Genomic DNA, 72,089 nt, shown 5'->3' on the forward strand with positions numbered 1-72,089 from the left:
CAACATGACGTAATGATGCACAAGGTGAAAGTGGCTCCATTTGAACCCAACCTGACTGATGCCTCTTCCCAACCACATGCTGGGCCGTGAGCATACTTTAAAACCCTGCGCTCTGAACCTACTTCCCTCCTCTGGAATATCTAGCTATCATCATAGCTGGGGCAGTGCCTCGTCTTGGCATCCTGAGAGCGGTGTTATGTTGCATATTCTAGAAGCTTTCTGGCTTCTTCCCTGGATGCCATCTTTTTGTTCTCTCTTGGCTCTTTACTCTGGAGCCCACAGGCCTGCTTGTTTTCTCTTTGTACTTTAACACTGTGGCTAGATGATATTTTCAGATATTAATGTTTCTTCTCTCTGTATTTGTTTGTTTCCTTCCTCCATTTCAGACTGGTAGCAGTCTTGATACGCCATGACTTCCAGAAGGCATGCATCAGAGCCAAAACCAGAAATAACCAGCAAGTCCTTCTGGCTTTTTTTCCCCCCAAAAAACATGTTTAAGCCTTTACTGGAACTCAGTGGTTTGGAGAAAAGATGGGAGAGAGTATGAAAAACAATAAGGATGGGGCTTCATCCTTCCTTTCTTCCCGGCCCTAGAAAGAAATATCCCTAGGGCAAAAGCAGGAGAGGAAGGAAGAGAGATACCAAAGGGTCCCAGAGCAGCCATGATTCCCCATGCTCTCATAATGTTGACAGCAAAACTCCAAACGGAAGGGCTGGGTGGAGTTTAGGCTAGGCAGAGAAAACCCCAGCCAGCATCATGTGGCATAGCCACAGGAGAGAAAAAGGGATCTGGTAGAAGGGTGGCAGCCTTAGCAGTAATCTACCTGGAAAGATGACCAAGGACCAGATAACCACTCTGCATCCTGATGCCTGGCACTGCGTAAGAGGAAGGGAAACTCAAATAAATGAAGTTAAGCTTTGCCCCAGACTAAATGAAGGGACACTCAGTATGAAGTGAAGCTGACTTATGAATGATAACATACAACGTCTCTAACATACCTGAGTTGTGTGGGCTGACTAGCACCACACTCTTCCTGGATGCCCTTCTCTATGCACAGGGCTTTATCCACTGTTGAATTCTACATCTAAATCTCAGGTTTTGCTTCCTTTCCCTACAATTTGCAGCAAAAAGCAGCAGATATTTCAAGCTGCTTTCTAAATAATTCATTTCAAACTTATCAAGTCCTGAGGTGACTTCTATCTTTTTGATTCTTCCCCACCCCCACCCCACCAACCCAGTTCTCTCCCCCATATTCTTTTCTTTGACAACAGCATTAAAGTCCACTCATATTAGAAACCTCACATATACCCTTAGTTCCTGTATCTCCTTTACCATCCAGACCAGTCAGTTCTACCTTAGGAATCCTCTCCATTGCCTCAGCCATATCCATTTTCCAGACCCTCAGCATGTGTACTCTATTCATGTATTGGCCTCTTCACTGGTATCTGTGTTATCAGACTCTCTTCTACCCTGCCCAAGTCATCCAAGATCCTAGACACCTCCAGCTTCCTGTTAGAGAAAATCCACATTCTTCATCAGGGAATACAGGACTCTGTCTAAATATGGCCTCTGACTACTTCATCCTCCACCACCTTCTATATTCTGCACGCACATACACTCACACACGTACCCCAGAATCTTACCACCTCTTGTGAGCCAAGAAGTGACTATCGCTAAGCAATGGATTAAGAAGTGGTAAGCTTGTGGCTTAGTCTAAATGATAAGCTGGTTCATAATTAAGCATGAAGAAAGAGCAAATGTGAAAAAAATCTTCTTTGGTTTCCTTCTAGAATTCTCTTATGTTGCAAGAAAACAAACCCAGGAGAGCTTGTCACTTAGAATATGGTCAACATGAATGGCAACTAAAACTGAATTCTATAAGGCTGCTCTGGCCAGCCTTCCAAGAGTCCTTGGCCACTTTTGTGGCGCTTGGGTGGCTCACTCGTTAAACATCTGCCTTCGGCTCAGGTCATGATCCCAGGGTCCTGGGATCGAGCCCCACATCAGGCTCCCTGCTCAGCAGGAAGCCTGCTTCTCCCTCTCCCACTCCCCCCCCGCTTGTGTTCCCTCTCTCGCTGTGTCTCTCTCTGTCAAATAAATAAATAAAATCTTTAAAAAAAAGAGAGAGAGTCCTTGGCCACTTTTGTGGCACCTGTAATACTGCCATTCTTACAGGATTTTTGTAAGAATGAAGGTGATAGTTGAGGGAGGAGGGGAGTTCTCTGTAAACTTCAAAGTGTTGTACAAAATGTAAGGATTCAGTCTTTTTCCTGTAAATAAATATTCATTCATTTCTGTCTTTTACAATTCAAAATTCCTTAGAAAAATACAACTCACAGAGGGTCTGTCTTATGCAAAAAGGAAATGCCACAGACCCATGAGAATCCAAATAATTTTTAAATGAAAGTATGCTGGGAAATGGCAGGATATCTTTTACTGAGAACATGGGAATCCATATGAATTCAGAAACATTACACCATGGTTGTTATCATCAGGGCAGCCCTGGTGTGTCTGGCTGAATTTTTAATATTCGAGCTTTTTAATCTTGCATGACTCTCCCTGGCAAAGTCAGTCCAAAAGAAGAGACACTTAATAAACATTTGAAGCTGGGGACTAGCTGTTTGTGAAACTCACTGTCCATTAAGTAATTGCAGGTTAGGCTAACTAAAATGTTTTATGGAGAGTAATATATCCATGGTGAGGCTTCATTAAATATGTTACTATTTTTATGGCCCCTTCGGTATGGAAAACAAATAACCTGTCCTTGTTCTCCACAGACTACGCTGACCCCTAAATCTGCTTTGCACTTGCCTTGCATGCAGATCAAGTGTCACAGCTGGTTTTACAAAATATAAGAGTGCAACCAGTTCTTTGCTGCTTACCAATGCCCTGATAATACATGATGAGGAATAAAGTTTTATTTCAGTATTCCCTGAATGTGTTCTGTAAGTTCTGTAAGATGGTAACATATATTCTGAAAAAATGAAAAGGAAGGAGGCAGCCATGATAAGGGCCTCCTCCATGAGCAAACAGGTTTGAGAAACAATAGTTTAAACAAAGGTAAGCAGTTTTCCTTCCTTTGGGATATTTAAAGCCTTCAATAGGCCAAAATGCTTTGTGAGTCTCCTAGAGGGGAATATAGTAAATAGAGCACCTCTAAAATTATTTGACCATAGAACTTATTTTCTATAGAACACAAAAGGTACAAATGTTCCACAGAACATAGTTTAGAAGAGGCTGTTTTATTTAATAAAGCCAAGTAACCAATGACAACCAGTTCGATAATTTCCAGATCATATTTCTCGGTGAAAGTCCTAAGTAAGGGAACATCTCCCACAAGCAATATCATTACAAGAAGCATAAGACAGAATCATCTGCAAATGAAGTTTTGAGTAAAACACATTAAGATTTCACTACAGCCTGAGGATCTATAATTCAATATTTGAAGCCATTGTTTCTCTTATGGAGAATAGGAAACAAAATTGACAAAGGAAGTTGCCATATTTTCTACACTTTGCTGCAGAATGACAATTCTCACTTAAGCGCAAGAAGGAAAATATTAAAAAACAAAAATCCAAGTATGTTTGCTGTCCATGTTTTCCCTTATAATTGTAAAAATCATCTTAAGCGCAGCAAGCTTATAAAGTAATGTACGACAGCCAGAGTGGCCAGGGTGACCAAGAATAGGAGCCGCATTGTGAGAAACCTCTCATGTGACTCTATGTTGTCATCGCATAATGGATGCTGATGGTGCCCCTCCTGGATCCCTTTTACCTGTCATGCCCCCCACACCCCTGTTGCCATGAATGTTGTTTACTAATAGCTCCAGAGGCTTCCTCCCAGGAAAATTGCCCTCTGCAGAATAGGAGCTAATCTTAGCCAGTAGATTATATCACTCATCCATCCCAGGGCAGCTTGTAACCAGTGACTGACTGATGTGAGATACAAAAGGCTGGCCTCCTCTCCTCAAGGCAGGACCAGCTATGTGGTACAATTCATCCACGGAGCTCTTCATGAGATCAGGTTAAAGCTGGCCTCTAGCTGAGACCACAGCCCTGCTTAGCTCCTTGCCTGGCCCTATCCTATTTCCCTTACTCTCTTGTTCCTGAGACCACTCCAATAACTAATACACATCCAAATGCCAGTTGCAGGCTCTGCTGTTAGGGAACCCAGCCTAAGACATCCAGTTTGCAACTTTGTATCTAAAGAGACAGTTTTTTTTTTTCTCTTTCAATTACAATAATACAGTTCACAATGGCTTGTCCTCTTACCTGCTTCAGGAACCTTACATCGTGTTCTAATAAGAGGCCTTAGATCAGTATTTCACATCGTGTGGTCTTGGATCGTGTACACTGGAGTTATCGGGGTGCTTGCTAAAAAGTAGAGATTGCTAAGGCCCACCCCAGACTTACTGAATCAGAATCTCTGAGAGTGGGATCCACAAATTATATTTTATATATCAGGTACTTCTGATATAGTTGAGTTTAAGATCCACTATCAAGATGCCATGATTTAGCCAATTTCCCCCCACCACCACCCTCCCTGTAGTAACTGAGAGACACTCTCAAGTCAGGCTAACTTGTCTTCCTACCTTCTGCCTACTGATAAACTCCTTGGAGAGAAAACAATGCATAAATTTCCAAGTAGAAACTTCCAACATGGTCTATAGAGAGAAAAAAAAAAAAATGAAACCCAAGCAGATTATTGTCTTGGCTAATGACAAACTACTTCAAAATGTAAATTTTGTTTCATTTCTTTGAAATCAAAAAATGTGACTTGAGATGACACTCTAAATAAATAAGTTGGAGAAGCTATGTTTAATCATCTAAAATCAATTATTTCTAAGTATTTAGGAGCTATGGGAAGGAAGATAATCTGAAAACATTTTTTTCAAAGCACAATGCAGAAAAGATTTACAGTAGCTCATAAACATCTAAATTGCCATATTTATTCATCCCATAGAAGTTGACTGTTGCTTGAGAATTATTTACCTAAAAAGTCTCAGATCTCTGAATACACTGTGAAAAACATCACCGAATGCCGTGTTTTTGCATACCTCTGACAAGCGTGGGACAACCACAGTTGTTCACAAGTACCTCAATCAGCAGGACAATCAAAATTAACCACAGATATAAGTTAGTGACAAGAGATCAAACAGAGCTCCAACAGCAAACTTGCTGTCTACCATGGAGCCAAGATGGGTCAAGAGAATCAGAGGGTGGGTGGAGATGGCTTCTAGGGAATGGTGTTTACTGAGCAGCAGTTGATTCAAGCCTAGACTGCTTGGCAGGCAGATATCTCTCTTCATTATCACTGTTTTGGGATGTGTGTATGTGTGTGTGTATGTGTGTGTGTTGGGTTTTTTGATCCAAGAGAAATGAAATGGTCTTGATTCGATGCCAAACAGAGCAGCCACGCAGTTCCTCACTGGCTGGCATTTCTTAATGACCATCTCAGCAGGGATCCCAAAATGAATCAGCCACCCCTGGAAAGCTCACTCACCCCTAGAAGATGTTCCTAATAATTATCTAGTGCTTGGTTAACAGAGAATACAAGAACACGCTTCTAATCAAAGTGAAGCACCCTTTCAAATCCCAGAAGTCCAAAAGCTACCTGGTAGGAGGATATTAGGTTATTCAATTTGTTGTTTTCTCCTGGAGGTTGAAACATGGACTGTGTGATAACAAATCTAAAAACAAAACTCAAAGAGAAGTCTAAACTTGTAAGTTATAAAAATACATTAAAACCAATATTTTTAAGAAGAGATATGCTAAAAATAAAGTGTCACAAATAACACACTTTTGAAGGAAAGACAACTCCACAGGTATGAATGTGTAGTTTCCAAAGTCCAAAGTGGTTCCAATGTGTCATTTTAAAATGAGCTCAAAAGTTCCTTAGAGGGGTGCCTGGGTGGCTCAGTCATTAAGCGTCTGCCTTCGGCTCAGGTCATGATCCCAGGGTCCTGGGATCGAGCCCCGCGTCGGGCTCTCCGCTCGGCGGAAAGCCTGCTTCTCCCTCTCCCACTCCCCCTGCTTGTGTTCCCTCTCTCGCTGTGTCTCTCTCTGTCAAATAAATAAATAAAATCTTTAAAAAAAAAAAAGTTCCTTAGAAAATCTGTATTAGAGTAGCTCCTTTTGGGCAGAAAGTTATACATATCACTTAATGGGATTAACACACAGACATCTGGGGCCACACCCGTCGAGAGCCAGCATTCTTGCCTTGAATTTCATAATCAACTCTGTTGGTATACCACAGCAAATTGACCAAGGGGATGTTGGTCATCTGAAAAACCTGAGATTTTCAAACAGACACAAGAAAAAGGAGAAAGAACTATTTTATTTTATTTTTTTAAAAGATTTCATTTATTTATTTGACAGAGAGAGAGAGAGCACAATCAGGGGGAGGAGCAAGCAGAGAGAGAGGGAGAAGCAGGCTCCCCATGGAGCAGGGAGCCTGATGTGGAGCTCAATCCCAGGACCCTGGGATCATGACCCAAACCGAAGGCAGACGCCCAGCTGACTGAGCCACCCAGGCACCTCGAGAAAGAATTATTTTAGAGAAAGGATCCTGGCAATGGTAACACTAAATATAATGAACGCTCCAGGCTTATATCAATAAACAGTCTCACTGCCCTGACAGTTTCAGGAAAGGTAGTAAGAGACATGATGACGATTATAAACTCAACTCCTCAACATTAATTCCTATGGAAACACTAAGACAAACCATTAAACTATCTATTTGAGGGCACCCAAGAAGCACCAAGTTCAAATAATCTTACATGGCTCCATGAGGAACCAGTGTGGGAGCACCCATATAGCCCTTCAACTACAAGTTTGATCTACATGGTATCTAGATAAAGGAGGCAGAATTAGAGGTAATTACCTCAAGAAATTCAATTCCAGTCTACATGATATCCTTAGCAATTTCTTATTGAGATATGGTTTAGGATCTAGCTGGTCAAAAGCCAGATCCAAACACAATTATAGTGGCTCAGTGTCCACCTGAGCACCACAGAGTCTCCTCACAATGAAAGCTGTGATTAAAAGTATGCACCTTAGTCCTTCAGATGACACAAAGTTGAGTGGGGCTGCTTAAAAGTCATGAAATCCTAATTAAAAGCAACTACAATAAAAGGAAGAAGAAATGTTCAATCTTATTAGTCATCAGGGAAGCACAAGTTAAAACCATGTATGATATCATTATGTACTATCAGAATGGTTAAAAAAGACTGACAATATGAAATGTTGGTGAAGATGAGGAACAATAAGAACTCTCAAGCTGATGGGGATGTAAAATGGTTCAACCAATTTAGAGAACTCTTTGGCAGTATCTCGTAAAACTGAACATACATATATACCAGATGTCTCAGTGATCCCACTTCCAGGTTCATAGCCAACAGAAATGGGTACATTCTGTTACTTCTAGTTTTAAGCTATTGTGAATAATGCTACTATGAATATTCACAGAGTATTCAAAAGTTCAAAAATAGGCAAAACTAATCAATAGTATAAGAGGTCAGCATAGAGCTACCCTTGAGGCAGGAGTAGGAAGGGGCTTCTGAGTGCTGATAATATTTTGTGTCTTGATTTGGACACTGGTTACACAGGTCTATTAACTTTGTGAAAATATTTTGAGTTATGTATTTATAGTTTATATACTTATAAGTATATACTTATGATAGTATTGTATGCTATATACTATGAACTGAATTGTATTCCCCAAAATTCATTATGTTGAAGGTCTAACCCCTAATGTGATGATATTTGGAGACAGGGCCTCTAGGAGGTAATTAGGTTTAGATGAGGTCATGTGAGTATAGCTCTCATGGCAGAATTAGTGCCCTTATAAGAAGAAATAGCAGAGATCTCTCTCCCTCTGCCATGTAAGGACATGGTGGCTAGCTATCTACAAACAAGGAGGAGGACTCTCACCAGGAACTAAATGGGAAGCACCTTTTTCTTGGACTTCCCAGCCTCCAGAAATATGAGAAATGAATGCCTGTCAATTAAGCTACCTATCTATGGTATTTTCTTATAGCAGCCTGAGCAGATTAACACACTACTATAAAAGTTTACTTAGAACAAAACAACAGCAAAAAAGCAACTGTAAACCACTAGAAAAAAATAGTCCCTCAAAAACAAAATACACTTGAAAACTGTGATTTCAGTACAATGTATTGTGATGTTAGTGAGAAATGATAATTGAGAACTTCTCAAACTCCCAAATCTGCAAATACCATTTCAGAAAAAAACGAAGTGCTACTGAGATACGGTGCTAAGACAAGACAGGCACTTGCTCCATGACTGGTTCTGGACACCAGCCTTACAGTCTTTGAAACTCAAATCTTTGCTTCAGTAAAATGACAAATGACTACCTGTTTGGTGTCATACACACACACACACACACACACACACACACACACACACACTCCCATTCCTCTAACGTCCACAAAGTATACTATACAAGATTTGGAAACATAAAGCAAAACCAGAGGTACCAAGAAAAGACTGGGCAGAAAGGGTCATTATGGGCTGCAAACTAAACATTAGTGGGGTATGAAATGCCTTTCCGGAAAAGTTAAAATTAAATATGTCTTGTTTCTGGTTAACAGAACGTAGGCTTCTGTATGAGAAAAAAGTCAATCAATGATATTGAGACCAGATAGCATTCAAAGATGGTATTCAGTTTGGGTGGAAAACATTTTAATAAATGGTGGAAACCACTCAACATAATAAAAATAACACTTCTGAGCAAAAGCTGAAGGTATCCAAGTAGTGAGCTCTAGAGCGGCACCTATGCAACGTGTACAGGTGGAACCCAGCTCGACCCCCTGGGTAGCTCCACAGACTTGGCTCAGACAAGTTACTCAACCTTGTCATACCTCAGTCCCCTCATCTCTATACAGGGTGACAATAATTATCATGAAGCAACTGCATTAACAGAGGTGAAGTGTGTCTGTCATCTAGTAAACAATATGCACACACAGACTGTTATTGCACAAAGAGAAAGAGCTTTGAGATTCTTAGAGCTAGTAAACAGGACTCCACAATAGTTTTCCCTTCCTCGCCTCAGGTAGAAGAAAAGAGAAGAGAAAGCAAGGATAGTTGTGGGATGGGGTAACAAGGACCCCCAACCCCCAGAGCATCTCCCTCACTTGCTCAGAGACACCAGAAATGCTTAAACATCTTCTATGATCAGAAAGGCTTGAAATGGCAATAGCCCCTTAAAGCAGCCCTTGGATTTTCACCTTATTCACACTATGCAGTAAATAATTGCTGTCAGGACCCTTTCCAGGCACTAATTTGAAAACTGGAATACAGAGGACCCTGGGACACTGGACACTTGAAAGTAGAAGGGAGAGGGGCAGCTGGGTGGCTCAGTAGGTTAAGCATCTGCCTTCAGCTTAGGTCATGATCTCAGGGTCCTGGGATGGAGCCCCATGTCAGGCTCCCTACTCAGCTGGGTGTCTGCTTGTCCCTCTCCCTCTCCCTCTGCTCTCCCCCATGCTCTCTGTCTCTCTCTCAAATGAATAAATAAAATCTTTTTTTTTTAAGATTTTATTTATTCATTTGAGAGAGAGACAGAGACAGAAAGAGCACAAGCAGGGGGAGAGGCATAGGGAGAGGGAGAAGCAGACTCCCCACTGAGGTGAGAGCCTGACATGGGGCTTGATCCCAGGACCCTGGGATCATGACCTGAGCTGAAGGCAGACGCTTAACCATCTAAGCCACCCCAGCGCCCCTAAATAAATAAAATCTTTTAAAAAAAAAAGAAAGAAGAAGGGATTCTCAAGAAGAAAAGAAGCTAAAGATGCTAGAGGCCAACTTCATCATTTTTTTCTATCCTCAGATGGGACACAGGGAACTGCAGCTGACCCTTGAACAACGAGGGTTTGAACTGTATGGGTCCACTTACACGCAGATTTTTTTTTTATAAATACAGGACAGTACTATAAATGCATTTCTCTTCTTCATGATTTTCTTCATGACATTTCCTTTTCTCTAGCTTTCTTTATTGTAAAAATAATACACACACAATACATACAACAAACAAAATATGTATTAATCAACTGTTTATGTTATTGGTTGGTTATGGGAGGAGTCAAAAGTTATACATGGATTTTCAACCATTTGGGGGGGTCAGTTGTTCAAGGGTCAACTGATTTCCTTATGAAAAAAGAAGATTTAAAGAAGTTATCCAGGTAATACAATCCCCCCCAAACCATTTCTCCTCAATTATTTGCATTTGTCAAAGAAAGTGCTTTTAAGCTTGAATTAGCAGACAGTGGTTACAACTTCACATGCACTTTGCCTATGTAAATACAGGTTTAGTATTAAACACTAAGACTAATAAAGAAAGCTACAGAAAAACGGATGTGTGCAATTTAACTCTAATGGAGATGCAAACCTTTGGAAAAGTGGATGTATATTTTTCTGTATTTTAAGTGTGAAAGTGGAATGTGACTTAAAAGGAGCAACCTCTTGGATAACACACATCTCTACAAATGGAGCTGTGATGAGCTTTTAAGGGTGATTGAGTCACTGGCTATAAATGTCGACCACAAAAGTTAGCAGGCCGTCTCTAACAGAACTTTTTAATTTTATGAAATATAAATACCTTCTTGAAATGGTTGTTCAGGCCCAGAATCTAACTTCGCACCACACTTACAATCTGTGCAAGCCATTCCTAGACGTCCTCTGGAGACCCCTTCGAGGTCTGCGGTTTCACAATAAAGATAACCTACAAGAAGGGAAATCAGCATGCAGAGAAAATACCTCCATTGAAACATTCCTTCGAGTCTGGATTCTCCACATTATCTACTCCTGAGAATTCAGGACGATTGTTCCCTCTTAATTCAGGGGGAAAAAAATATTCAGAGGTAAATCTCCTACCCTTCCTGATTTCCACAAAGAGAAAAAAAATCAAACACTTTCCCTTTCTGTACTGAATTAAGGATGGTTAAAAGTAGTAGATTGGTAGAAATTATTGTGACAATACAGAACCACACTAAAACAATTAGAGAGATAAGAAAAGAGAGAGAAAGAAAAGCAGCAACAGACAGTGAACTAAAAAGATTCCAAGTAAATAATTCTCATCTTTTAAGATCTCGGCCTAAGGCTTTTCTGTGAATTTTAGATAAAGATATCCAGCCTCTTCAGAAATCTTTAATAAAACACCCAACCCAACAAATAATGTATTTTCCTGCTGTGGCAGAAGACTGCAGTTAAATTTTCCAGGGGTCATGATCTGTGTTTCCATGCAAGAAAGAGGGCCAAGCAAAAAGGACTTTTCCATAAAGCAGTTAAGGTATAACGTGGATTAGGAAAAAAATAAAATGAGTCTTTATCTTCTTCTATGTAAATATTTTCCTAATATACCACCTGCTGGAAGCCTCTGGCAGAATATGATTGTAAGAACACAACTTCTGTGAAGCAATTTTCTGAATTCCTGAGTAATTCAATTAAAAGTGGGACAGCTCTTCAATTATCCAAGATACTATCTCAAACCACAGCTTTGCCCTACTTTTACCAAAATGCCCCAGAAATCTCCATTTATCAGTTTTCCTGTTTGGTAAGATGAATTCCTTGAGCTTTCTCCTTGAGTCTGAAATCTAATCAGTTAACAATCTTTCCACTTCCAAGTCTGGGAGTCATCTTGGACCTCCTCACCCTCTCACCTTCATGCCAACCAGCCCCGTTGATACTCCACACACACACACACACACACACACACACACTGCACAGAGTGTACTGAAATATGCCATTGAATATGTTATTTTCCCTGTGGGCTGTGCCTTTTTTCCTCCTTTACACCCACTCAAATTCCAGACCTTTAAGACCAAACCCAGTCATTTTCCCCAGGAAACTTTGCTGGATGAAAGCTACTTCACTGCCTTAACACTTAAGTATCAAGGCTAAATCCTGCCCCCCAAAATGCAGGTCTTTGCTTATAAAGTACTTTGATTCTTTTTAACATTGTTTGAAATAACATGGCTCTTTAGTATTTGGTTCTTGGTTCTCCCAGCCCCAACCCCTACTTCCATCCCAACTCCCCCTGTTCTCCCCCTCCACATACACATATACACAACAGACTGATCGTGAGCAGGAAGCTGTTTGATCATTTTATACGCTTTGTCCCATGCCTTTTCTCCCATCCTTCCTAGATTACCAGAATACAGTATTTTTAGCACTATACTTATTGAACAAATAAATATTTGTTCACCATCCTTTTGGTAGCTAGAGACAGAAGGACATGGAAACTAAACTGCCAAATAAATACGTGATCCAGTAGGCACCTAAAATGTCAACACCAATGGTTCTCTTAAGGATTGGGGGTGGGAGCTGGAAGAGAAAGGATATTGGATTGCACAGTGTCTTCACAAAACTGTTTGACTTTTCCCCCTCTCTCAAACGCCAGACTACCACAATCCTAGCTCTCTAAACCCATCAGACTGGAGATATATCCTTTTGTCAGACTGCCCCTTAATTCCCTGCCAGACTTTCTTCTCTGCAAATACCACAGAGGTAACAGCTGGGATATTTTAGAGTACCCCTATCATAGCATTTACCCCATTGTCATGTAACTATTTATATGTTAGTCTCCCACAATTAAGATTAGATTTAATGGATTAAAATACAGGGTGTCAGTTAAATTTAAATTTCAGATAAGTAGTGTTAAAAAACAAATTTCAACAGAGTAAATTTTAAAGATCTTACTGGCTTTATTCAATGACTCATGAATTGGGCAGCATCCCATCTAGCAAATAGAAAGGATCTCTGAAGAGCTGTACAAAATGAAAGACTTTAATAAGCCAAAGGGGGCAGAATAAGCAAAGACTGGATTGTTTCAGGCAAGGTCACCTTCCTTTAAGGGATGGCAGGGGTCTATCAGATGAAAGACCCACTAGTGCTGATCAGGTAATTCCAGACTGACCGGTTAAGATTACATTTCTGGGAAAGGCTGAAACTACAATTAGGTTAGGTATTAAGTCTCAATTTGGTGATGTGGGCTTAGCACAAGTAACTCCATGTGGGGCCTGTTACTGCCTTTTTAAGAATAGTAAATAATTTTTTAATATATGTATGTCCCAAATTTCGCATGGGACATACTTATACTTAAAAAAATTATTTGTTTTACATGTGAAATTCGAATTAACTGAGCATCCTCAATTTTATCTGGCAACCCTACCCAAACAAGTTAATGTCATTGCTGTACCCACCATAGCCACATCACCCAATGCTGAATACACAGGAGGCACTCTGTAAATGTTTCTTGGATGGATGTAAATAACTTTCATGCAGAGCTTAAATAGCAGCAAGTCACACTGAAAGTTAAACTTTCACAATAGAAAGCACAAAAAGGTTAAATGTGGGGCACCTGGGTGGCTCAGTCGGTTGGGTAAGCGTCTGCCTTCGGCTCAGGTCATCATCCCAGGACCCTGGGATGGAGCCCCAGATCGGGCTCCCTGCTCCGCGGGGAGCATGTTTCTCCCTCTGCCCCTCCCCCTGCTCATGCTTTCTCTCCCTCAAATAAATAAATAAAATCTTTAAAAACAATTTTTTAAAAAAAAGGTTAAATGTTCATTCTTGAGCCCAACATGGGTAGATCCATCTGAAAAGAAGCTACTCCTCAGAAAGAATAAATAAGAACAAGTTTGGAATAGCAGCATTGCCCAAGCGATTCCCTCAAACATTATAAGGACATGATGACAGATGACCCAGTTCAGAGGAAAGGCCACTGTCAAGTGTGTGGCTGCCTATACACGCAGCTTTGCAAAGAGGCAAACCTTCACAGCTGCATTTCCCTCAAGGCTACTTTATCTTCTTCCCTCCTACCTTAAAAAGTATCCTACAAGTCATATTTCTCAAAAAAGAGATAAGAAACAGGAAAATCTACCACCACGGAGTTAGAAGGAGATAAGAGAAATAAGCTGTCTAGATTCCAGCTCAGCAAAGGAGAAAGGAATTAGGAACATTAGGATGTTTCATAGGTGGAACGATGAATACAGAGATAAAGAAAATAGAAAAGTTTCTCTGGGGTTGAAGTACATACTGAGAAAAATAAATAAAATACAGTAAAATATTCAAGGCTACACTGAGGATCAGCAAAGCACTTCATCATGACAATATGTTTTTATAGAATTGCAGATCAAAGGTTTCTTCATGAGCACATCTTTATTAATTCTTCAGATACCTAAACCTTGTTAGTAAACGTGTCGTCCTAACAAGCCATCTTTTGTATTGTTATTGAAATGGAAAGCTACTCTTAAAATTCAAATGCTATATGCAGATTGGTTGAAAAAAAAAAAAGAAAAGAAATGGTGTTCAGAAAGCAGAAAGATCGAAACTATATAACTCACTGCTCAGAATACCATTAAAATATGGCTAAAAATTTTTTTATTATATATACCCAGGAAAGGAACATGTGTTTTATTATACATACCTAGGAAAGAAACACTCTTGAATGTGGAAAAGTGTGGCTTATACACTAGCCCTACTCCTTAGCAGCTGAGAGTCCTTGAACAAGTTTTTTCACCTCTCTGACTGTGTCTTTACAACGGAGGTATGATGCTTACTATAGAGGGTGACCATCAGTTAATTTCTACAGAACACCCAGCACAGTCCCCAGGACATATCTGTTTCCTTATTCATTTACACTTACTACCTTGCTATCATCATCCTCATCATCCCCATTATCATCATCATCAATATCAATTCTGATTACCGGCTATGTGCAAATTGCTCTATACACTTTCATTATCCAGCATGACAGACCTAGAATTCTAGTTCCTATTCTGTTGGTTCTAAAGGCCATCCCCTGTTTACTACATAATATTGCCTCTAAGAATAAAAATTCTGTCACCAAAATTCCTTTACTTTAGCCTTATACTGTCTGCACTTTGAAGTGTGGGAAGATTTATTGATATTTAATAGCAGGAAGGCTGAGGCCCCAGAGATGTGAGAGTAAAGTACACCCTCCTGTGGAAATCAGGTGAGGAATTTTGATTCTTCCAAACTTCAGTACATAAGAACCTCCTCAAGACCAAGGAAGAACACTACTCCAGTCTAGGACCCTGCTGACAGGGATAATTCTGGGAGTGGTGAGGACAGCCTAAGAGAGGAAAGGCACCTGCTGTGGATGATTAGAGAAGAAAGCAAGCATTTCCTGTGGCAGGTGGAAGTCAATTATCAAGGCTGATAATGAATGGAAATTTGAAATATTGTTTATAAAAATTAAAGAAGAGGGGCGCCTGGGTGGCTCAGATGGTTAAGCGTCTGCCTTCGGCTCAGGTCATAATCCCAGGGTCCCGGGATCGAGTCCCACATCGGGCTCCTGGCTCAGCGAGGAGCCTGCTTCTCCCTCTCCCTCTGCCTCTCTCCCTGCTCATGCTTTCTCTCTCTCTCTCTCTCTCTGTATCTCTGTGTCTCAAATGAATAAATAAAATCTTTAAAAAAATAAGTAAATAAAAATAAAAATTAAAGAAGAAATATCTCTATAGAGTCCAGGATTTTTTTTTTTTTTTTAAAGATTTTATTTATTTGAGAGAGAGAGAATGAGAGACAGAGAGCATGAGAGGGAGGAGGGTCAGAGGGAGAAGCAGACTCCCTACTGAGCAGGGAGCCCGATGCCGAACTCGATCCCGGGACTCCAGGATCATGACCTGAGCCGAAGGCAGTCGCTTAACCAACTGAGCCACCCAGGCGCCCGAGTCCAGGATTTTTTAAATCAATGTATTTTGTTTCTCATTTGAAACCAAACATTTCAGAAACTCAAAAGTGGCATACCCAAACTTACTCGTACTCAAATGTGCTCACACAGGTGCACAAAAATGTTTAGATAAGGAAATTTGTAACAGCATTTTTTCTAAGAGCCAAAGGTTAGAAGGAACCCAAATGTCCACCAAGAGGAAACTCAAGAAAGTACTGTTCATCCACTACAACAAAATACCCTGTGGTGGTGAAAAAGAGTAAAATAAATCTGTATGTGCTGATCAGGACAAACTCTAGAGCCCAAGATGATACCTTTGTGCAAATTAAGAAAAGGGGGCCCCTTCTAGGCAGACCCAGCCTCCTGTCAGAGAACACAGTTTATTGAATTTCAGCACCCACTCTCCCCTCAGCCAAGTGCCTTGTGCACAGCTATATACGATAGTTCTGCCAAGATGTATTAAGGGGAGAAAAGGGAGGTGGGTGTAATTTGATACCATTTGTGTGTGTTTCAAACAGCAGATACACAAATACTAAATATATACTTTTATGCATAAATATTTCTGGAAGAACACTCAAGAAATTGGTAACAATGGTTGCCTTTGGGAAGAGGAAATGAGGGTTGTAGGTGGGGGATGATGTTTTACTGCATTCTCTTTCGTACATTTTTTTTTTACCATGTGCATGTAACTTTATCAACTGTAAAAAAAAAAGTTCTATTCTTTTTTAATGGCATGCCCAGGGACTGTGGAGGCAAAGGGCCACGGCTACTGCTGCTAGGCTACCTGTCCTCCCACATATCTGCATGGCCCAGCAGCCCACATGTGGTGTCCTGGCCCAGTTCAGCCCATGTGGCTTCCATTTATCTGTGTGCAGCGCAGATTTTTTAAGTATATTTTTGAGCTGGAACATACTTTGCTTTTATACACTTCTCAGCAATGACAACTCTCCAAATTATTTTCACTGGGTGCTTCTCATTTTAGCCCGATACCCAGCCTGATCCAAACCAACGGTGAACTCTTTTTTCACTTCTGCCAACCACAGTGAAAAAATAACATACCTACAGCAATGGGTGCAGCAGCCTCTGAAAATCCCTGCAACACTACATTTCTGGCTACAGTTTATAGACTGTGTGTTTGGTATTGTGCTTTTGCACAGAGGATAAACTACTCTGGAGGGTGCTAACTGATAAAAGCCATGGTTCCAAGAGCACTGGTTAAGAACTGCACTTGGTCTGGCCAATCTACTAGCACTGCAATCCTGGGCAAGTTCCATATACACCCTACGCCTCATTTTTCTCATCTGAAAACTGGGGATAATAATATCTATCTCAGAGGGTTTGTGTGATGGTTAAATGAGATAATGCATTTGTCACACATAGTTACCACTCAGTAAATGTTTGCTGACGTGACTACTGCCTTGTGGTAATATGGTTGCTATCTGGTTGGAAGGATGAGGCTGAAACAATGAAAATGATTAGGTAACCAAAAATGCATTATCATTGGAACAATTCATCCATACTTATCAAATGCAGTCTCACTCAGTACATTACCTTCCATCAATAGTAACAGTTGTTATTTGATGTTGAAATTAAGGTACACTGAAATACTACAACACATCCTCCATGTTGTTGCTTGGATTTAGTTTTTGTTTAAATATAAAAACTACCCATTATTAAACATTGACAGAATAGTAAAATACAGATGAAAAGGAAGTAATCATCATTTATAATCCCATTTCCAGAGAACAACTGCTAATGTTTTAACATATTTCCTTCCAGACTTTTTTCCATGCATTTTGGTAGCTGAGATTATATTAAATATACAATTTTCTATCCTTTTTCCCATTTAGGCCTTGGTCAAAGTGTTTCCCCAATATCATTAAAAACTCTTCATAAATATCATCATTTTAATGGGTGGCTAATATTCCATTTCAGTCATTCATTTCTTTAACAAACACCTACTGAGAACCTATGATGTGTTAGGCGCTGTCCTCACTGCTGGAGCTCCAGCAGTGAATAAAACAGACCACAGCCCTGTTCCCATGAAGTTTCCGCACAGTGCTAAGGGTCGTGGCACAAAATAGAGTGGCCTGAGGAGAAAACAGGAGGTGGAAAAGTAGAGATACTGCTTCAGCAAGTTTAGCTGCAAAGTGGCAGTAGCTGAAGGGAGAGGTGGGGTCAGTGCCATACCTTATTTTATTCAATTATTGCACTAATGTAGAAATACAAATGTGCATCTTAAATGAGCTCATGGACATTTGGTAATACTTAAAAAAGACTTCTTAATAAAAGTCGCTAGTGCAGTTCCTAAACTGTTGTTGGTGAATCTATTTTGATTCTCATGTGTATCTGCAATAATTTCATGGTCTTTCGAAAGTCATAAACACAGAGTTGGTTTTAAGGGCGATGGCACTGATACCAAGTCCTCATGCAGGATTCCACTTTGGATATCATGTTATAACCTCACAATAGCCACTGCTCTCACTTTAAAGAAGAATTTGATAGAAACCATCTCTGCCTGGCATCCTATCCAACTTTCTGTTTGGTTGGTTGTTTTTAAGGCTGGGAAGGAAGGCATATTGTTCTTATAGGTTTTTGTACTAGAAATGTTTTATAGTTCCCTCCCACACCGTCTTCTATGGGAAACCATAGAAGGCCCACATCCTTGATAAGGAATAGTGGCCATGTTTTGTCACTCTTGACCCTACCACTCCCCCACCCCAATACACACACACACACACACACACACACACACACATTGACCACACCTGACTGAACTCAGCATACATTCTGACCTAATGACCTATGACCAATGACCTATGAACCTAAATGGTTCAACCTGAAAATTAGACACTCTCTTCATTTTCATTTGGGAACTGGAGTACCGGGGCAAAAAATAGTAAGAGCAGAAATTGAAGTAGTGTCAGAACCGAAGAAGCCTTAGCTGTCCAAATCACAAGAAGCTGAAATTCTGGAGACTAAAAACTTTGAATAAACAGAATAAGCTGATCAAATAGAAAAAGGAACACAGAGAAATATCCATAGGGAAGTGGAGACACTGTGAGATTTATTCTGATCTTCCAAACAACTCCCTGATTGACACAACTAAAATATCAGCTAAAAATTTTTTTTAATGTTTTTTTGTTTTGTTTTGTTTTTTAGATTTTATTTATTTGAGAGAGAGAGAGAGAGAGCACATGAGAGGGGGGAGGGTCAGAGGGAGAAGCAGACTCCCTGCCGAGCAGGGAGCCCGATGTGGGACTCCATCCTGGGACTCCAGGATCATGACCTGAGCCGAAGGCAGTCGCTTAACCAACTGAGCCACCCAGGCGCCCTTTTTTAATGTTTTTAAATGCATCGATGAACTGGCATAAAACAAAGTTTTTTGTAGATCCCAAAAATACAAATCAGAGCAGGGACCCTGGTTGGTTAAGTGAATACCAAACTGGCTTTCACGCTGAAAGTTTCTGTCAAACCCTGGAGCATTTGAGCATCTGCTTTGAGGGCTGCACAAGGCTGGGGACCCACCTAAGACGGACAATCTAAATGAAGACTCCTCACATAATGTCGGAAGCCCAGAGGGCTACATGCTTAGCGTACAGATAAGCGACAAATAGACCCTGTTCTGCAGAAGGTGGCAGCCAGGATCCCATCTCTCTTGATCTTGGTGCTGAGTGGATGGTTAGACAATCTCCCATAAGCCATAAGCCAGTCCTCACACAGCTTGTAGTCCAAATTCATGCTAGCTGTGTTGTCTGAAAAACTTCCAGCAGAGAGTGTAATTCTTAGAGTTCCTGACTTAGTAGTCCCAACTGCAACCGAGTTCTCCAAAGATTCCACAGATGGAAGTTCCAGAAAAATATACAGCTCTCAGACAGAAGATCACAAAACACACAAAGGAACACCATGAGGGGAAAAGGCCACACAGCTCTTGAAAGAGAATCACCTTCACCCTGCAGGTAGCCAAGAGATTCTCTTTAATGCTGCGATAAAGTCTTCCTTTATTTGATCACATTTTAGAGAGACTTTTGTTCTTTAAAAAATATCACAACTCCCTCGTTAGCAATTTTTGTCCTTAAACAGTGGGCTGACGGCATGGATCTTAAGGACAGCTGTAGCGAGGCCTCTGTTGCCTCTACCTGCCTTTATCTTTACTGTTACTGCATTGGTTTCTGAATTGCATCCTGCAACCCCACTCATTCCTTTGTCATCACCGAGTACCAACGATCTTACGCATCTCTCTTTGGTATCTGTTTGAATGACATGCTGGATGAACAAAAGGGGCTTACAGTATCCAACCGGGACTTGATTGCCGAAGAAATGTATTAGGAAACTCTTGTGGGAAATCTAGCTTATGCTAATCAAACACAATCTGGATGATTGTAAATGCCTGGGAATTAAGGAAAGTGAAACCAAAGAGGTAAGGGGATGGCCACCTAATTCCCCACAAGGGTTGAACACAAGAAATAACTAGTCTTATCATTTTTAGACACAATAGGAAATAATCCACAGCCAGAAGTCTGGTTTCTACAGATAAATCTTTCACAGAAAGGTGAATAAAGCTACTGTGAGCCAGCTCTGAAAAACATAATATGGCACGATTACGAAAGACGGCATTTTGTAAACCTGTGCTCTGCTTCCGGGAATGATCACACCGCTTCAAATCCCCAGGCCTATAGATGGGGCTAAAAATGTCCTCCGTTCTCTAGAGAACTCTCTCCTGGCAAGCTGTCATCTGCTCCTCAGCCTGCTTTTTCTGGAAAGTCTCACCAGTACTCCTGTTTGTAGTCTCACTGAACAAGCAAGCCACCTGGTTGTTGACAAGACTGATGGGTAGACATTCGGGGAGTGGCAGGAAGACAGCAGGGAACGGAACTCCCGACCTTCCTCTCAGGCTGAATTAACACTGGTTAATACAGTTAACCACAGGGACAGAAGGTGCGCTCGGGAGCTAAAGCCTGTGCCTTCTTAGCCGCTTCTCTTTACTCGGTGAGGAACTATTTTGAGATTAATTGGACTTTTATCTGAAACACCCAGTAGTGTGACCCTTCTTTGCTCTGCAGTGAGCAAACCCAGGCACAATTATTTCCTGCTGAAGGTCAGGTACACAACGATATTTGAAAACAATTCATCATCAGGCACTAAGGAAGTGAGAAGAGCATTCCACTTCCTCTTTTCCTTGTTGAAAAGGTATTTTTGACTTCAGATTAAGTGAAAATTTAAGGTCTAGTAGTAACGATCCTGTGAAAACAGTAAATTAAGTATTCATCATTTGCAGATGAGCCTGGGCAAAATGGGATTTGTACTATGCGGAATCATTTTGGATCCTGGGGCATTTAGACTACAAGGTAGTTATTATATATTTCAATTGCTGTCTCAGCAAAAGACTTTTTCTTCTCCCCTCTCAGTTTGCTTCATTTGAAAAGACCTAGCTTTCTCTAGATTTGAGAAATCAGCCCTCCTTCAAGGATCTGATTTGCAGTACTGTGATTACTGATCTTGTTTCTAGAACTCTAAAAGAACGGAAAATATATCTGCCCATAAACAAATAAACATGTTTTCACACACATTTTTAAAAAGCATGCCACTTGGAGTTTAGCCTTGTAACTTCTGATTTAGCCAGCTAGGCCACTAATTTAAATCACCAAGTATTTATTAAACATCTACATTTCAAGGTACTATGCTGTGCCAATTAAGTCAAATGTCAAAGGGAGGGATGGAAAAGTAGTTGAATTTCATGCATTTCATCACTGAGGGTCTCAAACCAAAACATGGTCATTTTTTAAAATTTGTGAATTCTGAATTAATTGAATGGAAGTTTTCCTATATAATCCTTATCAGAGAATATGTTTAATGGTCCTATTTGTCACTAGGGTTCTATTCCTATTGGAAAGTAAAATGTCATTTTTCTCACTATTATCATCATCAACAACAAACTCTTACCAGATACAAGGCATTAGAGTCTAGGGAAGATATCAAAATATAAAAGGACAAGGAGAGTATGAATACCCTGTCATGGGGGTTACAAGAATCTATGCATATATACACACTCATTAAACTGTACCCAATAAAAGTAAACTTTACTGCATGTAAAAAATTTTTAAATACATTTTTTAATGTATAAGAGGAATTCAAAGACAGATTTACCATGAAGCTAATGAAGCTGAACATTCAGGGCTTCTAACAAGCACAAATCCTTCTAAGGCCTTGTACCTATTTTGTACTCTTTTTCATAAAGTGGGCTCCATCCCAAACTGTATAAGCTTCAGGACATAAAACTTGCATTCACTCCTTGGAGGTACGACTCTAAAATAATTAAATTTACTTCCATGAGTTAAATACAGGGAAAGTTAAAGAACAGAATGAGGCAGCAAATGCTGAATTCTGGGAATTCATAAGAAGAGCAATATCAGAGCACTAGGGAGGTCAGTGGGATTTGAACTGGGTCTTTGTAATAAAGTCTGACTCCATCTTTGATGTTTGACTACTGACAGCTTTCAAGCCCTATCACTCTTGTACCCCTTCTGCAAGCTGATACAAAATTTGGCTGCCCCCTCCTTTGGTACCAGTAGTCAGTTCAAAACACACTAGCACCAGCCCATGTGGGAGCCCTCATCCGGTCCCACTCCCTAATCACAGTAAAAGCACGGTCTCCATTTCCTACTCTCTCAAGTCATTTTAGACCACTTTGGAAGCCCGCATTGTTCTCCATAGAAATTCCCATTATGTGGGTAACAAACCTTTCATTCCCTCTTGTTGCATGCATAACATCATCAGTCTTGACATCCAAACCAAATTTGGGGTGGGAACTGAATATTGGATAATGGGTCCATCTTGTTCTGTTTCTACAAGGTTATCATAACTGTCTTGACAATCTATACAATTTAGATGCACCAAGAAGAGAAGGGCATTTCGGGGAGAGAAAATGGCTTACACAAAGACAGAGAGGTGGAAACATGAAAACTGTGTATGCAGGATGATGTCATTGAAACCGTAAGTTTGAACAGATGAGTCAGAAAGGTGGTAATAAAGCTAAAGCGGTAGTAGGGGCTCATTGAACAGGTTTAGAAATACGGATTTCTCTTTTATACATCAAGACACTACCAATGATCTTTTTTGAATGGGGAAATAATTGAGTAAGTATAAGAATATTATCTATCTAGTTACAGGAGGTAAAATGGGCTGGAGGCAGAGAGGTTAAGAGAGACAGAAACTGTCAAGCATAGGATGGTAAGGGCTTGCATTACTGTAGTGTCAGTGGGATGGGAAGGAAGAGAGGGATGGCTGTAAAAATACTGTGAATACAGATGTGACAACAGGGATGGTGGGAAAGTGGGAAGGAAAGAATTAAGGATGGCTAAAAGATATAAAATGACTATAACAAGAATAAATTCCATAAAACAAGCATCAATCACTAAATGGATAGTCCCTTTGTGGCACCTATTAGTATCACCCATCATGAAATGATTCACATCCAATTCAAGAAATATTTATTGAGCATACATTTATTCAACAAACAATTAGTAAGGACAGGCACTGTACTAAGGTAGGGGGCAAAGAGATAAATAATCAATAGCCCGTTTCCTTCAAGGAACTTAAATTCTACCATGGGGAAACTGCTCTTTATTCAGCTCACTATAAAATAACGTGATAAATGCTATATTCATTTAGGAAGAGGGGTTCTACAAACTTTGAACCGGGAACAATTAACTTTTCCAGGAAGATGACATTTAAGCTGTGCCTTAAAGAATGAACAGTTTTAGGATGCATAGAGAGAGGGTAAGAATGTTTCAGGAAGGGAAGAATAAGCACAAAGAAATTTTTCAAGTGAGCCATGTGTTCAGGCTAAAAACATAGCCCTCAGAGTGGTTGATGGAACAAAGTATACATGGAGAGATATGGTGAAAGAGAATGTGAAAAAGCTGACTTGAATCAGATTACAGAAAAGAAATCACTGAATGTTAAGGCAACAGGAAGCAATCAAATGATTTAAATTGGAAAAATGATATGTCCTAAGTTTCCGAAAATTTACTCTGATATTGATGGAGGACCAAAGCAACACAGAGAGTCCAGATGCAGAAAGATCAATTGAAAAACTTCTACCAGGTTGAGAAAAGAGATAATGAGACCCTAAAGAAGGTGGTAATGCTGAGGAAAAGAGGAATTTGAAAGAAACCAGTTGGAAGTAGACTCCGTAGGACTTGGAAATCAATTGAATATGAGGATTGAGAGTTAGGGAGGTGCTGAGCCAACAGCTGATACCTTGGGCATTGGGATGGTTGAAGGTGCTCTTAATAGAAGAACCACAGAAAAAGATGAGAGGCTACAACAGGGTGAGATGAGATGATAAGTGCACTTTGGGAAGTGTAGAGCTTGAGAAATCTACAAATGAAAACAAATGCATATACAGCAGGAAGTTAAAACCGCAAGTCTAGAGAAATAGAGTTTTATGGACCATCACCCCCACTCCAATCACTCTAAATCGGTAGTAGCTGAAGCCACTAGACTGAAAGAGAGTACTTAAGGAAAGAATGAAGAGCTAAAGAGAGATAAGGGGTGAGGAAACAAACATGAGGTAAAGGGCAAAAGGGAAGAGAAGAGTAGCGGGAAGAAACAGCACAGCAATTAGCAAGGGAAGGCACAAGAAGGGCCAGTGAAATGGATTGCAAAGCCCCTCCATGCGCGCGCATGCGCGCATGCCGCGCGCGCACGCGCACACACACACACACATACACACAATGTACGTGTATACATGTATATATGACTATATTTTTTAAATGAAAGGCTAAAATATAAAAACAATGGTTCCCTGTAAAAGAATGGGATTGAGGTTGAGGGAAAAGGAATAAAGACTAAAGTTCTTTGAATATATCTGGTTTTATAGATTTGACTTTGGAACCAGGTAAATATCTCACAAATTATTTTTTTTAAAATTGAGTTTTGGGGTGCCTGGGTGGCACAGTCGTTAAGCATCTGCCTTTGGCTCAGGTCTGGATCCCAGGTTTCTGGGATAGAGCCCCACATTGGGCTCCCTGCTCAGCAGGAAGCCTGCTTCTCCCTTTCCCACTCCCCCTGCTTGTGTTCCCTCTCTCACTGTGTCTCTGTCAAATAAATAAATAAAATATTTTTTTAAAAAAATTGAGTTTCAAGAAAGCACTTTTTGAAGTTAAAAAAAAAAATGAACCTAAATGTGTATTTGGTTGGGGGCAAAACCACACAGAAAGGAACCAATTCAAATGACTTTTAAAGCACAATAATGTGAGTAAATACCAGTGAGCATAATTGCTGGATTGTATACTATGTTTAATTTTGTAACAAACTGCCAAACTGTTGTCCAAAGTGGCTATGCCATTTTGCATTCCCACTAGCAGTGAATGAATGAATGCTCCACAGCATTTGGTGTTGTAAGTATTTTGAATTCTGGCCATTCCAATAGGCGTGTAGTGGGACCTCATTATTGTTTTAATTTACAATTCCCTAATGACATATGATTTGAACAGCTTTTCATATGCTTATCTGACATCTATATATTTTTCTTGGTGAGGTATCTGTTCAGATCTTCTGCCCATTTTTTAACTGAGTTATTTGCTCTCTTATTGCTGAGTTTTGAGAGTTCTTTGTATATATTGGACACAAGTCCTTTATCAGATAAATGTTTCGAAAATATTTTTTCCCAGCCTGTCACTTGTATTTTCATTCTCTTATATAAAGACATTTTGAGACAAGGAAAATCTCAGGAAATATACTTCCCTTGTACCTTTTCTTAGGAAGCAACAAGACGTTCTCCATCCAAATGAGAAAGAACTCAGAAGGATGAAACATGGAACCCAAGAAACAAGATGCAACACAAGAAATAGCCAAAAGGATTTCCTAGATTTTTGGCAAAAAGTTCCAAGATATTGTGAGTAAACCTAGAGCAGAGGTCTCACACCCCAGTGAGTGAAAGCCAATTTTAGGGGCACATAAAGGAAATAATATTAAATTTATTTTTATGTTAGCCTTTTGGGTTTTCTATTTTTATTTATGTTTCATAATGTACACACTACTTTATTACAGAAAATATATTTTATAAACAAATAATACAAATATTGAAGGTATGTGCTGAAATTGATAACAGTCCATCATTTTTTTTTCTTTAAATTTTTTTTTAATTTATTTATTCATGAGAGTCAGAGAGAGAGAGAGGCAGAGGCAGAGGGAGAGGCAGGCTCCCGGCCTAGCAGGGAGCCCAACGAGGGACTTGATCCCAGGACCCCAGGATCATGACCCGAGCCAAAGGCTGACGCTCAACCATCCAAGCCACCCGGGTGCCCCAACAGTCCATCATTTTAAAAATCTAGAGAGAATCAGTCCAGAATGGAGTAGGAGGCCAGAGGTGCACAGAAAGAATTTTACAGAATGAAATGGAACTGATAAGTGATATGACAGTTTTGACCATGTGGAAAATTGTATAGAGAGCCATTTTACAGAGCTATTGGAAGGCAGGAAGACTTACCATGTTTCAAAGAAATTTAAGCAAATGAAAATGACAATTATTAACTCCAAGAAAAAAATTAAAAATACACAAGAAAGAAAACATAGTCATAGCACATTACTTAGATCGGTAGTGAACAATATTCTCCTAATTATCATGAAAACACTGAATATGTATTTAACTAAAAATTAAAATATAATTACATCAGGAAGATTCAAGAAAGAGGGTAAGAGAAAGCAAAAGTCTTCACTATCTGTATACTCTTGGTAAAGGAAGAAATAGTAGGATGTTAATATTAGGGTTTTTTTTATTCTTAAAACTCTTTTAATATATTCTGTCTCAGACCCCTTCCTACCTGGCCAGCTTGGGTCTCTGGTTCCCAATTCCTGATCTGCCCCTGTGGCGTGGACACTACCCCTGCCTTCCCGAGCTCTGACCTCAAATCCACCTGCTGCTCTGATTTATCTTCACCCCTGCACTCCTTCACTCCCAGTCTGGATTCCTTTCTTCGCTCTAGGACTCCCCACGATTTCCTATGGATGAAAAAAGCGGAGGTGCAAATACAAAACCAGCAAAAAAGTTCAAACTTACGGGTTTTCTTCCACGGACAAGTCAGGCAAAAAGAAAATCGAGTTGCTTAAGAACTCACACTGGGCTTCTCAACGTAGCTCGCTCTCACCACTTAGTGAATTCGTCCTGTGAGAACTGGGGGCAAAACGCAGGGAGCGCAACTACGGAGGCCGAAGAGCTCCAGTGTGGGCTCAAACCTGAGGGGATCAGGGGAAAGCGCGAACCAGGGCCCCACTTCCACGGATCGCGCAGGAAGTCTCAGGGGTGAGCAGAGCCAGAGTGCACTGGTTAAGCATCACCCTGGGAAAACCACCTCCGTGATCATGGTATCTCCCCTGCCAGGTAAATATAATACTAGTTTTAAAGATGGAACTGTGTATCAAAAGAAGCTGCTATAGCATAACGGAAAGCGGTTCCTCTTGAGACAGGACAAAGCAGATAAGGCTGCGGGGAGAACGGAGTGTTCTTTTATACCACTGAGCACTATTTCATTTTGTAGAATATTTGTGTGTAATAATGTAGGCAAATATTCAAAATATAATGTTAAGTGAAAGGGGAGGATTAAAATTGGTAAAAATTTTATAGCAATATATAGCTATTGACATAAATTTACCAAATTCCAAATATACATGCCTCCTGTTAATATAAAATCTGAATACATCGAACTACATTTTTTAAAATATACTCAAAGTAGTGGGGCGCCTGGGTGGCTCAGTCGTTAAGCGTCTGCCTTCGGCTCAGGTCGTGATCCCAGAGTCCTGGGATCGAGCCCCACATCGGGCTCCCTGCTCAGCGGGAAGCCTGCTTCTCCCTCTCCCACTCCCCCTGCTTGTGTTCCCTCTCTGGCTGTCTTTCTCTCTGTCAAATAAAAAAAAAAAAAAAAAAAAAAACCTTTAAAAAAAAAAATAAAATAAAATAAAATAAAATATACTCAAAGTAGTTATCACTGCACGATAAGCTAATGGTAATTGTAACCTAATTTTTTATCTTTTTTTCTTTTAACTACAATAAGATATATTACTTTCTTAGGCAGGGGGAGAACTTTTTAAAAACTTTTCCGACCTTCAATTACTAAGGAAATGGCTGAATTGCAAACAGGAGTCACATGTAACTGAGGTGCTCGGGACCAGAGCCGCTTAAAAGATACAAATTGGGTAGCACTGGGTCACAACCTTTCTTTGCTGACTTTCACCCTGCCTGCTGTCCCAGGATTCTTCTCCTGCAAAGAGCTCCCAGCTGCCCAGAATGTCTGGGCATTCCCAGGGGCTGCCTCAAATGTGCTCAAATGGGAGCCATCCCATGTGGTGTCAGACAAGGCTGCTGTGTCCTCTGCATGAAGCTCTGCAGGGCACCTCTGCCACCAGCGGAAGCCCTGGGGCCCTGGAGGGGACACTACTGCCCTGTGACCTCTGGAGCTGTCAATCCACCAAAGCCTCCCTCTACCCTACCTCTGCCCTGAGTTACAATCAGCTTGTGGGCTATGAAAGAAATTCCGCCAGGGCCCTGGAGGTTTTTTGTGTTCGGGGTTTTTTTTTAAGATTTTGTTTATTTATTTGCCAGAGAGAGCACAAGCAGGGGGAACGGCAGGCAGAGGGAGAAGCAGGCTCTCTGCTGAGCAAGAAGCCCAAAGCAGGACTTGATCCCAGGACCCTGAGATCATGACCTGAGCTGAAGACAGACAACCAACTGAGCCACCCAGGCATCCCATGGGCCCTGGAGTTTTAGAGAGATTTCAGTAAAAATAGCTCTTTCTGGATTTCATTTATTGGCATGTAAACCTAAAGTTTCACACACACACACAATGTGCATAAGAATCAGTGTAAAGAACTGGGCAAAAGAAAAGCCCTCCATGGGATGGATGTTCTTTCTTGACTCCCCATATTCCCTGGGGGCTTCAGTGGAGCCAGAACTGCCAGCCAGACTCCCTCTTCCTTGAATCCATCTGGCTCAGTTCTTTCCTTGGGGGCAAGTGTTCAACGCGTGTGTGTCTTTGTTGAGTTACATTGGCACTGTGCAGAGTGCTTGGTGAGCATGCAATGATTGCTGATTGATTATTAACTGGTGAACAGTGGGGACCATTGAGGCCCCCCACAGAAGGCCCTGTAGAGTAAAGCAGTAAACCAAATCCTGTGATGTTGTCATTTTATGAAACAAACTGTTCACATATTGGCAATATCACATGGGTCAATTCAATATAAGAAAAATATCCTACCTGAAATAGCCAATAAACCCAGGAAAATGTTCCGTTGGAAGATTCTGAAAACCCCATTCTTGGATATCTTTTATAATCTACCTGTAGCTATTAAGTATTCGTTTTTAAAAATACCCTAAAAGTTCAAATTCTAAACTGTAAATACTCAAATATCCCAAAGCCCAGACACCAGAGATGAAATTTGATTCCAACGACTTTGTTCAGCCATGAGTCCCTAAGATGGTGTGCAAAAGGCCAATTGTTAACAGTCTACCGGGAGAGACAGCAGTTTTGCTCACTTAAATCTCTCCATCTTGGCCCAAAAGCTGCTGAGAAATATCTCCTGGGGCCTGGTAACTTGGGGTTTCTACGTGCAGTAAATCCCACACTGTGCCTTGCATCCCACCCTTCAGCAGATTCATCTGCCTGCAGATTGATGTTTGGGGACCATACCGACCTTCGGAACGGATGTTGATAGTGGTCATTCGTCCAATAGATGAGAATGTTGCTCACCTAGCAGCTTTCTTGGCCTGGCTCAAGCCTCTGCAACTGAAGGCAGTAAAGGTAACTGACAATGTAATGTATCCACACTTCACCTGGAAAGAGTATCATTTCTCTGAGCTCTCTAGAGACCCTAGCCTCATAAAAAGGCCCAAGATGCCTGTCAGACCAAACAATGCCTATCATGTTTTATTACGTGGAATGAAACATAAGACTTTATGCTCCATTAGCAGAAGGTTTCATTTTCACTCCAAGAAGGTAGTTCAACATTACAATATCTTATCTTGTTCTTTCTTATGTTTTTAATATAAACGGCCTTAAAATTCCCTACTTTCATCCCTCACACCCACCATCTCAGGCATCCAGAAGCTATATTATCAGATTTTACAGTCAGAGATAATGTGGTATTGTAAGAGTGCTGATGTATATGCGGGGTGTGTGTGTGTGTGTGTGTGTTTAAATAAAACTACAGCCTGATAAAAAGAAGAAGTTTGCTCTCTAGTGGCTGACTTATAAAAGGCTCTGAAAGGCACACAATAAGATATCTTAGAAAAAGAGGAAATTTAATAGCGATATTTCTTTAACAAGGTCTGAGTAATTATTTTGTTTTTATTTTGTTTTTATTTTTCCTTACAGTGAACAACTAGATCATACAAAATGTTTTGTGAATATTTTTTCCAATTAAAATTTTTCCTATCAACAAGCTAATTTCAATTCTAAGTTCTTAGAGTAGTAATTAGGTTTCTGGTGTTTTATTAGCATATTGTACCTTTAGAAAGCTCTATGGATTTTTCTAATACCAGATAATTAATGTCTATTATAGACACATTGCTCAATAATATATTATCATTAGAGCTTTTTATACCATTTTTAGCCCTTTGCAGAAAGATTATATAAATTCAGTGAAAAATCGTATAATTTTTAATATGATGCTAACTAATATCATTGTATTACTCCTTTTTCTACAGCAACTCAATTTATAAAATGTTACTATAATAAGAACTATAAATGAAAACATTTATTCAGTGTGCCCCTCTTTTTAACACTCCCCCTTTCATGTTTTACTTTCCCATTTTATTCTCCCACTAGTTCATGTCTGTCTCCCCAAGTCCACACTGTTTTCCCCAATTCTCTCCAGTACCCCTGGTCAGATAATAGGAAAGTAAACACCACCACTGGTCCCTGAAATTCCCACCCTGCATATTTAAAAAAAGGTAGGGATTACCTAGGAAGCTTTCTTACCTGCACAGTAATTAAATACTTTAAGTGATTTTCAGATCCAGTAGATTTTTGTCCTCATTTCACCTATGAGAAAGAAAACAGCATAAAGAAGTTTGAACTTTTCAGCAGGTCAGGACTACAGTGCAAGTGAAGTACTAGACAATGCAAAGAAGAGTGTTGTATGGGGCAGGGGAGCAGGCATCCGGGACAGTGCAACGGGTGATTAAGAAGGGGAATGATGCAATCTGATTGACATTTTTGAAAATTATTCTGGCTGCTGTATGGAGAAAGTGCCACAACAAGGACAAGTACAAACAGGGAACCTCTTTGGAAACGATTGCAGTCATGCATGCAATGAAATATAGTGGCATGGACAAGGGGATAGCCATGGAGTTGTGAAAAATGAATGGATTTCTGATGTATTTTGGAGGTAGAGCTAAATGGTGATGGATTGGAGGTAGGGGTGTGACTTTTGACTGAGCAACTGGGTGGATGGTGATACCACTTAATGGAATTGAAAAGGCTGAGTGAAGCAGGTTGGGGAGGTAAGTGGCATTGAGAATGGTTGGTCATGGTTCAATCTGAGATGCCTATTCCAGAGGAGGTGTCAGGTTATCTCTTGAAGCTTTCAGAAAGTAACGTCAGGAGGTATGTGCCCAACTAGATCTCTTCTTGTTAGAAGTCTGGAGCTTTGGAGAGAAGTCAGGACTGGTGATTGATACTTAGAAGTCTTCCGAAAATAAATGATATTTAAAAGGAGATCCTCAGAGACTGTGGATGGAGAAGAGAAAAGGCCTGAGCTGGAGAGAGAAGGGAGGCCCATCCAGAAGACTGAACAAAAGTGGCTAGCAGTGGGGAGAGAAACAGAAGACAAGTGAGACAACACTAGTGAGTGGTCAGATAGGATGAGGACACTGAAACAACTGTTGAATTTGGCAACACAGAGGTCCCAGATGACCTTGACAAGAGCCCTTTTAGTGCAGTGATGGGGACAAAAGGCCCTCTTGTCCTTGCACCTCTATAATAGGTTCTTGTACCTCCCCTCCCAAATATGGGCCTAAAAGATTCCTTCTTCATGCAAATATGCAAGACAGAAAGGAACTAGTTGGTGCAGTGTCTGGGAAATCTCTTTCTTGTCTATGTTGATAAATTATACTCCATCTTTAATCTGCAGTCATTTTCTTTGAACCCTTTTAGAGTCAAACTGGGCAAGAAATAGGATTCTTGAATATCAGAAATCAAGCTATCCACCATTTCACAGAGTAACTCATCTTCCCCACAGAGTAGATGGTGAGGTAGAGGGAAGCTGAATTAAGGAGAAAATAGCTAGGGAAGGGTAAATCTGACCTAGACAATGTGAGCAGACAGAAAGAGGGAAGGAGAACGAGGAAAAGAGTACCTTGGGGAGGGAAAAAGATATAAACAGGAAAAGAAAAAATGAGGGATAGCCTTTTTTCCTTAAGGCATAGCCCAAAATGAAAGTTGAACTACCTGCCAATCTCAGATGAAACAGAACCCAGACAGAGTAAATATGGAAAGCATTTCCACTTCAAACTATATGCCAAGCGTTGGGGAACAAGGAAAGAGAGTAACACATTGAACAGCAGAAAGGAATTATAATGTGAACAGGTGGACTGCAGAAGCTGCTTATTTTCTACAAGTCGTCTTAAAATTCACATAGCTATTTCAAAACACTCCCCTCCCCCAGGCCTCCTTGCTGGTTAGTTTCTGTACAACTGCATTTCCTAGGCTGTGGAAATGCCTAGGAAAACTGAAGTGAGAGGCTGAACCAAGAAGAATGTGGCCAATAGAGTCCCTTCTTTTTACTTCATGTGTTCATATGAGTAAGCACAGTGTGGAAAGGCAGAAACTTAAGTTATAATTGAAGGAAAAACAACCTGTTGATTCTGCTCTTTCACACTCCCGGGATGGGCTTTTGTTCAACTCACATTATAGTATATGCAATTTAATGCTTCAATATGATGCTGAAGACTACCGGGCTTCACTGGAAATGCTTGTGTGTGCTAACTCCATAGAACTTACAGGCTGTCAAGAGACACCAGTAAACCATGGTCAAGTGGGGGTAACTTTCAGCTGACAAGGACTGGCCAGAACCCTCAAGCTGGTCTTGGGATTATTCTTCTCATTTCCAACTGTGGCCTCACATTACCAAGCAATACTATTCTCCACCAGCCCAGTCCCCGCTCACCAGGGACCCCAGCAGTGGGTGTGCCTGAGGTCTAAGCTTAGAAGCCTCTCTTCACATGGTTTTTGCGTGGGGCTGAGTTGCTGGCTCACTTGACCTATTTGTTTCCTACATCAGAAATTCAGAAACATCGCTCTTCAAATTCCAACTTGTGTCTCTTTTTCTGCTTTGTGGTCATTTCACTGTTACTTTAAAAACAGAGCACTCTGAATAGAACTGGGGAAGGGAATCATACATCTCAGCTCCCTGGACCAAAGAAAAACACATGCGATCAGTTGAGACCAAATGTGTTTCCCTTCTCCTACACAGAAGCATGGGATGGCAGTAGGAAGCTCCCTCTCCTAAAAGGAAGGAGGTCATGTATGGTTCATTAGCAATGACATCTGGAGAGAAAATACTGGTTGATGAAATGGCATTAAAATTATGTCATGACTACTGTCTCTCCTGCAGTTCAGAAGGAAGACATCAAGAAAAGGATCAATATTAATTTGTGGACCAACTACCTAGAATAGACCAGAAATATCACCTTCTAGGTCTGCTGTGCTCCCATCCCTGAAGCAAGACACAGAAGAGACTATCCCCAAATCTTCATCTCCGGAATCAAATTTCGACAGTAACGTCCTTGAGAACTCTTCTGGTTCCTTACTAATTGAGAAGGCTCCAAGCTTAGGCAATGCCAAATCATGCCAGAAAGTTATGTTCTTGGATCTTTACTGAGACTTCGCAGACTAATTCTGGCATGTTGAGGTCAGCCTCCTCTCTATCACAGAAAAGTAAAAAGTTAAAATAGAAGAAACCATGAGTTCAGATGGCAGAGGGTTTATCTGAAAAAGATAAAAGAGGGCAGCCCAGCCCAGAGGCCAAGTATTACTTTACAAGACTCTCTTAGTTCTTATGACTTCAGGTAAATATCTGATTTGCCTTAATATTTACACACGATGGTTTCTATGGTTTGGGGTATTTGCGCTTTGAATCGACATTAAGAAGGAATAGGCATAAGCGTATGGAAATGCAAGAAAGGTAAAGAAAACAGCCTTTATAGGTCATTAGGATTTTTGAACAGTTCCGAAGAGGAAACAAGCCAGGTATACACATGTGCTTTAAATATAACACCCCAAACAGCAGTGAAGGCCCCACTCTGCTTTGTGCATATGTAGAATCTTGGTTTACCCCCAAATTATAAGAGATCATCAGGAGTACATGATTCTATATCTTACCTTACAATAAAAAGAAAGGAAAGATTAAGGATAAGCTAGGGGCTAGATTTGGGGGTGATGAAAGTAGGGGAAAACCCACATCCTTTGATATATTTTTCTTACTGTAATTGTTGCTAAGGAAACCACTTCCTATCCATACGCAGCACATATTTCCCCTATTTGTTATTCTAACAAAGTGCGCAATACCACATTTAAAAACAGGAGAACAAGAGCCCAGTAACATATATTCAGGGACATTCAGAGCTCTAAAATAATTGGAAAGAGATTAATGAGGTTGTCCTAAGAGTCAGGGAACAAGGTGCACTTAGCAGAGAGAAAACCTACTCTCTATTGTTAGCATTTACTGTCCAATCCAAGCTAGAATAAATGCCCTTGAGCATTAGAAAAGAGGCTTCTTCTACTTCTACAGCTCTCCCTCCATGGGGAAAGGATGGTGGAACTCATGCTTCATAGAATCCCAGAATGTGAGAGCTGAAAGAGTATTAATTAACTTAATCTAAGTTCCTCATTTGACAGTGAGGAGGCAGAGAAACTTGCCAAGGTAACATGGTTACTTCATGGCTAAATTGGGAGTAGAAGTCATTTTCTGACTCCCAATGCAGGAACAGAAATTCAAGGAGTGTTGTCTGATGGCTGGAATTGAAAGACTCAATCTTAAAGGACTCCTTGATCTTTCAAGCTCAACTTGCCTTGCATTGCAGAAATCCCCAGGAAGTTTCATCTTTATTCATACTATGGACTTGGGCAATCGTGACTCCTTGCCTATCCATCAGTAAATATCTATGCAGAGATCACTGTGTTTGAGGAAACAGTGGAGTTTAAGTGTAGTTCAGATCTCCTGGAACAGACATAATCCTTGTACTTGTTCACCTCTCAAGAGTGCTCCAGGTCTGGTGGAATCACAGTCCCAAAGGTTTCCTCAGGCTCTAGAAACTATCTAGCTCACTCTTTTCTCCTCCCCTCCTCTTTCCACTTCCTTATCATTGTGCCTTTGTTAGCTACATTAACATCCAAAGGGGTGTCCTCTAAAGGAAAGAGATATTTAAAAAGGGACTGGGAGCAACCAAGAAACAATCAAAAGAATCCGGCCTTTGATGTGATAACATGATTGACAGTGATGGTGGTGAGGAAGAATTTTATACCAGTTTGGCTTTGCATTGCTGAAAATCAAAGTTATTCTAAATAAATGGGTCAGACTGTAGTTATTCAATCCCTTTTATTTTCTCTAACAACAAATCCCTTAGATTGCCTAGAGTTAATTAGAAGCTCCCAAACATTAAATATATGTTTCTTTTGTTTGCTGGAATTTTGGCATTTTCTTTTTCACAAATGCCTTGATTGAAAATATTTCAGCACAATGATACTTACCAATCTGTCAAATGTCTATCAGCAGTCCTGTTGATGTGTTGTCTAAGATCCATTAATTCTATTCTTTTCCATGCTCTCAGTCACCCACTCACTTCTCCAGTAAATATGTACACACAAACCACAAAATATTGTTCTGCCTCAACCTTCTGGAATTTTTTTTAAATCCAAGAATTCTACTCTATGGCATACAGTAAAACTCACGCACTTAAAAATAAATGTAATTGAAATTTCTCTAGACTGGATTCTTCCCTTTCATGGTTCTAAGCCTGAATATGGGCCAATGATGCTGTTTCCCTTAATCAGCACACTTGACCTCTGGCTAACACAGGGGGAACATTCTAGGTGATGAAACAAAAACAAGAGAAGTCTTAGCAAACCAAACTGACTTTCAACTCTTTTAGCTTTCCACTTTTGTGCTTTTGAGATGTTGTGCCACCCATAATATCAACTGTTTGTTTCAAATGTATTTCTTACACAATTTCTAATCCTGTGATCAAGAATCTAGAAAACCAGCTGAGAAACTAGATGACTGTTGTTTCAATTATAAAATCATTCAAAGATATGTGATATAAAATATTATAAAATTTATAAGACCTTTCCTCAATAGCGGTAGTCCATAAAATAGTATCTTTTATTTGTATAAAGGTATGTACTTTTGAAAATACTTTCTCATAATAAGAGTAATAGCTAATATTTATTAAATACTAACTCTGTCAGACATTGTTTTAAATGTTTTACATACTAACACATTGCATTATCTTGTACACAATTTAAAGAAGAGAAAACCAAGACATTGTTTTCTATGTAAAGTTTAGTTCTGCTAAATAAATCAGGAATTATCTCGCTAAGCCTTCATCAATTTGTAAAAAAGATTAGATCTATAGCTTCTGGTCTCTGCTGTTGTACTTCATTTGTGAGTATAAGAAACCGAAACTCTTATTTTCTCTCAGAGAAGCTATTATATGTTCAGCTTATTTATTTGGGTATGAAAATACAAAGTCCCAAGTTTTCATTTATGAACACCAAGCGTCAATTAATATCTGTAATAGGAGAAAAGACAACTTGCAAGTTAACTTATTTTTCTGTTAGTCCGGTATGACTCCAGGCAAATTGTTACTATAAATAAAATCTCTGCCCTAAACAGAACAGAAAAAGAATTTGTTGAACATAGATCTTTTTATTTATTTATTTTTTAAAGATTTTATTTATTTATTTGAGAGAGAGAATGAGATAGAGAGAGCATGAGAGGGAGAGGGTCAGAGGGAGAAGCAGACTCCCTGCTGAGCAGGGAGCCCGATGCGAGACTCGATCCTGGGACTCCAGGATCATGACCTGAACTGAAGGCAGTCGCCCAACCAACTGAGCCACCCAGGTGCCCCGAACATAGATCTTTTTAAAAAAACTTTTTTAATTTAAATTGAATTAATTAACATACAATATATTATTAGTTTCAGAGATAGAGGTCAGTGATTCATCTGTCTTATATAATACCCAGGGCTCATTATATCACGTGCCCTCCTTAATGTCCATCACCCAGTTACCCCATTGCCCCACCCATCCCCCCTCCAGCAACCCTCAGTTTGTTTCCTATGATTAAGAGTCTCTTGTAGTTTGTCTCCCTCTCTGATTTCATCTTGTTTTATTTTTCCCTCTCTTCCCCTATGATCCTGTTTTGTTTCTTAAATTCCATATATCAGTGAGATCATATGATAATTGTCTTTCTCTGATTGACTTATTTCACTTAGCATAACACCCTCTAGTTCCATCCACGTCATTGCAAATGGCAAGATTTCATTTTTTTAGTGGCTGAGTAGTATTCCATTATATATATATATACCACATCTTCTTTATCCATTCATCTGTCAGTGGACATCTGGGCTCTTTCCATCGTTTGGCTATTGTGGACTTTGCTGCTATAAACATTGGGGTGCAGGTGTCCCTTCGGATTACTACATTTGTATCTTTGGGGTAAATACCTAGTATTTGCTGGGTCATAGGGTAGCTCTATTTTTAACTTTTTGAGGAAGCTCCATACTGTCTTCCAGAGTGGCTCTAACAGTTTGCATTCCCACCAACAGTGTAAGGGAGTTCCCCTTTCTCCACATCCTTGCCAACATCTGTTGTTTCCTGACTTGTTAATTTTAGCCATTCTGATTGGTGTGAAGTGGTATCTCATTGTAGTTTTGATTTGTATTTCCCTGATTCTGAGTGATGCTGAGCACTCTTTCATGTGTCTGTTGGCCATTTGATTGTCTTCTTTGCAGATATGTCTGTTCATGTCTTCTGCCCATTTCTTGACTGGATTATTTGTTCTTTGGGTGTTGAGTCTGAGAAGTTCTTTATAGATTTTGGATACTAGCCCTTTATCTGATAAGACATTTGCAAATATCTTCTCCCATTCTGTCCGTTGTCTTGGTTTTGTCGACTGTTTTCTTTGCTGTGCAAAAACTTTTTATCTTGATGAAGTCCCAATAGCTTACCTTTGTTTCCCTTGCCTTTGGAGACCTGTCTAGCAAGAAGTTGCTGCAGCCAAGGTCGAAGAGGTTGCTGCCTGTGTTCTCCTCAAGGATTTTGATGGGTTCCTGTCTCACATTTAGGTCTTTCATCCTAATTCATCACCCATTCATTTTGAGTCTATTTTTGTGTATGGTGTAAGGAAATGGTCCAGTTTCATTCTTCTGCATGTGGCTGTCCAGTTTTCCCAACACCATTTGTTGAAGAGATTGTCTTTTTTTCCACTGGATATTCTTTCCTGCTTTGTTGAAGATTAGTTGACCAAAGAGTTGAGGGTCCATTTTTGGGTTCTCTATTCTCTTCCATAGATCTATGAGTCTGTTTTTGTGCCAGTACCATACTGTCTTGATGATTACAGCTTTGTAATAGAGCTTGAAGTCTGGAATTGTGATGCCACCAGCTTTGGTTTTCTTTTTCAACATTCCCCTGGTGATTCGGGGTCTTTTCTGATTCCATACAAATTTTAGGATTGTTTGTTCCAGCTCTGTGAAAAAAGTTGACGGTATTTTGATAAGGATTGCATTGAATGTGTAGATTGCTCTAGGTAGCCTCGATATTTTAAAAATATTTCTTCTTCCAATCCATGAGCATAGAACATTTTTCCATTTCTTTGTGTCTTCCTCGATTTCTTCCATGAATGTTCTATAGTTTTCTGAGTACAGATTCTTTGCCTCTTTGGTTAGCTTTATTCCCAGGTGTTTTATGGTTTTTGGTACAATTGTAAATGGGATTGACTCTGTAATTTCTCTTTCTTCTGTCTCATTGTTTGTGTATAGAAATGCAACTGATTTCTGTGCAATGATTTTATATCCTGCCACTTTGCTGAATTCCTGTATGAGTTCTAGCAATTTTGTGGTGGAGTCTTTTGGGTTTTCCACATAGAGCATCATGTCATCTGCAGAAAGTGAGAGTTTGACTTCTTTGTTGATTCGGATGATTTTTATTGCTTTTTGTTGTCTGATTGCTGAGGTTAGGACTTCTAGTACTATGTTGAACAATAACAGTGAGAGTGGGCATCCCTGTCGTGTCCCTGACCTTAAGGGAAAAGCTCTCAGTTTTTCCCCACTGAGAATGATATTCGCTGTGGGCTTTTCATAGATGGCTTTTATGAAATTGAGGTATATTCCCTCTATCCTTACACTGTGAAGAGTTTTAATCAAGAAAGGATGCTGTACTTTGTTATATGCTTTTTCTGCATCTATTGAGAGGATCATATGGTTCTTGTCCTTTCTTTTATTAATGTAGTGTATCACATTGATTGATTTGTGGATTGATTTGTGGATTAATTTGTGGATGTTGAACCACCCTTACAGCCCAGGAATAAATCTCACTTGGTCATGGTGAATAATCCTCTAAGGTACTGTTGGATCCTATTGGCTAGTATTTTGGTGAGAATTTTTGCATCCATGTTCATCAGGGATATTGGTCTGTAATTCTTTTTGGTGGGGTCTTTTTTGGGGGGGGATCAAAGTAATGCTGGCCTCATAGAAAGAGTTTGGAAATTTTCCTTCCCTTTCTATTTTTTGAAACAGCTTCAGAAGAATAGGTATTAGTTCTTCTTTAAATGTTTGGTAGAATTCCCCTGGGAAGCCATCTGGCCCTGGACTCTTGTTTGTTGGAAGATTTTTGATTGCTGCTTCAATTTCCTTACTGGTTATGGGTCTGTTCAGGTTTTTTATTTCTTCCTGTTTTAGTTTTGGTGGTTTATAAAAAATGGAATGCATCCATTTTTTCCAGATTGCCTAATTTATTGTCATATAGTTGCTCATAATATGTTCTTATAATTGTTTATATTTCTTCAGGTTGGTTGTGATCTCTCCTCTTTCGTTCATGGTTTTATTTATTTGGGTCCTTTCTCTTTTCTTTTTGATAAGTCTGGCCAGGGGTTTATCAATCTTGTTAATTCTTTCAAAGAACCAGCTCTTAGTTTCATTGATCTGTTCTACTGTTCTTTTGGTTTCTATTTCATTGATTTCTGCTCTAATCTTTATTAATTCTCTTCTCCTTCTGGGTTTAGGTTTTATTTGCTGTTCTTTCTCCAGCTCCTTTAGGTGTAGGGTTAGGTTATGTATTTGAGACCTTTCTTATTTCTTGAGAAATGTTTATTTTTCTATATACTTCCCTCTTAGGACTGCCTTTGCTGCATCCCAAAGGTTTTGAACAGTTGTTTTCATTTTCATTTGTTTCCATGAATTTTTTTAAATTCTTCTTTAATTTCCTGGTTGACCCATATCATCCTTTAGTAGGATGCTCTTTAGCCTCCATGTATTTGAGTTCTTTCTGACTTTCCTCTTGTGACTGAGTTCCAGTTTCAAAGCACTGTGGCCTGAAAATATGCAGGGAATGATCCCAATCTTTTGGTACCAGTTGAGACCTGATTTGTGACCCAGGATGTGATCTATTCTGGAGAATGTTCCATGTGCACTAGAGAAGAATGTGTATTCTGTTGCTTTAGGATGGAATGTTCTGAATATATCTGTGAAGTCCATCTGGTCCAGTGTGTCATTCAAAGTCCTTGTTTCCTTGTTGATCTTCTGATTAGATGATCTGTCCATTGCAGTGAGGGGGGTGTTAAAGTCCCCTACCATTATTATATTATTATCAATGTGTTTCTTTAATTTTGTTTTTAATTGGTTTATATAATTGGTTGCTCCCATGTTAGGGGCATAAATATTTACAATTGTTAGATCTTCTTGTTGGATAGAACCTTTAATTATGATATAATGTCCTTCCTCATCTCTTATTACAGTCTTTGGTTTAAAATCTAATTTGTCTGATATAAGGATTACCACCCCAGCTTTCTTTCAATGTCCATTAGCATGATAAATGGTTTTCCATCCCCTCACTTTCAATCTGGAAGTGTCTTTGGGTCTAAAATGAGTCTCTTGCAGACAGCATATCAATGGGTCTTGCTTTTTTATCCAACTGATACCCTGCATCTTTTGATTGGGGCATTTAACCCATTTACATTCAGAGTGACTATTGAAAGATATGAATTTAGTGCCATTTTATTACCTGTAAAGTGATGACAATATACCTTTCTATATATTGTCTTTGTTCCTTTCTTGGTCTATATTACTTTTGGGCTCTTTCTTTGCTTAAAGTATCCCTTTTAATATTTCTTGCAGGGCTGGTCTCGTGATCACAAATTCTTTTAGTTTCTATTGTCCTGGAAGCTTTTTATCTCTACTTCTATTTTGAATGACAACCTAGCTGGGTAAAGTATTCTTGGCTGCAAATTTTTCCCATTTAGCACCCTGAATATATCATGCCAATCCTTTCTGGCCTGCCAGGTCTCTGTGGCTAGGTCTGCTGCCAGTCTGATGTTTCTACACTTGTAGGTTATGGACCTCTTGTCCTGAGCTGCTTTCAGGATTTTCTCTTTTCTCTGAGACTGCAAGTTTCACTATTATATGTTGTGGTGTTGACCTATTTTTATTGTTTTCAAGGGGTGGGGTTCTCTGTGCCTCCTGGATTTTGATGCCTGTTTCCTTCCCCAGATTAGGGAAGTTTTCCACTATAATTTGCTCCAATATACCTTCTGCCCCTCTCTTTCTCTTTCTTCTTCTTTTGGGATCCCAATTAGTCTAATATTGTTTTGCTTTATGGTATCACTTATCTCTCAAATTCTCCCCATGTGATCCAATAGTTGTTTATCTCTCTTTTTCTCAGCTTCTTTATTCTCCATCATTTTGTCTTCTATATCATTAATTCTTTCTTCTGCTTCATTTATCCTGGCAGTTAGAGCCTCCATTTTTTATTGCATTATTTACATAATTTATTGCATTCATTAATAGCCTTCTTGATTTCAACTTGATTAGACTTTCGTTCTTCTATTTCTCCAGAAAGGGATCCTCTGTGTCTTCTGTGCTTTTTTCAAGCCCAGTTAGTATCTTTATAATTGTTATTCTAAACTCTAATTCCAACATCTTATTTATATCCATACTGATTAAGTCCCTGGCAGTCAGTACTGCCTCTTGTTTTCTTTTTTGAGGTGAGTTTTTCTGTTTTCTCATTCTTGCAGAAAGTGGTCGCTTTTCTATTTGTAGAGTTGCGGCTATTCTTTTCTTAGATCTCCATCTGAGTTCACAGGTGTTCAGAATGATCTGATAGCTATCTAGCTGAATTCCTGGGACCAGACAAAACTAAGGTCTCCTACTCCTCTGCCATCTTGAACTATCTCCCTAGAGGGTAACTCCTCTGTTGTACATAGATCTTGAGTAAAATGAAAAACTTCCAGAATTCTTGAACTATAAGCAAAGCAATGGTCATCCCTTAAAGAATTAGCCTTCAAATAGTAGGCTAAAAAAACAAAATACATGTATTTTATCTACTTTTTCTTTTCTTACTGCAAACTTTTTGTTTGTGACCTTTAGCAGTGGCTCAAGTGCATCTGTGTTTATTTCTGTATGTGCAGAGAGATAGAGAAACAGATGGACAGTACGAATACCAAGCCCTTGGAGAGGTATCTGGCCATTTGTAGCTGGAAGTCAGATTAATCTTTTAAATTCAGAACAATATTTAGGACAGTTCTAAAACCATAATATTATTAATTTTAATTTGATATATGCCCCACAAAAAACATACCATTCCTGTTACTAGAGAGGTTAGTGCTGCTGACTTAATTCATCAATTTAAAGTTGCCTAAATACCTTAATTCAGTCAGGTCCTCAAATTACAGAAATGCAAGGGTATATCCTATATATCCTTATATCCTCTCTAACTCATAGCGTAACACCATGACTTGGGAGAATCACAAAACTGGAAAATGGGATACCTGAGTTCTAGTTCTTGGTTCTCCAACTGATTAACTGGTCTCTGAGCCCCTAATCTAACATAGACTATAACATTCTCAAAGCTGAGAACTTGATCTTGACACATAGTGAGGACATAGTCACTACTGATAAGTGAATGAAGAAAATAATCTATGATTCTAGTTGGTAATCACAAATATTTCTCTGAATCAGAGTCAGAGATGATTTATATTTATATTCTAATACCATTTATATTCTAATACTCATAAATGATTGTGTGAAATTTTTAACAGACACTTGGAATGCATTTAGGCATTTTGGAAAGAACTCAACTGGCCACTTGCAGATAAATATCCCTATTTATAAATAGGGACAAAAACTAACATTTTCTCATTAAACTCTTCCTCTCCCCTACCAGCAAGCCTGCAGGGAGATTTCTGACCTCCATTTTACTAAATAAGAAATTAAAAGTCAGAGAAGTTAAGTAGTTTTTGCTCAAGTTCACATAGCTAGCAAGTGGATGAGCCAGAATTTAACCCAAGACTAACATTCCATGGAGACCAATTTCTTTCTACTATATTTTGCCACCTCAGCATTCCTATATTCCCATATATACTAAGGTAATATAGCTCCTCAAGGGCAAAGAATGAGTTCTGTCCATCACTGTATTGCTAGTGCCAGCATACGATGAATAAAAATCTACTGAATGAAGGAATTCATGTTCAACAACCCACAGTTTCCCAGCCAGCATTAGAAATGTGCCTTGAACAATGTTTGTTCCTCAGGGCAATTGGACAAGGCTCCATCCAAAAGCAGCTTTGTCTGTTACTCCAGTTTGTCTACAAAGATTATCATTTTCTCTGTGTGCTATGATGTGGGAAGGGTTGGGAAGCACTGCATAACTTGTCAATGTGAGCAAGGGCAAATTATGTGCTCATCACAGTACAAGTCATTTCCAGGCTGGGAAGAAAGGAAATCCTAAAGTTTGAAAATCACAGCTTGGCCACAGTTGGATGAAAACCAAGCAATGGACACCATGATAATGAGTTGCCTGAATGAGAAAGAATTCTTTGGCAAGGGAGAGAAGAAACCCCATACCAAAAGCAAAGAAGGAAGAAAGAACACATTAAATCATTCATCAGAGCTGTAGATGGGGTTGTGGGAAAGCCAGGGGGTGAGGGAGGGGGGTAATATGAGTGCCCTAGGACTAGAACTCAAATTGTTTTGCTTAAGTGGTAAAGAAAACTATGATGTATCTTAAGATATAAGCCCTTTATACCATTCTTCAAAATGACAGTAGCTATCATTTATTGTGTATATATTATATGTTAGGCATTTTATGTATATGTATTACCTCATTTTTTAAAAATCCCACACAAATCTCCAAAGTACATATTATTGTCCCCACTTACACATCAGGATTCTGAATCTCACAGGGGGTAAGTAATTTACCTAATACTATTCACCTGGTAAGGATGGAGTAGCCAGGACTCAACCCCAGTGTATCTGACTCTAAAGCTCACATTCTTCCCACCATGCCTTGCTGCCTCAATCCACATTAGCTCCATCTGAGAGGCAGATGTTATCCTTCATCTTTTTTAGCAAACATCTTACAATGAGAAAAAGTGGAGTAAAGACTTATCTAACTCCCAAAGCCCTATTATAGCCTAAAATTAATGGTGGAAGAGTGTTTTGAAAATACCAGTGCAGCTCCTTGAATGCTAGGGTCTTTGCTGGGATTCTGAGTCTCTGGGATGAAAGATTCTACAGAGCTTCTCTACCTTACAACAGCCACTTGTAAGGATTTCAAAAAGAGCAGGGAGCCCCCTCTTTTGAGAGGAGCCTTCAGAACCCTAGGATGATGGGGTAGTAGGAAGATACTTCATGGCAGAGTTGTCTCCTATATAAGCTCCTGGCTAGCAAAGGGAGGGAAATGGACCTTAAGCTTCCAGAAGTATCTCAAGAATTTTTTATAAAACATGCTGAGCAGAAAAATAAGGTAAGAGAAAGCCTGTTTACTTGGAAGAAACATGAATTGCCTCAGAAGGATTTGAGTGGCATAAATTGATGGAAGGCTAAGAAAAAAACAAACTGAAATTTCCCAAATAAATATTGATGAACAGTGAAAAACACCTACCACTGCCTAGACCACTGGGCCACCAGCTTCTTACAGTTACAACTTGACCACAAACCTCAGAAAGCCATCCAGAGAAAAGATTGCTTAAGACAGCAGAGACAGCAGCCTTGTTTTGTTTTGTTTTTTGTTTTGTTTTGTTTTGTTTTGTTTGTTAGCTCTGAGGCAAACCCCACCAGGAGCTCACATGGAGAGTAAGATTGATTGAGCTGTATATAGCTCATTATGTGTATTGGAGAAAGGTAGGACAGATACTAGAAGATGGAAGATGGAAAAGCTTAGAGACAACAGCATATGGGTATTCAGTTCTCTTGTCAATTTTAATCTTGCTTCCTTGTTTATATCAGAGCATAATTTATTGTGGCATGATTTCCCACCCTCTATCTCTCATCTTCTTTGCTCTTCCCCTCCTTCACTACCTGTCCAAGCCCAGAGTGACATGCCAATTTGTTTTCACTGTGTAACAAACCATTCCAAATCTTTAGTGGCTTAAAACAGCAGTGATTTATTTAGTTCACACTTCTGTGGATTGGTCAGCAATTTGGGCTAGACTCAGCTGGGTTGTCTTCTGTTCTGGTCTAAGCTCATTCATGCTGCTTTTTAGCAGGGTGACTTTGTTTCTGGAGTTAATTGGCTGTCAGCAGAGGCTAAGGGGGCAACTGGGCCATTGTCATCCAGCAGGCTAGCCTAGACTTGTTCCTTGGGAACTCAGCAGGGCTCCAAGAGTTAGAAGTATGCAAGGCCTCTTGAGATCTAAGCTCAAAACTGATAGAATTCACTTCCCTCAAATTCTCTTGACCAAACAATTCACAAGTTCAGCCAAATTCAAGGGGGGAGGGAAAGAGACACCATCTCTTCATGGGAGGAGCTATAAAGTTACATTGCAAAGGGTCATGGACTTAGGGAGGGAAATAATTATGGTCCTTTATGCAAAATATCTAACATATCTGGAGTTTAGGGGAAAGGGCTACCACTCCTGTTCCTCTCCTTGTCCCTTACTCTGCTTTCCTTTCTCCCTTTCTACTCAATGACTCACCCAAATTGCTACAAGTGTTTACTTCTTGGATCTGCCAGACTCTTCAGAGATGATCTGGTCAACAAGGTTTTAAACAGCTACCTCTTCTGCTTAGCCTTTGTTTAAATGTCAAATATCTTGCCGAGACAAGACAAATAACATTAGGAAAAAGACTTCCAGAGCCTTAGGAATCCAGTTTGTGTTTTTTTCTAAATTAACATACACTTTTCATAGAGTCCAAAACCCAAACCACTCTCATATTCTTGGCACACTATTTGCTCTCAATAGCTTCAAGCTTACTTTTAAATCCTTTGTAATCCTGCTGGAAATCATTAAACAGTGACTCATGGAAGGTCTCTGATGGCCTCCAATAATGACTTTAACATCCACATCAGAAACTTTTTTAATCTCCATTTAACAAATTTAGTACATTGCTGAGATTTCTTCTTGGGAGGGTCTAATTTTTTTCCTTTTTTCCAGAAGGAGCTTCAGGGTCAGTGAGTCCCTGGCACTCACAGCTCTCCAGAGGCCAGCTGCTACAGTCTGATAAACCAAGGTGCCTCCTGAAAAAAAAAAAAAAAGCACCATTTCTCCTGCTTCTGCCCTTTCCTACATCCTGGAATTTGTTCTGAGATGTCTCTAGACTCTCCCTTACCTATCTCCTGCTTGCAGAGCTTCAAAAAAGGAGATCATTCTCAGTTCAAACCTGGAGCATATGCTGGGGAATTGAGCTCCTTAAAGCTAGGTCTCCTATATCTGAGTGCTTCACAGACATTGAAAATGCACCAGCACCAAGCTCCATAAATTCAAATACTAGTAGAAATGATTTCAGGTATCCATCGCTTTTCAAAAGTTTGTGTTACACCACTTTGCTTTTAGGAAAGACCTACATTAGTATCTGTTTTCACTGACCAAAAGAAATTTAAAGAGGATTTTCACCTTTCCACAAAAAGGCAAAAACTGAAAACAACGTTGAGCATCTGTTTTGCAGTGAGCCATTACAGAGGCACCCCAAGCAGCAAGAGTGGCACCCCCAAGCTCCTTCCTCAGAAACCACACTCAGTATCTCAACATCAAGCACCACAGCTTTGAACTGTGTCTGTGAGCTTCTGTGCTTTATCTCAATTTATCTGGTGCATCCATAAGCAAGACACATCCTAAGGTATCAGAAAAGTCTAAGAAAGGTTATTGGGGCTCTGGGGACACTCAAACATTTTTTTCCATATATATTGATGGTAACTGTTTCTTTGCTTTACCTCCTTTCAGCTTACGAAAAGTTTCATAGGAACACTCTACTTTCAAATGGCAGAGGAAACCTGTGTTTGGAAAGTCTTCCTTTCCTTCTCAGTGTATCTTCACTTCCTTTACTGATTGTTATCATCTGCCTTTTTGTCCTGGGGAAAGAGTTGGTCCTACTCCCTTCCATGAACAGATCCATCTTGAGTTTTTACATCACCCCATCTACCATGCAAACATCACATCATTAGTATTCTCTCTCTCTCTTCATTTCAGTCTCTCCTCCTTTAAAGCCATGCCCTCATCCTGCAGACATGATCAAGAGTTCCTATTCCCAAAATAAACTTTCTTTCAACCCACCTGCTGCCATTTTCTGGCTGCCTATCTGTTCTTCACAGTTCCATTTCTTCATCCCCATCCACAGCTCCACCGACCGTAATTTGCTTTCAGCCCCTATCACTCTACTGAGTCAACAATGGGCAAATCAAATGACTTCCTCATGTCCTTTTCTACTTGTCCTCTCAGCAACATTTGTCCCTCTTGATAACTGCCTCCTTCCTTAAACTCTTACCTTGACTTTGGAAACAGGTACATTCTTCTAATTCTCCTCTTACTTCTCTGTCTGCTTTTCCTAGTTTCTTCCAGAGACCCCGCTTCCTCCATGTCATCCTTAAATGTTGGCCTTCTTTTCCCATTCGGCTCTTCCTGGGCAAGATTTTTTTCCCCTACCCATTTTACTGGATATCTCATTCTAGACACGCCACAGGCTTTTACACTCAATACTTCCCAAGCCAAACTTATTTCTTTCCCCCCACAGCTTCCTTACTCAACTTACTCTTTCTACATTCTCAGTTAACAGAAATACCATCAATGGTCTCTGCAATATTCATCCTACCTTTTATAGTAATAAAAGTTTTACTTGGGCACATGGCTCTACAGCTAAAGACTACATTTCCCTTGCAGTTAGATGAGATCATGTGACTAGGTTATGGCAAGTGAAATGTGAGCATAAGTATTGCAAACTTCTGGGTCATGTCCTTATTAGCCATTGTGGATTCTGTTGTCTACAGCTAAAAACACTGAGCAGGGGCACCTGGGTGGCTCAGTCATTGGGCATCTGCCTTCGGCTCAGGTCATGATCCCAGGGTCCTGGGATCGAGCCCCACTTCAGGCTCCCTGCTCAGCAGAAGCCTGCTTCTCCCTCTCCCACTCCCCCTGCTTGTGTTCCCTCTCACTGTGTCTCTCTCTGTCAAATAAATAAATAAAATCTTTAAATTAAAAGAAATAAAAACACTGAGTAATATAGTAATTGGTAAAAAATAATAATAATAATAATAAAGTTTGTGAGTTTGAGGTGCTCAGTCATCCAGTTCATCCCAAATGTCCTCGTTCAAATTCTTTGGAGTCCCACTTTCCCTACCAATGCCCTAATCTTTACTTAAGAGAATTGGCAAGAGTGTAAATTCAAGATATATTGTAATTCAGCAACTCACAGGATTAGAGTCTGACTATGATTTTCAGCTACATAAATCCTTTGCTATGAGATTAAAAAACAACAACTTCTCAGGACAACCTTAGAAATGTCTTGGTCCTCTGGTCATTCATTGAGTTGAGAATTTAAAACTTGAACCTCTTATTTTTGTTCTTTAAGTTCTCCAGGGTGCTTTGAAGCAGTAAGCCAAACCCACAGGTCTCATATTCTTCATGTGCCCTCCATAATGATTTCTCCCAATAGCCACTCCCTCCCAAGGACTTGTATGGGTAATCATTTAAGTACCTCTTTCACTATAGGTGACAAAAACTACCAGTGTTCCATCTTTAATAATACTGGGATACTTTTTTTTTTTTAAGACTTTATTTATTTATTTGAGAGAGAGAGAATGAGCAGAGGGGAGGGGGAGGGACAGAGGGAGAGAGAGAAGCAGGCTCCTCTGAGCAGGGAGCCAGACATGGGGCTCGATCCCAGGACCCTGGGATCATGACCTGAGCCAAAAACAGATGCTTTACTGACTGAGCAACCCAGGCGCCCCTAATACTGGGATTCTTTTTGCCTTCAAAATCCAACCTAAACATATATTCCATCCTAAATTTCCATTTCCTTGAGGCTCTGTTTAGAGTGTGTTCAATATAGAGGAAGAGGGCACATTAATGTTTGGATATCAAAGGAGTAGACTAAGGCAAAGAGTGCTAATTCTTTATCCCTACATCCACTTTTCCCCTTCTTCTTTAGTAACAGAGTCTTGATTTTACTTGGGATGGCAAGCCAGCCAGCTAAAATGTCACATTTGCCAGAATCTCTAGCAGCTGGGGATGGTCATGTATTTAATGGCCAAGAAGACATAAATGGAAGAATTGTTTGGGACTTCTGGGAATCCTGCCGTAAGGGAACTGTCTCAGCAGGGCAGGATCCTTTCTGCCCTTCTGCCTTTCCTCTTGTTGCAGCCTGCATTACAGATAAGATGCTATGCCCCACAGCAACCATCTTGAATTATGAGGTGATCTTGAGAAGGAAAATCATGAACTAATGGAGTAGAACAGAAAGATAGAAGGTGTCTGTGTTTCTGATGCCTATGTAGCCTAGTTGCCTACTTCCAGATTTTGTTTACATGAGAGAGAAAATCTTCACTTATTTAATCTTCTGTTATTTGGGGTTTTACTGTTATATGCAGCCTAACCTAATTTGGACTGATCTATTCAATAAATGTTTCAAGGACAAAAAGAAAAGGGGGGGAGGAGAGAGAACCTTGATAATAAAAGAATGCAGAACTAACAGCAGACTTATTCCAACCCAAGATATCCCTTACTTAAAGAATGACTTTTATTACAACCTTTTTCAATAATGCTGTGAAGTGTCTCAATTTTATTATCCTCATCTTTCAGTCAAGATAATCCAAGCAATGAAAATTTAAAGGATCACTTCTGGGATTACAGAACTATGCGACAGAAAGATAACCAAAACTCAGAGTATGTTTGCCTGTATGTGTAGTCCCTATAGTCATCCAATGAAAACACCAAAAATACAAGAAGTAGGCCATAATAGGAGCAGCCAAACTTCCCGCCTACAAGACTAGGCCTGGTTTAGATGATTTTCCAGCTGGCCCCTGTTGCATAAGCTATTTTCTATGAAGACTTGTCAGACAAGTCCCTCTATGGATCATAAAAAGAGAAAAGTGGATGGCCCTAAAATTTTAGTCTCCCTCCAGCCTTCTTCCTAAGAAGCTGTGGCAGCACTTCTGTTCAACACATATTCTGGATCTCAACACAACCAAGAGTCTGATTAAAGGGTGTGGCTCAACTCTACGAAGCTTTTAATCCTTTCCTAAGAGAGCTTTTTACTCATTTACTCTATGTCTGGCTGAAGCAGGGATCATGTATGAAAGATTTGTATTAGAAGCACAATGCCAATATTTGGTGAAAAGGAAAAGAAGATAGAACTTTGCCTTACAAATTAGGGATAAGTATAGTTAGGCCAACTATAAGCGTTCCTAAAATTGAAATCAGAAAACCAAAATTGGGCTGATGTTTCCATGGCTTTGACTGTGACTGAATGAATTTTCCAGATGTAGGCAAAGCCTGCTTTGACAGTCCCCATCACCCACCTGAGTGGATGTTGGGATTCAGCATCCCCTACTGCTTTAAAAAGTTTGAAATATTCAATTGTGCATTTTTTAGAATGTATTTGGTCATTGTGAATTCTAAAGCAATAGGCCTTGGTGAGTAATAGAAAACATCAAACAAACAAATGTTGCTTTCAAGACATGTGTGTCAACAAGTCATTTGATCGTAAACTTCCTATTAGAAACCAGCTCACTGCCATCTCACAGAGGGTCCAGTCATCTTTCCTGTAGCTCCAAAGCAAAGTCTTCCACAAGAAGATCAGAGGAGCCCCAGGAAGGGATCTGGTGCTCTAGGAATAATTGGTCCTTGATGATTCTAGTGTCAGGTTTTTTTGATCCTACTGGGAAATCTTAGTCAGACTGTTGACACATTCTTCAGATGAATCAGAAAATGGCCAGTCCATAAATATGAGTTGCCATGAAAAAAGTCTTTTTTGGAGAGCAAAATCTTTTTGGCCATTAAACTAATTTGAAAGAATGGTCTTCAGCAGTCCACTCACTGGAAATAAGAAATTCTGCATCAGTCTTCTTCCTGCCCTGAGCTTCCCATCTGTTGGCCTGCTCAAAACCCTATGCCTTGTCCACACTGGTCCCTTTGCCTGTGACATCCTGCACTCACCCATTCTTTAACTGGCTACTCTCTACCTGGCTACCTACTTGGTGAATAACTCCTTGCTTCACACATCACTTCCTTCAGGAAGTTTTCTCCAACCATCTCAGACCCAGAGCAATGTACCTCCTCTATACTTCTGGTATACTTATGCCATGGCATTTATCACACTGTATTAAAATTCATGGGTTAGGAGTGTGAGCTAAGATGGTGGAGTAGTAGGAGGACCCTAGGCTTGCCTCATTTCTCGAACACAGCTAGGTAAATATTGACTCATTCTGAATACCCAAGAAATCTATCTGAGGACTGACAGAATAAACTGCAAACTAGAGGGAGAGAAGAAGCTACATCATGGAAGGCAGGAAGTGCAGAGTCATGGTTTGGGGGAGAAATAGATAGTGGGTGCTATGAAGGGGAGGGAACCCTGGTCCCAGAAAATGGTGAGAGAGAAGGAGGAGCAAATAGGGGATTGCACAAAGAAAACACTTCCCCAAAGCCATTGGGTAAACAAGAGGAGGGCTGATTTTCGTGAGGTTTTACAACCAGCAGGGCTCAAAGGCAGGAGTTTTAGAGGTCTACAGCATGGCTGGTGTGGAGTCCTGAGGGCAGCTAAGCTGAACACTGGCTCTCTACTATGCTTTAGTCTAAAACCCAGGCTCCTGTGCTATGATGCAACCGCCCTTCTCGGTCAAACCTGCATTAGTCCAGCATGGCGTGACCCTCCCCCAGAAGACCAGTGTGGGTCCCTGCCACACCAGGTCCCTAAAGTTTGGAGTTTTAAAACTCAGCCGGCCTGCCTAAGATAGAGCCCAAAGTGCACTGCCCTACTCCAGGTGGGCAGACAGCCTAGACACAGACAGAATGAAGGCATCAATCTGAAGAACATCTGGGATGCCCAAAGGGAAATTGTTCACTCTTCTGGGAGGGCTTCCCTGAGAGCAGCAAGTGCAAACTCCCCTCTCTGGGGACAAAGGAGATATTGACCCCATTTCCCTCCTCTACCCCTCAACATAAACTAACTTCAGTAAATAGCACAGTGCCAACACAGGCTGCCCAACTTGCTTACACCAAGCTCTGCCCCCTTGAGTTCGGCTGGTGCTACTTTTCTCAGGCAAGTGTGCCTGAGAACCAGCGCCATGGCCCCCCCTTCAGAAGACCAGCAAAACCCTCACTCCTCCCGCACCATGTCTACTGATCATAGAGTTCTACAAAGCTTCAGGTCTAGTGGAAATAGCATCAGATCTATTTTAACATGCAGACCAGAGCACATGTAGTTAAAACTCACCACACTCTTGCAACATCCAAACACTCTCCAGGGCAGGCAAGGAGAAACTCTGCAGAAGACTGACCTGAGGGATAAAGTAGCCAAAACACAGCAGCGGAGTGCGCACAGCATACACCAGAGACCCTTCCTGAGGTGACAGGCCTTGGACAGTATATGACCTCTACTTCATAAAACCCTTACTCTCAGGAGCAGGAAACAGAACAGGCTTTCCTAATACACAGAAGAAGATAGAGACCTAGAAAAAATGCCAAGACAGAGGAATTCATGCCAAAAGGAAGAACAAGAAAAGGTCACCACCAGGATCTAATCAAAACAGATATAAGTAATATGCCTGATCCAGAATTTAAAGCAACAATCATAAGGGTACTAGCTGGGCTTGAGAAAAGCATAGAAGGCACCAGGGAGTTCCTTACTATAGAGATAATAGAGCTAAAAACTAATTAGGCCAAAATGAAAAATGCAATAACTGAGATTCAAAACTGACCAGATGTGATGACCGCAAGAATGGAAGAAACAGAGGAACAAACAACTGATATAGAAGATAAAATTATGGAAAATAAAGAATCTTCACAAAAGAAGGAAAGAAAAATCTTGGATCACAAAAGTAGACTTAGGGAACTCAGTAACTCCATAAAGCGTAATAACATTCATATTATAGGAGTCCCAGAAGAAGAGAAGGAAAAGGAGCAGAAGGTTTACTTGAGGAAATTATAGCTGAAAAGTTCCCTAATCTGGGCAAGGAAACAGGCATCCAAATCCAGTAGGCATAGGAACTCATCCTAAAGCAGCAAAATTCTTTTTTTTTTTTTTTAAATCTTAGTCATTCTTTTTTAATTTTGGCCACCAAAATATGAAATGCACAATTTTAATATTGTACTAGCGTACCTCTTCTGTATAATGTGAAAAAAATGTCTAATTTTATTTCATTTGCTTTATGATCCTTTCTAGCTTCTGACTGTTGTTCTTTACAACCTCGCTGATATTTTGTTTTCATGGTATTTGTTGTTTAGTTTTTTCTCCCTGGGTCATCTCTTTTTGTCCCACTGATGGTTATTCAAATGATTCTTGCTTATCAGGTATCTGTTCTTGGGATGGTTGTCCCAAGGACAGCTGTTCAAATGATTCTTGCTTGTCATGTATCTGTTCTTGTGATGGTTGTCCCAAGGACAGCTGTTCAAATGATTCTTGTTTGTCAGGTATCTGTTCTTGGGATGGTTGTCCCAAGGATGGCTGTTCAAATGATTCTTGTTTGTCAGGTATCTGTTCTTGGGATGGTTGTCCCAAAGATGGCTTTTCAAATGATTCTTGTTCATCAAGTATCTGTTCTTGGGATGGTTGTCCCAAAGATGGCTGTTCAAATGATTCTTGCTTGTCAGGTATCTGTTCTTGAGATGGTTGTCCCCAAGATGGCTCTTTGAGCAATTCTTGTTCCTCAGGCTGTTCTTCTGATTGTGTCAATGATGACTCTTGTGATTGTTGTCCCAATGGTGGCTCTCTTTGGTCTTCTATTTTTGCTGGGGTTTCTAGTAGTATAGGTGTGTTTTTTTCCCCTAGAATGTCATATGGTTCTTTTTTGTGCAAAGTCCCCGAGACGCGGGCGTGGCTGGGCCTGGCCTACTCTGCCATCAGAGGCCTTAAACCGAGTCTGACCTGCATTTCCGCCACCCTGTCCCACCACACCTGCACCCAAAATTCACATTCTTTTCAAGTGCACATGGGACATTCTCCCGAATAGATCACATACTAGGTCACAAATCATGCCTCAACAAGTATAAAAGATTGAGATCATACCATGCATATTTTCAGACTACAATGCTATGAAACTTGAAGTTAACCACAAGAAAAAATTTGGAGGACCACATGGAGGTTAAAGAACATCCTACTAAAGAATGAATGGGTCAACCAGGAAATTAAAGAAGAAATTTGAAAATAATGGAAGCAATGAAAATGAAATATGACAGTCCAAAACCTTTATGATGCAGCAAAAGTCCTAAGAGGGAAGTATATAGCAATACAGGCCTACCTCAAGAAGCAAGAAAAATCTCAAATAAACAACCTAACCTTACACCTAAAGGAGCTAAAAAAAAAAAAAAAAAAGAGCAACAAATGAAGTCTAAAGCTAGCAGAAGGAAGGAAATAATAAAGATTAGAGCAGAAATAAATGATATAGAAACAACAACAAAAACCAGAATAGATCAATGAAAGTAGGAGATGGTTCTTTGAAAAAGTTAATAAAATTTATAAACTTCTAACCAGACTTATCAAAAAGAAAAGAGAAAGGACCCAAATAAATAAAATCACAGATGAGAGAGAAGAAATCATAACCAACACCACAGAAATATAAACAACTATAAGAAAATATCATGAAAAATTATATGCCAACAAATTGGGCAATCTGGAAGAAATGGATAAATTCCTAGAAACATATAAACTACCAAAACTGAAACTGGAAGAAATAGAAAACATGAACAGACTGATAACCAGAAAAGAAACTGAATCGGTAATCAAAAATCTCCCAACAAACAAAAGTCTAGGGCCAGATGGCTTAACAGGGGAATCCTACCATTTAAGGGAAAGTTAATACCTATTCTTCTCAAACTATTCCAAAAAATAGAAATGGAAGGAAAACTTCCAAACTCATTCTATGAGGCTAGTATTACCCTGATTCCAAAACCAGACAGACTCCACTAAAAAAGAGAATTACAGGTCAATATCCCTGATGAACATGTACGTACAATTTCTCAACAGAATACTAGCAAGTCAAATCCAACAGTACATTAAAAGAATCATTCACCATGAACAAGTGGGATTTATCCTTGGGTCTCAAGGGTAGTTTAATATTTGCAAATCGATAAACATGATACATTACATTAATAAAAGAAAGGATAAGAACCATATGATCCTCTCAATTGACAAAGTACAGCATCCATTTTTTTTTTCTTTTCAAAATTTTATTTAAATTCTAGTTAGTTAACATATAGTGTAACATTGGTTTCAGGAGTAGAATTTAGTGATTCATCACTTATATTCATCACTTACATATTCATCACTTACATGACCCAGTGTTCAACACAAGTGCCCTCCTTAATACCCATCACACATTTAGCCCTTCTCCCACTTCCCTCCATCAACCCTCAGGTTGTTCTTTATCATTAAGAGTCTCTTATGGTTTGTTTCCCTCTCTCTTTTTTTTTTCCTTCCCATATGTTCATCTGTTTTGTTTCTTAAATTCCACATATGAGTGAAATCATATGATATTTGATTTCTCTGACTGACTTATATTGCTTAGCATAATACACTCTAGCTCCGTCTATGTCTTTGCAAATGGCAAGAGTTCATTCTTTTTGATGGCTGAGTAATATTTCATTGTATATATATGTACCACATCTTCTTTAGCCATTCATCAGTTGATAGACATTTGTGCTCTTTCCATAGTTTGGCTATTGTTGATAATGCTGCTATAAACATCAGGGTACATGTAACCCTTTGAATCTGTGTTTTTGTATCCTTTGGGTAAATACCTAAAGGTGCAATTGCTGGATCATACGGTAGTCCGTTTTTCAACTTTTTGAGGAACCTTTATACTGTTTTCCAGAGTAGCTGCACCAGCTTGCATTCCCACCAATAGTGTAAGAGAGTTCCCCTTTCTCCACATCCTCACCAACATCTGTTGTTTCCTATATTGTTCATTTTAGCCATTCTGACAGGTGTGAGATGCTTTCTAATTGTGGTTTTGATTTATATTTCCCTGATGCTGAGTGATGTTGAGCATCTTTTCATGTGTCTATTAGCCATCAGGATGTCTTCTTTGGAAAAATGTCTATTCGTGTCTTCTGTCCATTTCTTAACTGGATTATTTGTTCTTTGGGTGTTGAGTTTGGTAAGTTTTTTATATATTTTTGAAACTAACCCTTTATCAGACATGTTACTTGCAAATATCCTCTCCCATTCTATAGGTTGCCTTTTAGTTTTGTTAATTGTTTCTTTTGCTGTGCAAAGCTTCTTATCCTGATGAAGTCCCAATACTTCATTTTTGCTTTTGTTTCCCGTGCCTTTGGAGACATGTCTAGCCAGAAATTGCTGTAGCCAAGGTCAAAGAGGTTGCTGCCTGTGTTCTCCTCTAGGATTCTGATGGATTCCTGTCTCACATTGAGGTCTTTCATCCGTTTTGAATCTATTTTTTTGTATGGTGTGAGAAAGTGGTCCAGTTTCATTCTTCTGCATGTGACTGTCCAATTTTCCCAATACCATTTGTTGAAGAGACTGTTTTCCATTGGATATTATTTCCTGCTTTGTCAAAGATTCATTGACCATAGGCACATCTAGGTGGCTTAGTCAGTTGGGCGTCTGACTCTTGAGTTCAGCTCAGGTCATGATCTCAGGGTCTTGGGATTGAGCCCTGCATTAAGCTCCATGCTCAATGGGGAGTCTGCTTGGGATTCTCTCTCTCCCTGTCCCTCTGCCCTTTCTCCCCACCCAAAAATAAATAAATAAATCTTTAAAAAAAATTCATTGGTCATATAATATGGGTCCATTTCTGGGTTTTTTATTCTGTTCCATTGAATGGAATGCCAGGACTATACAGTCTTGAACACTATAGCTTTGTAATATAGCTTGAAGTCCAGAATTGTGATGCCTCCAGGTTTTCTTTTCTTTTTCAGGATTGCTTTGGCTATTCGGGGTCTTTTGTGGTTCCATACATGCCTAGGTGGTAGGTGTACTGTGTGGCATGGCACAGTACAGACAGTGCTGGGCTTAGCATCAGAAAATCTGCCTCAGAAAACATGGTTCTATCACTTAATTACCAGATTACTTAGTCTCTTGGACTCAGGTGTCCCATCTATAAAATGAGAATTATAACCCCCATTTCATGGGATAGTTGAAGGATTAAATAAGATAATATAGGTGAAAGCACTTAGCTAGACATCCAGTAGCCACTTACTAGATATTATTGAAATGCTATTTTTGCATTAGTATTAGCATCAATTAGCAGAGGAAAAGGAGGTAATGACTCTGGACTTGGGTTTATATAGTCTTTCATCCAAGCCCTGTGCCTTAAAGCACTTTGTTCCTCTAACAAATTACCCAGCATTTAAATACAACTTCTGTCCGTTCTGCATGGAGTGGAAGTGAATGCAGACTTTAATATGAGGTTGAGTATGCAGTGGAGACCCATTGCTCTACTCATTTGCCCTTCTGCTTTGAAATAGGTTTTATAGCATCACAGGTAAAAGAAGATGCTTCCTTCTTATTCTAAATTTGACTCAGTCTAATGGAAATGATTTTTCAAATTCTGTTTGACTCTTGAATTTAGTTATTGGGAGGGCTTAAAGTTTCTTATCTGTAACTACAATACCCAAAGGATGGGCAATCCCAGATTCCTCATTTGTAAAATAAGGAGTCAGACTAGACTACCACTCAACCGCCTTTAATTCATGATCTGTGCCCTTCAAGTTTGTGTTCTCTGCTGTATCTCCAGGCCCTAGAACAGTGTCTGGCATATTGTAGGCCCTCAATAAATATTGCTTGAATGAATACATGCATGAATGGCTGAATTACTCTTATTATTACTCTATCTTATTAGAATAAGATAATAAACATATTTTTCAATGTCTTCCATACATTAATTAATGCCACTCTGGAATTAATAATTTGTTGAGTATAATTTGAATAAAAATCCTCACAGCAGTAGCTCTCCAAAGACAATAGTTGTTCCATTTGTTCTGCTAAGCTGAGGACAAATGGTGCTTAGGTTAAAAAAAATTTAATATTGAGAGTCTACTCACTAGTGAACAGCACTGACTTTGCCAAATTGCAGAAGTAAAGTGGACACCTGTTACCTTGACCTTCTCTAACTACTTCCACGGAAGACCCTATTGCCCACAACCTATGCATAGTGTAAACTATTTATGATAAGTAAACAGTCAAGGACCACCAAACATTAGCTACTTCTAGAAAACAATCCACAAAGGGTTTTTTCTGTGCTCATTTTTGCTTGCTGCCTAAAACATCCTAGATTTGAGAACAAAGGAAGAAGGCAGGAGATACAAGAAGTAGGACTTTCTTTTCCTTCCCTCTTTTGGGGTAGAAGGAAATTTTGAGCTCCAGAGAATAGTTGGTCTTTGCTCCAATGGCCAGGGTGTTCTGCAGTCTCAACCTTGCAATTTAAGAATCTTTTCTGTTTCATGTTTGTTAAGAAATGAATTTGAATATAACTGAAAAATGCTGTACAATGTAATTTTCCCTCAATCCCATATAGAAGAGTTAGGATCTCTGTATCCAAGAGGCAAATGAGTAGAGCTATGGGCCTCCACTGCATACTCAACCTCATATTAAAGTCTGCATTCACTTCCACTCCACCCAGAATGGACAGGAGTTGTATTTAAATGCTGGGTAATTTGTTAGAGGAACAAAGTGCTTTAAGGCACAGGGCTTGGATGAAAGACTATATAAACCCAAGTCCAGAGTCATTACCTCCTTTTCCTCTGCTAAAAACTTGTAAAAGGCATTTATGCCATCTGAGTCATGAACCTACTCCTGTGTACCAATTCATTTCACTGAATGAGTCCTAATCCCTCATGTTTTGAAGGGTGTAGTCAAGTCATTAGATCTGACTAATGAACCTTTCCAAATCATGCACACCATTTAGAGTAAGCCTTGCTAGACCCACACAGTTAAATTACATGTCATTTAATCTCCCAAAGAAGCAGGGAGCTTGAAAAGGTGGGATTCAGTTCTGAAGCAACCACTTAAAGGTTTACCCTGTAATCTTGGTGTTTAGTTAACATTTAGGAAAGAGAATAGCTATGCAAGTCATTCAAGGCTGCCCAGTAGGTTGGAAACCTGTAGGTGTGAACACAGAGTATATGATTTTCACAATTTTAACTGAAATAATTTACATTTTTGCAATGTTGTAACCACTGTACATAAATAAAGTGCCCTATCTAATGGCTTCTCAGCTACAAAGAATATAGGCAAAACTTTGACTTCATTTTGAAAACAGGCCTCAAAGTATATACTCTACAAAATTCATCTAAGTGCAAAGCCATGGATTAGGCACTGTGGGGGATCCAAAGTGGTCCATCATGGTCCCTTTTCCCTAAGAGTCCACATTGTAGTGGGAGATGGATATTATAGAAGGCATAAGGGAGTAAGAGCCTACTAAAGAAACAAGTTATTTCCGTGTAAGGTGGGAAGAAGGAGATCTTAATTCTGATTAGCAGATCAGGGAGGGTGACACAGAGGAAATGGACCTAAAGGATGAGGGGGATTTTGATTGGGTGAGGATGAGGATGATGACATCAGCAAGATGAAATAACAATAGCAATGGCATGGAGGCATGAAACCCTTACAATGCAGAAACTATATAATTACATCAACTCCTAAATCCCACTTACATGTCCTACCTACACTATGCTCAGAGCACAAGGTTCTTGAGAAAAAGAAGCATAATGCTGCTTCTCCTTCTGTACTCTAAAGATACATGATGAACCCCCAAGTACCTTTTATCACAGTCATTGTCAGAGGAGCCTAAGTGTATCCTTAGTACTCCATACCCAGACCATAATACAGTAGTCTCCTTCTTATCCGAGGCTTTGCTTTCCATGGTTTCAGTTAACCCATGGTTAACTACCGTACAGAAGCAAATGATCCTTCTTCTGACATATGATCAGAAGGTCAATAGTAGCCTAACACTACGTCACAATGCCTACATCATTCACCTTACTTCATCTCATTAAAGGCATTTTATCATTTCACATCATCACAAGAAGGAGGATGAGCTCAGTACAATAAGATATTTTGAGAAAGAGGGAGAGAGACCATATTCATATAATTTTTATTACAGCATACTGTTATATTTGTTCTATTTTATTATTGTTGTTAATCTCTTACTTTGGCTAACTTACAAATTAAACTTTATCATAGGTATGTCTGATAGGAAAAAAACATAGTATATATAGGTCTTAGTACTAGCCATGGTTTCAGGCATCCACTGGGGGTCTGGGAATGTATTTCCCACAGATAAGGGGGGAACTGCTATAATAGCCCCTAATTGACTTCTTGGCCATTGGTTTTCAGTTTCCAATCCATTCTGCATAGTAAATCCTTATGCCCTATTAATCTTCTAAAAGATGCATTTCTTCCAGTAAAAAGAAGTCAGGGAGTGGAAGAACATGTAATACTCTTCAAGGATATCCTAATGTTCACAAGATAAAGCCTGAACTCAGCCTGGACTTCAACTCCTTCCTTGATCTGGTTTCAGTCACTCATTCTATCTTAATCTTCTGCTAATCCCCATCATACAAGCTGTGGTAGCATCTTATCATTTATCGTCTTATCACTAAACCACACAGAACCCAGGGACTTAAAAAGGAGAAAACTCTGCTAGGATTGACTAGAGTCAAGGAAGGGAATGATGTTGCTTCTAGCAGCAAGACTCTGGATCGTGTGTGTGTGTGTGTGTGTGTGTGTGTGTGTGGGCGGGGGGGGGGGAGAGTGAGTAGGGGAGAAGGAGAGATGCTAGGGAAGTGCTTATGATGAGAGAAAAGAATGCTGTTTTATCTCAGTGAAAATTGCATTTCAAATCTGAACTTTAAAAGTAAAAATCAAAACAAAATTTTAATAAGATGTTAACTCACATAGTATTTGGTCTAGTGACCTGCTTACATGACTATTTAAAATGATCACTTATTTATTCATTCTCAAAATACTGACTGAGTGCTCACACTGTCCCAGGCACTGATCTAAGTCTAATTCCTTGGCAAGACAGCAGTAAACATAGCAGAAGTGGCCCTACAGAGTTTACTAAAAACTAAAATGTAATACTAAAATGAAGACAGAAGATCTGTCTATGATGCGCACTCACACAACTACACTCCAATTCAGCAGAGCAGTGCCTAGAGACTTCTAGGTAACCAGGTAGGGCACTAAAAGACAGATGCTCATTGATCGTCCATCTACCATTTTTTCTGAGATATTTTCAATTGTATCTTTAAATAAGAGTAACATATCCAACAGCACAAGAATTTCAGCTTTACAGAAACTAAGTGCCTTAGTTAAGCTCTGTTTGGTTGACAATACCAGAAGTCGACTTGCGCTAGGTTAATCGAAAGTGAAAATGTATTCCAAGGTTACAGGGGTAATTCACAAACTCCAGGGGCATGAAAGCGGCCAAGCTTCAGAAAGGTCTAGAACAAAGACCCATTGGGAATACAGACAGTACTCTCCTTCCATTTTCTCCCCCTCATTTCTCTCAGTACACCAGTTTCTTCTGTCTCTTCAGACCATCTTTCTCTGGGTACTTCCCCACTCCTCGAGTTTTCACCACCTCAGTTGCAGCCATAAAGAAAGAAGAATTGTTGGCTGCATCTGAATCCCAACACCAAATTCCTAGGAGTGAGAATCTAATTGGCACACCTTCGGTTTACCCTGTCCCAACTAAGAGCGACAGGGAGTTGGTGTCCATAACACAAACATGGCTGCCAGGGTCCTGTCACTCTGAGAGACATTATGAGCAGGGAAGATCATCAGAGAGGTGTCTGCTATCCCAGGAAAATGTATACAAGATTCCATAACCCCACCTTGCACTGAGAAATTCCTTTCAAGATTCAAGTTCCTCTGCTAGAGATCAATGGAAAGAAAGGGGAAAATAATCTTTAACAATTAAATCCAACAACCAATTTCCATCCAAATTTTAAGTTACCCTAGAGCAGTGGTTCCCACACACTTCAAACTCTTAAACCCACTAAATGTTAACATAAATATATATTTATGCAAAATAATTACATTTTCCAAAACAAAAGAAATTATTTACTGAAGAGAATAGCATTGCTTTTAATGTCTAGCTTTATAGACTGCAGATATATTCTCACATTTCCTTCTGCTTTCAATCTATTGTGGTATCACATCATATACCCTTTGGAAAACTCCACTGTATACTCCTGAGATAATTTTTTTAAAGAAATAAATAATGTCTTCATCTTATTATGAAAATAAGTTTGACCACACATGCCCCTGAAAAGGTCTCAGTGACCTCCAGGGATCTCCAGGCCATACCGTGAAAATTGCTACACAATAGATTACTTACCATCTGCTTGTAAGTAGATATTTAAATCAAACAAAGCAAATTTCATAGGAGTAGCTTCTTGCTGTCTCCATATAAACTGGCTCATTCAATTTGGCGTCCTACATTAATATTATTTTGATTAATTTGGTGAGTCAATTGAATTTGATAAATTTTACCAATAAATAAATAGTAGGATATGGCAGTTACTGAAAAGAACTTTACAGAAGGGCAGACCTAGAATTACAACCTAGGTCCTCTACATACTAACTGTGTGACATCAGCCAAATCCTTTAAGCCTTGGTGCCCCCATTTTTAAATAGGTATACTAATGATACTTGTGGAGTGTGAGGATTGAATAAGATAGTATAATAAAATCCTTAGCATCATGCACAACATATCATGTTAGCTGTTTTTATTATTTTTTGTTACTTGGCATATTTGTACTCACAATCCTTAAAGATGAATCTCTCTTTATACCTGGAAAATTAGCCCTACAAGTGATGATTTTTTCTTGTATCCTACGTGTCCTTACCCCACAGGAAAAAATGCCAAGTAACTATACCACTAAAATGGCTTTTGGGCACACAGTGATTCTGGAGGAAATGAGGTCATCTTCCATCCATATGTCTGGTCTCACTAAGATAGTCTGGAAAATACCTTCAACTGGGTTGGCAAAATTAAAATATCTGCGAGCGTAGTTATAATAATACTGCTTCTCTTCCCAAACTTTTATTTTACACCTTGATCCAAATGATTTGTTTCTTGTAGCCCTAACAGAAATTTCCTTTTTGGTAAAAAGGAAGGAGAAAAAAGGCTTTCTGATTGGTTATTTGAAAATCCAATTCCATTTTATCAACATTTCATCTTCATCTGTTCCATATTTGACAAAAAAATGAGGAAATGAGAGACAGGGATGTTAAAACTTTCTTATGAGGCCCATGTGGCCCTACCAAGCTCATATAAAACAAGTAGTTAAGAAAATGGGAGCCCCACAATAATACATTATATGCTAATTGAATTTAAATAAAAATAAATAAATTAAAATAAAGAATAAAAAGGGAAAAAAAAGAAAAAAAAGAAAACGGGAGCCCTATCACTGCCCTCTGGCTTACCCTAAGCTGTCTTCACCCTCATTTCATAACTTTTATTGAGGACACAAAATACATGTTATTTAATTCTTTTTATCCAACGCCAGTATATTTTTATAAAATGAAACCAAAAAAGACAAACGAATGTCTTTTATAAGAGGCAATCCATTTGTAAAAGCAATAAAGGAAGAGGATAAGACATTATCTTATGTAGCCACTAGTAAGTTTTATCCAGCTCCTACTCCCACTGTATCCTGCCAAACCTTGACCCAGGGTCTGGGACCTAACATGCCATGATAAAGAGCCAGGAAATAACTCAGTTAATTGGCGAGTTATGATGACTTGATTTGAAGAATATCCTTTTCTTTAGTTATTTTTTACCCCAAAGCTGTTTCCCATACACTTCATAAGGAAACATTTAGATTCCTCTTCACTCTACAATCTCCAGATACAACTAAAATTCAGTGCCCTTTGCTCAGTTTTAATGAGGGAATACAACAGAACATCAATCCAGAATTACATAAACCAGAACAACACTTCCCAAAAAAATTTAGTCAGAAGCGTAACAGAGCACATACTGATAACTAATGAAAGCTTTCGTGTTTGGATCAAATAATACAATGTTTATTTACATAAATCATAAATTTTGGCCTTTCATAAAGCTGAAAGACTCACATTTTTGTTAAATACTTTTCATAAGTTGGAGTACACAATTTCTTCAGGCTTCTCCTAGGTCAGTCATTTGTCAGGATAGTGTGGGAGTAGGACCTGGATAAAATTTATTAGTGGCCACGTCAGAGAATGTCTTATCCTCTTCTTTTATTGCTTCTGCAAATGGATTACCTCTTGTGAATGACGTTTGTTGTCTTTGGCCACACAGCATGTGCTTCAAAGAAATAGTTTACTATTTCATTATATAAGAAAATACTGGAGGACGCCTGGGTGGCTCAGTCAGTTAAGCATCTGCCTTCGGCTCAGGTCATGATCCCAGGGTCCCAGATCGAGCCCCGCATCAGGATCCCTGCTCTGTGGGGAACCTGCTTCTCCCTTTCCCTCTGCCTGCAGCTCCCTCTGCTTGTGCTCTCTCTCTCTCTCTCTGTGAAATAAATAAATAAAATCTTTAAGAAAAAATACTGGTTAGGTAAAGAAAATTAAATAACATGTATTTGAGTTCTCAAAAGTATTATTTTATTATATTTTATTTAATAATATTTATTTTATTAATAAATTATATTTACCACATATTATAATACTTGTTCTTTTATTACTTGTTAAAATTCTAATCATTTAAAAATTTTGGAATTAATATTCAAGTTTTTATAAAATGCAATATAAATAATTATCTGATATTAATGAGAATGCCTTGGAGGGGAGGCTATTTAGGAAATGTGATCTTCAAAAGCAAGGGATCTAGAGTTGCCCACAAATCTTTGTCTCCCAGGCAAGTTTAACCATGTTAAAATATCAGGGTGGGAGCATTAGCACCTCAGAATTTATTACTGAGCAGAGCTATGCAGTTACTCAGCATCCTCTTTCCCTGTGCCCTAGCAACAGTACTATAATAGTACTAACCCTAGCGTTCCATGAGGACCTAAGTACTCATCAATCAAATGGAATGATAGATTGACCAAAGGAAACATTATAGTTTTTACAGGATGATGTTCTATAATGTGGAGAAAGTTAAAATGGAATTTTTTAAAGCCCATAAACATTTATTTTTGGTCTGTACAGAAAAGAAAAACAAGGAGAATCTTTCTGAGATCATGTCCTAAAGTAATGAAAATTCTCTATTTTTAGGCCCAACTCTACTCTTTTACCATAGCTTTCTACAAAGTTTAGTATCTATTTTAGCATCCATACTTTGCCCAAATTAATAGAAAGGGGATTCTGGAGGATGCAGTGTAGAAGTAGACAAAATAAGAAGAGTTTAGGGGCGCCTGGGTGGCTCAGTCATTAAGCGTCTGCTTTTGGCTCAGGTCATGATCCCAGGGGCCTGGGATCGAGCCCCACATTGGGCTCCCTGTTCCACGGGAAGCCTGTTTCACCCTTTCCCACTCCCCCTACTTGTGTTACCTCTCGCGCTGTCTCTCTCTCTGTCAAATAAATAAATAAAATCTTTAAAAAAAAAAATAAGAAGAGTTTATATTTTTCCAAGGAAATAGAAAAAAATTTGGAAAAAGATTCTTGAATTTTTTCAGTTATTCTAAAACTTTTTGTCTGTGGAAACTATCCAGTTTTCAAAGAAACATTCTTCAGATCTTTGTAACTACAGCATATTTATTAAATCATGGTTTTTAAAACTACTGTACTTTTATTTATTAACTATCTTTAAATACTGGAAGCATTTCTGATGCTGAACAAAACATTGCTTACCAGTGGCTTTACCATACTATTTTTTTTTAAAGACTTTATTTATTTATGAGAAAGTGGACGAGAGAACAGGAGCAGGGACAGAGGCAGAGGGAGAGGGAGAAGCAGGCTCCCCACTGAGCAGGAAGCCTGATGTGGGGCTCAATCCTAGGACCCTGGGATCATGACCTGAGCTGAAGGCAGACGCCCAGCCACCTGAACCACCCAGGCACCCCAATACTATTTTAATAAAACAAATAAGAAATTAATCCATAAGATCATTAGGCAACAATAGATAATAAGGTTACATTTCTAGAAATGGCAGAGTAGCTCATACTAGATCAAACTTCCCAAAATAACAATTATAAACTTTGGACAAAACACAAAAAATAATACCCGAAGCCATTTGAGAGTGGCCAAAATTGGGCAGAAACTACAGGTGATCATCATTTAGAGAAAAAAGTATGGCACTGGATAATTGCCCATTTTTATGTTCTTTTACCTGAGGCCATACCCAGTTGATACCATAGCAAGCTGGCTAAATCTTTAATAGAAATCTTACTGGCTAAGAAATCAGAAGACAAGGGTGCCTGGGTGGCACAGTCAGTTGAGCACCTGAATCTTGGTTTCCACTGGGGTCCTTACCTCAGGGTCGTGAGATGGAACCTCACATCAGGCTCCGGGCTGAGTGCAGAGTCTGCTTGAGATTCTCTCTCCCTCTCCCTCTGCCCCTCCTGCTCGTGCTCTCTCTCTCTCTCTCTCTCTAAGACAAATGAATCTTCTAAAAAAATAAAAATTAATAAAAATTTTGTAAAGAAATCAGAAGACAAAATCCAAGAAAGTAGCAGATGGAAAGTGAAGGGAGAAATGCTGGAAAGAAGAGAACCACAGAGGGGAAGCCCCAAATTCTATGAATAAACTGCCCAAATCTCCGGTCAACCCTAAGCTAAGCATATGTTGGGCAGATATCAAGAAACCCAGAGAAGGCTAAAAGACCTAAACAGAAACTTCACTTGCTACAAAGCACAGGGGAATTTAGAATTTGTGATCAACCAGGTGAATTGCCTGCAAAAACAAAAAATGCAATACCCTTCATAGTAACATACCAGAACCCAGAGTCCCTAAAACATATTCTTCACAATATGCATGATATAATCCAAAATTACTAGGCATAGAAGAAAGAAGAAAATGTGACTCATATGAAAGAGAAATGGGGATGCCTGGGTGGCTCAGTAAGTTAAATTTCTGCCTTCAGCTTAGGTCATAATGCCAGGGTCCTGGGATCGAGTTCCACATCAGGCTCCCTGCTTCTCCCTCTGCCTGCCACTCCCCCTGCTTGTGCTCTCTCTCTCTCTGTCAAATAAATAAATAAAATCTTAAAAAAAAAAAAAAAAGAAGCCCTACTGTTAAAAAAAAAAAGAGAGACAGAGAAATGACAGTCATCAGAAATCAACCCCAAGATGACTTGGATGTTACAATTAACAAATAAGGGTTTTAAAACAACCATTATGATTATGCTCAAGTATCTAAAAGAAATACACTCATAATGAATGAACAGATAGTAAATCACAATAGAGAAAAAGGTATTTATTATAAAAGAATCAAATGGAGACTGCCTGGTGGCTCAGCTGGTTAGCCTTCCAACCCTTGATTTCAGCTCAGGCCATGATCTCCCGGTCAGGAGACCTAACCCAGCGATGTGCTCAGCACTCAGCGGGGAGTCTGCTTGGGATTCTCTCCCTCCCTCTCCCTTTTCCCCTCCAACCCCAGCTCGCGGGAACAGAAACTTCAGTTGCTACAAAGCACAGGGGAATTTAGAATTGGTGATCAACCAGGTTAATTGCCTGCAAAAACAAAAAAAGCAATACCCTTCATAGTAACATACCAGAACCCAGAGTCCCTAAAACATACTCAAATAAATAAATAAATCTTGTTTTAAAAAAGAATCAAATGGAAACACTAGAATTAAAAAATGTAATATCTGAAATTTTAAGTCACTAGATGGGCTTAACAGTAGATTGGATATGACAAAAGAGTCAGTAAATGTGAAGATATATCAAGAGAATTACCCAATCTAAAGACAAAGAGCAAAAATTGAAAAAAGTAGAATGCTTTAGGGACTTGTGAGAAAATGGGGAATAATAGGTATAACATACATGGAATTATAATCCCAGAAGGTGAGAAAATAGAGAAAAGGGGCAGAAAAAAAGTTTTGAAAAAATAATGACCCTAAAAGTCCCAAATTTGGTTAAGGACATACATTAACAGACTTGAGTATCTCAGTGAGCCCCAAGCAGGATAAATAAAAAGAAAATTATACCTATGTATATCATAGTCAAAATACTGAAACCCAGAGATAAAAAGAAAATCTTTAAAAGAATCATAGAAAAGCTATGCATTAGATACAGAGAAACAATAATACATGGGGAAAAAATGAGGAAGCCAGAAGAGAATCGAAAAATATTTTTAAGTGCCAAAAGAAAGAAAAAGAAAAGGATTTTTTTTATCCAGTAAAAATGCCCTTTGAGACTGAAGGAAAAATAAAGATATTTTCATATAAATGAAAACAGAATGTTTTTTGTCAGTACTACAAGAAATACTTAAACTTCTTCAGGCTGAAGGGAAATGATAGTAAGTGGAAACTTGGATCTCCCAAAAGGATCTTCAGAAATGGTAAATATAGGGGTATATAGGTGTGGCTCAGGCGGTTAAGCATCTGCCTTCAGCTCAGGTCATGATCCCAGGTTCCTGGAATTGAGCCCCATGTCAACCGGGCTCCCTGCTCAGCGGGGAACCTGCTTCTCCCTCTCGATTTGCCCCTCCCCCCACTCGTGTGCTCTCTCTCTCTCTCTCTCTCTCTCAAATAAATAAATCTTTTTAAAAAGTGGTAAATATAAAAAACATTGTTTCTTCTCTTATTTTCTTTAAAATACATATCACTATTTAAAGTAGAAATGATGGCATTGTATTGTGGGCTTTTTTTCACAATGTACATGTGATATTTATGACACCTGTTGCATGAAGGAGGAAGTCGGGGATAAAAGCACAGATGATCAGTGCAAAGAGAAGCTTCCTGACACCCTTTTTTAAAAAATCAACGTACAACTTCCACTCCATAAAGTGCACAGCTGGATGAATTTTTACATATGCATTCACCCATGTAACCACTGTCAAGATCAAGATTTAAAACATTCCAGCTGCCCCAGGTTTCCTCATTTCCTTGCCCACTTGATACCACTCTCCTCACCTCTATCACCACAGATTAGTTATACCTGTCCTGACATCCATTTTTCCCGTGTTTCCTTTTCCTGTCTCTGAATGCTCTGTTCACTGCTTGCTACCTTTAAGGCTGCATTGATTGGCACCTTGTCAAAGGCACCTTGGAGGAATACATGTACCTATTCCTCAAAGCTGGAAGAATAGACAAATTAACTTCTGAAACAGGAGGCATGGGGCTAAAGAAGACAAAAGGACGTGGATGGAGAAGAATGGGAATGCTTCCTTGAACATGCCCTGCCTACCAACTCCATGGAAGGAAAACAAACACCACTCCTTCCCCATTAAAACTCCACTTTCCCCGCAAAGCCTGTAAACAGCCAGAGTCTGACTGTGATGATCTCTAAGGGCTCCCAGCTCCAACTTTTTCTGATTTTACAGTCTCTGCCTGTGAGCTTCAAAGCTCTTCCCCAGAGCTATTCCAGGAGCACTGAGTGCCTGCGGCAGAAAGGACACCCTCACTCCAAGTCCCAGAACTTGCTAATGATGATGGTGTTGGCCTTGAGTGGAGGGTTGCTGATTAGAAGGCGGTAGGTGGGGAAGGCAGCAAGCTCTGAAGATAAGTTAATTAATTATTTCAGTGTGTGCAATTACGCAAACATGAAAAGCCAGCAGCGAGAAGGGCTCTTTGATCTCTGGTTCAGTACCCTTTCAAGTTGTTCCCTTTATGTTTCTTTCTTCTTGCTTCTTTCCCCCCTTGATTTCTAGGGAGAATTCTAATAGCTCCATCCACCCACCCAGTGGTGAGCAGGAGAGGGGTTGGAACACTGTCCTGAATACACAGTTAGCTCCCTGCATCTCAGCATTGTCAAAGCCTCCTGTCCCCAGCTTCATAAACTGAGATCACAGCTTTCCTTTTAGAAGAGCTCGTTCATGCACTAAGAGAACTATACGAGAATGTTCTCAGCAGCATTATGATATAGGCAAAAATCTAGAAGCAGCTCAAACATCCAGCAACAGCAGAATAATATATTATGTGCCATACATTGGAATACTACATATCCATGAAAATGGACAAACTGCTGCTCCATGTAAACATATGGACGCATCTCACCAACATCATATTGGGTGAAAGAAACCAAAAGTGAAATAATACATGCTGTATAATCCCATTTATATAAATTTCAAAGCATATAAGACAAATTTATAGTGTTTCTAGATAAATAGGTGGCAAAGCGTAAAGAGAAGCAAGGAAATAATTAGCATAAAATCAGGGAGGGGGGGAGTGTGGCTGGGAGGGGCATATGGAGGAGGGATGTTTCTGGGAGCTAAAAATGGTCTACTTCTTGATCTGGGTGTTGGTTACCTGGGTGTTCTCTTCATTATACTATACATTTTTTTTCTGATCTTTTCAGAAACTGTACGACACTTCACAGTCTTAACAAAAGAAAAGAAAAGCCTGAGAATCTTCAGACTAGCTAGGGGAACTGGGGTTTCAAAAAAAAGGAAAGAAAAGCCTGTTCAGCTGCTGCAATGCCTAATAAAGCTGCAAACCCAGCCCAAACCCACAGGCTGTCAGATCCACAAAGTGTGAGCACAATGTAGGCAGTGGAGATGGATCTCTCAGTTAGGTTTTACAAAAAAGAAATCTGTCCTTTGAGCCACCCACCATTCACCAATTCAGCACCAGCCTCAGGCACTCAATGGTGTGTGCTCTCACAAAGGTGCTGTGAAGGAGGCCAGCCTTTGGCAGGGAAGTATGGTTGGCCCTGCTCCTTTTCACCCCTGATAAGTGCCAGAAATCCTGAGGGCAGCAGCAGTCTCCCTGGTGCTGGAAGAGGAGGCTACAGGGGCCGCCTGGAGACAAATCCTTGCAGGGTCTATGCTTCCAAAGGGAAAGTGTTGTTTTCAGAGCCTTCAGGCCCTAGTGAACAGGATGTGCCCCTCTGATTCCCAGTGTGTGACAGCAAGAGATTCTTCCTAATTATCCTCAGGCTTGGGCTGTGGTTTATACTTTCTATTGGATCACCCAGCTGAGCTTTGTGGCATCACAGATGAGAGTGAATCAGATTAAGGTCCCTGATCCAAAGAACTGGGTTCTATGGTTCCTGGACCCACTGACTCCTGAGAGTCTTTGAACTAATGGCAAGAATGGGGGGAACCCAGTGTGTCCTCACCCCCTAGGTCAGGGATGTCACTGGGTCATTTTGGTAGATTGCCCCCTTCCTCATAGAAGCAAAAAAGTCCTTTCTGTTCTTTTTCCTTTCAACGTCCAAATTAGAGACTCCAGCTTGTTGTAACAGGAAAAGCAGAACACGCTCGAATCTAGCAAGGAGCACCACCTGCCATGGATGAAGTCAGCCCGCACGCATGCAGACACACCGTGGCCCTTTTAGCTCCACCTCCAACAGCACTCTGTAAACGGTGAACTCACCACGTACCTTATCGCCTCCATTACTGGTCTGCAGGCTCCCAGAGGACATGGTCTGTATAGGATGGGTTCATCTTTGTTTCCCCCAGCCTGACAGTGTCTTGTTCCTCTGTTTGTGGAACAGAAGGAAGAGAATTAGCACTCATTCATTAGCACTCATTACCACATTGGATGTTTAGTGTATCTGTTCACACTTCCTTCCTCATAACCAGTCTCCGAGGTAGATGTTGTTGTCACCGCTTTATCAATAAAGAAACGAAGGCTCAAAAGTATTAGAGGACTTGCCCAAGGTTACTCAGCCAGTTAGCATCAGGACT

At 39.7% G+C, this 72,089-nt stretch overlaps 1 pseudogene; it reads right to left on the reverse strand.

Annotated features, from left to right (window-relative positions):
- Nucleotides 1-26,960: 26,960 nt before the first annotated feature.
- LOC116635926 lies at nucleotides 26,961-27,103 on the reverse strand (annotated as a pseudogene).
- Between the last annotated feature and the right edge of the window lie 44,986 nt (nucleotides 27,104-72,089).

Source organism: Phoca vitulina, unplaced genomic scaffold (genome assembly GCF_004348235.1).
Source record: "Phoca vitulina isolate PV1807 unplaced genomic scaffold, GSC_HSeal_1.0 scaffold11, whole genome shotgun sequence".
Classification (NCBI taxonomy): Eukaryota; Metazoa; Chordata; class Mammalia; order Carnivora; family Phocidae; genus Phoca; species Phoca vitulina.